This window comes from Rana temporaria, chromosome 7 (assembly GCF_905171775.1).
Source record: "Rana temporaria chromosome 7, aRanTem1.1, whole genome shotgun sequence".
NCBI classification, from domain to species: Eukaryota; Metazoa; Chordata; class Amphibia; order Anura; family Ranidae; genus Rana; species Rana temporaria.
The window spans coordinates 154,121,682-154,193,770 of NC_053495.1; the positions used below are offsets into that span (position 1 = coordinate 154,121,682).

The 72,089-nt window shown below is 44.7% G+C and overlaps 1 protein-coding gene across 1 annotated transcript; it reads left to right on the forward strand.

Annotated features, from left to right (window-relative positions):
* The first annotated feature begins 7,681 nt into the window (after positions 1-7,681).
* Positions 7,682-46,958, forward strand: LOC120945784 (putative ferric-chelate reductase 1). The gene is made up of 6 exons (XM_040360187.1): positions 7,682-7,865; positions 23,703-23,918; positions 35,892-36,022; positions 40,895-40,986; positions 42,850-42,982; positions 46,074-46,958. Exons 1-6 carry the CDS (start codon positions 7,697-7,699, stop codon positions 46,122-46,124), a joined length of 792 nt encoding a protein of 263 aa, XP_040216121.1. The 5' UTR covers positions 7,682-7,696; the 3' UTR covers positions 46,125-46,958.
* Positions 46,959-72,089: the final 25,131 nt, after the last annotated feature.

A 72,089-nucleotide genomic window follows, 5' to 3' on the forward strand; every position in this document is an offset into this window, starting at 1 on the left:
ATTTGTTGTTAGCTAATCTTGTTTTCATCCATAGAAACATCTTGTCTTCCTAATGCCCCATACAGACGGTCATTTTTTGTGATGAAAAAAAAATGACGTTTGAAGTGATGAAAAAAAACGACATTTTTGAAACTTAATTTTCAAAAACGATGTAGCATACACACCATCATTTTGAAAAATGATGAACAAAGTGGCGGCACTCTAAAGGGGAAGTTCTATTCGCCTTGAGGCTGCTTTTAGCTGGTTACTTGTTAGTAAAAGATGATTCGTGCTTTTTTGTCTGTTACAGCGTGATGAATGTGCTTACTCCATTATGAATGGTAGTTTTACCTCCCGTCTCAAAACTTGCTTCTGGGCATGTGCGGGTTTAAAAACGTCGTTTTGCCCACACACTATCATTTTCATTGACACAAAAAATGACATTTTGAAAAGCGACACAAAAAATTCGAGCATGTTCGAATTTTTTTTTTGTCATTTTTCAGAAGACATAAAATGACATTTTGCCCACACACGATCATTTTAATTGACATTTTTAAAAATTTCATTTTATTTCATCACAAAAAATGACCGTCTGTACGCGGCATTATTTTTAACTATGACCCCCATCTTCCTATTTGATTGTCTTTCCCTTTTATGAAAAAGTTGGGCCCCATTGCTTGATAAAAAAACAATTTGACATGTTTAGTGTGCTGTAGCAAAAAGAGGGCACAATTTTTATTAACCTCCCTGGCGGTATGATTATGTCAGATTTTTGCATCTCAAAGCGGTACATTGTTTTGCATAGAAATTTGGCAATTTCTATTGTAGGCCTGTAATTATGAATAACTCACCTAAATCTGTCTAAACAAGAGTCTAGTAGACATCCCGGGTATGATAAAGAAAGACAAAATGCAGCGGCTTCTAAGCGTAGCAAGTGACTTTAATCGAGGCAAATTGTTAAAAGCATGTGAAAAACCTACTCACATTACAGACGTAGGTACAAGCAAAAATAAGAGTGTCATCCGCGGGGTTCCCGGGGACAGCACGATATCCTGGTGCAGGCGGCGTGGAGATGTCCTTCTCTGTGCAGCAGCGGCAGGCAGGAACCGAGGCGCCCTCGAAACTCACAGGCTGAGGTCAGGTTTCCACTGTGGGCTGCAGTCGGCGTCACTTCCGGGCGCGGGAGGTGCGCGCGTTCGAGACTTTCAAGTCTCTTCTTCAGGCGCACCTCCCGCGCCCGGAAGTGACGCCGACTGCAGCCCACAGTGGAAACCTGACCTCAGCCTGTGAGTTCCGAGGGCGCCTCGGTTCCTGCCGCCGCTGCTGCACAGGGAAGGACATCTCCACGCCGTCTGCACCAGGATATCGTGCTGTCCCCGGGAACCCCGCGGATGACACTCTTATTTTTGCTTGTACCTACGTCTGTAATGTGAGTAGGTTTTTCACATGCTTTTAACAATTTGCCTCGATTAAACTCACTTGCTACGCTTATGCACACCATCACTTTATGTGATGAAAAAAAATGACGTTTTTAAAAACGTCACTTTAATTGACCATGTGTGGGAGAAAACGTCGTTTTATGTCTTGTAAAAAACGACCAAAAAAAATTGAAGCATGCTTCAATTTTATGTGTCGTTTTTCAAAAGTGCACTTTTTACTTCACAGAAATTGACCGTGTGTAGCAAAAAACGTCGTTTTCTAAGACGTTTTTTCATCCACGCATGCCCAGAAGCTACTTATGAAGCGAGCTTCAATGGTAAAACGTGGTGGAACGTAACCTCACTTTGCAAGATCATTGTGAGAAAACGATGGTGTGTAGGCAACTTCGTCTTTGAAAATTGAAGTTTCAAAAATGTAATTTTTTACTTCACAGAAAGTGTCGTTTTTTTCCATCACATAAAGTGATGGTGTGTATGCGGCATTAGAAGGGACTGCATTTTGTCTTTCTTTGTCCTTCTACAGATCACACTTCATCTGTCAGCTGGCTGCCATCTAAAGCAAGGCTATAGTCATATAGTGCTGTGGACAATTTGTTGGACTATAGTATTTCCTCAAAAGCACTTTTCTCTGGGACTTTACAATGCTAGCATTGTAAAAGATCTAGGGCACTTTTGGGGATCTAAAGCATAGAAGTAATGCGGTGCGTGAATAGTGGGTGTGGCCAAATTGCGTTAATAGTGGGAGACTATTACTACTATTACTGTGCCCTGTAAGATGTCATGCCCTGTACACACGATCGGTTAGAAACTAATGGAAACGCTCGATTCAAGCGTCTAGCGCAACAACGAGCGTTTCTACGGGCGTTTTGTCGCTTTAATCTGTTCTGTGAAATAGAATATTCACCCAGGAAGAAGATAAAAAAAATCTACAAACATAGCAACAAATGATGAAAGAGATGAGCATTTTTCCTATTGGCTAAAATAAAAAAAAACAAAGTTCAGAAACGTCGGACAACGATGTATGCAAACGCGCAAATGCGTGTGAATATGCGCGACAAAACGTGCAAAAAACGCTGGAAAAAACGACCGAAAACGCTACGCTCAGGTGTGAATGCGTCCTAAACCTTGTTTTTCCAGAAGCAAAAAAATAGGTTCAGACGCAAAAGTTTTCCACGTTTTAGACGCAAAACGCGGCAAAAGGCCGCTAAACGCGGTACCGGCGTTTTGCCGCGATTTTGTTTAAAGACGTTTTTAAAGGTGACCTATTTTTTTACATTAGAAATCTCAAAAATTATGGCAGGTGACGTGGCCAGGTGACGTGGCAAGTGGACAATCCACAACTTGTGGCAGGTGACGTGGCAAGTAATGTGGCCAGGTGATGTGGCAAGTGAACAATCCACAACTTGTGGCAGGTGACATGGCCAGGTGACGTGGCAGGTGAAGTGGCCAGGTCATGTGGCAAGTGGACAATCCACAACTTGTGGCATGTGAAGTGGCCAGTTGACGTGGCAGGTGATGTGGCCAGTAGACAATCCACAACTTGTAGCCAGGTGATGTGGCAGGTGACATGGCCAGGTGACATGGCAAGTGGACAATCCACAACTTGTGGCAGGTGACATGGCCAGGTGATGTGGCAGGTGACGTGGCCAGGTCATGTGGCAAGTGGACAATCCACAACTTGTGGCATGTAGTCAGGTGATGTGGCAGGTGACATGTCCTGGTGACATGGCAAGTGGACAATCCACAACTTTTGGCAGGTGACGTGGCAAGTAACGTGGCCAGGTGATGTGGCAAGTGAACAATCCACAACTTGTGGCAGTTGACGTGGCCAGTGGACAATCCACAACTTGTGGCCAGGTGACGTGCCAGGTGATGTGAGCAGGTGACGTGGCCAGGTGACATGGCCAGGTGACATGGCAAGTGGACAATCCGCAACTTGTGGCAGGTGACGTAGCAAGTGGACAATCCACAACTTGTGGCAGGTGACGTGGCCAGATGACATTGCCAGGTGACGTGGCCAGCGGACATACCACAACTTGTGGCCAGATGTTGTGGCCAGGTGACGTGGCTAGGTGACATGGCAAGTGGACAATCCACAACTTGTGGCAGGTGACGTGGCCAGGTGATGTGGCCAGGTGACGTGGTCAGTGGACAATGCACAACTTTTGGCCAGGTGACATGCCAGGTGATGTGAACAGGTGACGTGGCCAGGTGACATGGCCAGGTGATGTGGGAAGTGGACAATCTGCAACTTGTGGCAGGTGACGTGGCAAGTGGACAATCCACAACTTGTGGCAGGTGACGTGGCCAGATGACATTGCCAGGTGACGTGGCCAGCGGACAATCCACAACTTGCGGCCAGGTGACATGGTCAGGTGACGTGACAGGTGACGTGGCCAGGTGATGTGGCAAGTGAACAATCCACATCTTGTGGCAGGTGACGTGGCCAGGTGACGTGGTCAGTGGACAATCCACAACTTGTGGCCAGGTGACGTGCCAGGTGATGTGAACAGGTGATGTGGCAGGTGACGTGGCCAGGTGACGTGGCAAGTGGACAATCTGCAACTTGTGGCAGGTGACGTGGCAAGTGGACAATCCACAACTTATGGCAGGTGATGTGACTAGGTGATTTGGCAAGTGGATAATCCACAACTTGTGGCAGGTGACGTGACTAGGTGATTTGGCAAGTGGATAATCCACAACTTGTGGCAGGTGACATGGCCAGGTGACATGGCCAGGTGATGTGGCAAGTGGACAATCCACAACTTGTGGCAGGTGACATAGCCAGTTGACGTGGCAGGTGACGTGGCCAGTGGACAATCCATAACTTGTGGCAGGTGACGTGGCCAGGTGACGTGGCCAGGTGACATGGCAAGTGGACAATCCACAACTTGTGGCAGGTGACGTGGCCAGGTGACGTGACCAGTGGACAATCCACAACTTGTGGCAGGTGGCGTGGCCAGGTGACGTGGCAGGTGATGTGGCAAGTGGACAATTCACAACATGTGGCAGGTGACGTGGCAAGTGGACAATCCACAGCTTGTGGCAGGTGATGTGACAAGTGACAGGCTAAATACAAGTACACTGTTGCTCTCTCAGCTGCTACTCACTCTGGTCTCACAAAATGGCTGAAATGGTTAAACAATACTGTTTTTTTTTAGCTTAGGGAGGGTCTTATGATGTTTCTTAACTAAGCGCTTATAAACGCAAAAGCGGTAAAAAGCGGTAAAACGCTGCGAAATTCGCGGCAAAACCAGCGTTTTTAAACGTGTGCATGGGGCCTAAGGAGAATGGTTTCCCATCATTGGTGTCAACTGGTGAAATAGTGCCCCAAGGGCCAGATATAGACAAACAAAGGGCCACATCTGGCCTCCAGGTCACAGTTTTAAGATCACTGGGTTAGATGAATGGTGGGGAGCCCCCTTGTAGTTGACGGTCACTGATGGCAGGCGAGGTGGTGAGTACCTTGGCGGTTCACTTCTGCATTTCCCCAGTGGGCCCAGGGCACTTGTGGCCTGGATCACAAACTGGTATTTTAAAGCAGCCACTGAAAAGCTCCTGAAAACTGTTTCCCATTCATTTCAATGGATCCTTTCACACTGGGAGCAGTGCACTGGCGGGGCTGTGAAAAAGTCCTGCAAGCAGCATCTTTGGAGCATGTCTGTAGCACTTAAAAAAGTGCCTCAAAAATGCCCATCTCTATTGAAATGAATGGAAATCGCTTCAAAAGCACCTGAAGAGTGCACAAAAAGCGCTGCAAAATGTTTTTTTTTTAGAAAGATGACCTTAAAAAAAGTGCACCGTTAACGCCACAAAAATGTCCGACGTTTTATGGGCAGTTATCGAGCGCCTCAGTTTGAAAGGGGTCTTATCAGAGCCCTCTTGCTCTTAGGTATTCCTGAGTAATGTACTTGGTGTCCCAGTGATAGCTGTGAATCAGATCTTCTTCCAGCCTACAACTCCCAGAATTCCACAGCTTAAAGCGGAGGTCTGCCCACCCCTGCAAAAATTAAAAGCCAGCAGCTGCACATACTGTAGCTGCTGACTTTTAATAATAGGACACTTACCTGTACTGGGGTCCAGCGATATCGGCACCACAGATGATGTTTCCATCAGCTGCCGAGTTCTGCCGCCGCCATTGCCAGTAAGGGAACCCGATAGTGAAGCATTACGGCTTTATGCCGGGTCTCTACTGCACATGTGCGAGACACCGCTGCTCTATCCTACTGGCCCGGCGCCGGAGGAAGAAGGAGAAAGCCGAGCTGCTGACATAATGCGCCGAGGCCCTGTCTCACGAAAGTGGGGATAGGGTACCTGTCAAAATCTTTATTTGCAGTGTTGAGGTTGACCAATGAAGATGTGGTGAGTTATAAATTTGATTGCAAAGGGATCACTAAGAAAATCAACGGAGTGTGTGAAAATCCCAATGTTGTCAAATGTTGCTGAAATTTCTTTTATGTTTTAGTAAGACCCCTTTCACACTGGGGCATTTTTCAGACGCTTTTCGGGTAAAAATAGCACCTGTAAAGCACCTTTTCCGGCCGCTAGCGGGGGTTAAAAGTGCCCCACTAGTGGCCGAATACCTCTGCAAAAATTACGTTAAAGGGCTGCTAAAAATAGCGTCGATTTACCGCCACAGCTGCCGCCCTGACCCAAGTGTGAAAGGGGTCTAAGGCTCCATTCACACTAATACAGGTAGGTAGAAAACTAATCAGCGCAATAAAGACAAATGAAACACAGAAAGCAGCTGTACACTGGGATTCAATTAAAAAAATTCCTAAAGGTACATGTAAAAAGATAGTGCAGCGCTAAAATAAAGTCCAAATAAAAGTCATCCAGGTGATCTTTTAAACGTGACTGGTAGTAGACAAAAACATGCAGGTGATGTAGCGTGGGATAGCAGGACACCTCCACCAATGATAGTAATGGCCGCTCACCTCACAAATATGACCCTCTGTTAGATAAGGTCAAAACACGCTTTCCCATATGGGTGTATACAAGGCACATCTCCAGCAAAGACCAGACAGGGAAATGCAACACTCTCAGGATAGGTCAGCATAGATTGCAGGGATGGAATCTTGGCTTCACATTTGCGGTGACATGACAGATGACAAACACGACACGCAGTCCCCTCCCTGGTGATCGCCTGCTTGCACACGCTGCATGACTTCACCTTCTTAAAGTTCTTTATCTTGAATGTGTGACAGTTCTGTCCCTCCAGGTCTTCAGGCATGAATGGCCATGTTGGAAACAGTGGGGGTGAAAACTGTCAGATTTGAGTAACCTTCTAATGGTCACATGTATTTGGGTGGAGTGGCCATGTGACCATTAGAAGGTTAATCTTTTCCAGGCAGAAGATTGAAAAAATCTACCAACATAGCCACAAGTGATGAAAAGATGATAATTTTTCCTATTGGCTAAAATAAAAAACGTCGAAGTACAAAAACGTCGGATGACGCTGTATGCAAACGCGCAAATAAGCATGAATACGCGCGACAAAACGCCGGAAAAACCGAACGACCGGCGCTCAGGTGTGAATGCAGCCTTAAACTTTGGATTGCCAGTAACTTGGTCTGTGGATGTTTTACAAGACCAGCATTTAGAAAATGCGGAAATTCCACTTTTGGGTGGAACTCTGCTTTAAGGGAGGTTGCCTCCAAGTCGGATTCTTATCTTAATTGATGTGATTTGGATCCAACATTACAAAAAGATTACCCAGGCATTCCCTGAAGTTGCCTCGAAGTTGCCTGGCAACGTTGTGTCGACTTCCAGGTCGCGGCAGTGTGAACCACTTCTCTTCTCTTTTATACTCTGTAGCTCCTGAAGTGTAGGTTCATTTTATTTTTATTTTTTTACACTTTATACTGTATTTTGTATTGCTGTATTCAGTTTTATATGAATAAATGGTAGTGGAACAAATAATCTGAGTTTCCATTATTTTTAATGGGAAAATTTGCTTTGATATACAAGTGCTTTGGATTATAAGCACGTTTCTGAAACAAATTATGCTTGCAATCCAAAGTTTTACTGCATTATAAAAAATAAACCTACCTCTTGGGTCTGATAAAAACTTCCTGTAACCTGACTAATTGTTGTCTTTGTTGTTTTACCCCTGTTCTATTTTTGTTAGTTTATTTTTAGCAGTAGTAATAAGTAGCATTAAAATACAATATGTTTTTGTGAGTTAACTTGTTGTACAACATTTTCTTGTCACTTTCAGGATTGGCAGTTAAATGTAAGTTATATTGACTGAAAGGATGTCGTAAACTGATATACCTATGCTCTCTAGAATATATATTCCGAGGTGCCTCCCTGTGACGACTATTAACAAGTCTGCTCAGTGTGTGTGTGTGTGTGTCCTTGTGTGTGTGCTTTACATTCTCTGCTCTGTGAGGAGAGGCACACAGTCCATCTGTACTAAGAACAGCGGTGCTTCTACGATCACAGGTAAGTGTGCTACCCACCGACTAGTATATGCAGAGACAATCACAGATAATTACAGACAATTGTAATGATTTATGGGACCTGGGGACCTACCATTGTTTATATTTACATCTATGTAGAAGAGAACATTCATTTTAGCATGTAGCTATACAGTAAGATTGTATACAAAATAAGTACATTTATGTGTAATTATTCTTAAAGAGTGCATTATTTACTATAGATGTGTGTATACTGTATGTGTGTGTGTGTGTATATAGATATATATAAGCATTATAACTTGTTTATGGATATAAACAGTATATTGTGACAGAGCAAGTCTCTGCCACTGTAAAAATAGCGGGGGATATGACACAGGATTCACATGAAGGGTTAATGCGAGAACCTGGACTATTGTTTCTGAGCAGAGAAAACTGTGGTTTTGGTTTTCTCAGGATTCTGTAGTTCTTGATCGCACCTTTCAGTCCTGTGTCTCGATTTTACCAGGTGCTTGCAGTCTAATAGCTAGATTCAGATAGACTTATGCCGCGTACACACCATCACTTTGATGTGATGAAAAAAAATGAAGTTTTTAAAAACGTCAATTTAAATGACCGTGTGTGGGGAAAACGTTGTTTTATGTCTTGTGAAAAACGACAAAAAAAAATTGATGCTTCAGTTTTTTGTGTCGTTTTTCAAAACGTAGTTTTTTGTTTCATAAAAATTGACCTTGTGTAGCAAAAAAGGACGTTTAAAACGACGTTTTTAAACCCACGCATGCTCAGAAGCTAGTTATGAAGCGAACTTCAATGGAAAAAAGTGGTGAATGTAACCTCGCTTTGCTAGAGCATTGTGAAAAAACGATGGTGTGTAGGCAACGTCGTTTTTGAAAATTGAAGTTTCAAAAATGTCGTTTTTTACTTCACAAAAATTGTCGTTTTTTTCATCACATAAAGTGATGGTGTGTACACGGCATTAGGCTGGCGTATCAGTAGATACGCCAGCCTAAGTCAGAATCTGCGCCCACGCAAATTTAAGCGTATTCTGGTAACCAGATACGCTTAAATTAGGCTAAGATACAAGTGTCTTACACCGTCGTATCTTAAAGTGTAATTTTTAGGCTGGCCGCTAGGTGGCACTTCCATTGCGGTCGGCGTAGAATGTGTAAATCACTAGATACGCCTATTCACGAACGTACGCCCGGCCGACGCAGTAAAGATACGCCGTTTCCTTAAGAGATAGGCCGCCTAAAGATAAACATGCCCCCTAGGTGGTGTAGCCAATGTTAAGTATGGCCGTCATTCCCGCGTCGAAATTTTTAATTTTTATGTTGTTTGCGTAAGTCGTCCGTGAATAGGGCTGGACGTAATTTACGTCCACGTCGAAACCAATACGTCCTTGTGGCGTACTTTGCCGCAATGCACACTGGGATATGTACACGGACGGCACATGCGCCGTTCGTAAATAATGTCAATCACGTCAGGTCACACCCCATTAACATAAAACACGCCCCCTCAGCCAAATTTGAATTAGGCGCACTTACACCCGCCGCATTTACGCTACGCCGCCGTAACTTAGCAGGCAAGTACTTTGTGAATCATGTACTTGCCTCGCTAACTTACGGCGGCGTAGTGTAAACACGATACACTACGCTGCCGCAAAGTTAAGGCGGCCTTTATGAATCTAGCTATAAGTACACAGGTGTGCAGGGTCATATATATGCAAGCCTGAGGATATCTTATGCCGCATACACACGATCGGTTTGTCTGATGAAAACGGTCTGATGGACCGTTTTAATCAGACGAACCGATCGTGTGTGGGCCCTATCGGTTATTTATCTATCGGTTAAAAAACTAGGAACTTGTTAAAAAATTATCTGATGGTTAACTAACCGATAGAAAAAAACGTTTGTCTGTGGGTACGTCCATCGGTTAAAAATCCATGCATGCTCAGAATCAAGTCGACGCATGCTCAGAAGCATTGAACTTAATTTTTCTCAGCACGTCGTTGTGTTTTACGTCACCGCGTTCTGAAACGATAGTTTTTTTAACCAATGGTGTGTAGGCACGACTGATGAAAGTCAGCTTCATCGGATATCTGATGAAAAAATCCATCAGACCGTTTTTATCGGTTGAACCGATCGTGTGTACAGGGCATTAGAGCTCATAGTTTGGAGACAGCTCCCAGTGTGGGAGACAGAAGGTCTCGCCCAGGGGTCAGAGGAATCCCAGCCAGGAGCCAAGAGACAGAAGGTCTCACACAGGGTTTAGAGGTGATCCAGCCAGGAGTCAAGAGACAAGAGGTCTCAACCAGGGGGTCAGAGGAACCCCAGTTAGGAGTCAAGAGACAGGAGGTCTCACCCAGGGTCAGAGGAACCCCAGCCCAGATCCAAGAGACAGGAGATCTCACTCAGGGGTCAGAGGGGCCCCAGCGAGAAGCAAAGAGGCAGGAGGTCTCACCCAGGGTCAGAGGGGCCCCAGCGAGGAGCGAAGAGGCAGGAGGTCTCCTCCAGGGGTCAGAGGAGCCCAAGCCGCCAGCCAGGAGACAGGAGGTCTCAACCAGGGGGTCAGAGGAACCCCAGCCTAGAGCCAAGAGACAGAAGGTCTCACCCAGGGTTTAGAGGTGATCCAGCCAGGAGTCAAGAGACAGGAGGTCTCAACCAGGGGGTCAGAGGAACCCCAGCCCAGAGCCAAGAGACAGGAGGTCTCACTCAGGGGTCAGAGGGGCCCCAGTGAGGAGCGAAGAGGCAGGATGTCTCACCCAGGGTCAGAGGAACCCCAGCCCAGAGCCTATAGATTTTCTTTTGGACTCAAGTCAGGTGATTGGCTGGGCCATTCTAGCAGCTTTATTTTCTTTCTTTAACCACTAGGCTACCGCCCATTCTGGGAGGATGTCATATGACGTCCTCGTCTTCCCGTGCCACTAGGAGGCGAGTGTGCCCTGCCGGCGGTGCGCGCGCACACCCGCCGTGACACTGGAAACCCGGTGTGTGTGCCTGGTGGCCACGATGTCCGCCGGGCACCGTGATTGCCCAGTAACTAAGCAGGTCCTGTCAGTGAGAGGAGACCGATGGTGTGTCCCTTGTACATAGAGACACCGATTGATCACCTCCCCCAGTAAGTCCCCTCCCCCCTTCAGTTAGAATCACTCAATAGGGTACACATTTAACCCCTTGATCGCCCCCTAGTGTCAACCCCTTCCCTGTCAGTCACATTTACACAGTAATCAGTGCATATTTATAGCACTGTCCGCTGTATAAATGTGATTAGTTCCAAAATAGTGTCAAAAGTGTCCGATGTGTCCGCCACAATATCGCAGTCACGATAAAAATCGCAGATCGCCGCCATTACTAGTAAAATAAATAAAATAAAAATGCTATAAATCTATCCCCTATTTTGTAGCCGCTATAACTTTTGCGCAAACCAATCAATATACGCTTATTGCGATTTTTTTACCAAAAATTTGTAGAAGAATACATATCGGCCAAAACTCAGGAAAAAAAATGTTTTTTTTATATATTTTTGGGGGATATTTATTATAGCAAAAAGTAACAAATATATATTTTTTTTTTAAATTGTCACTCTTCTTTTGTTTATAGCGCAAAAAAAACGCAGAGGGGATCAAATACCACCAAAAGAAAACTCTATTTGTGGTGAAAAAATGATTAAAATTTCATTTGGGAACAGTGTTGTATGACCGCGCCATTGTCATTCAAAGTCTGACAGCGCTGAAAGCTGAAAAAGTGCAGGAAGGGGGTGAAAGTGCCTGTATTGAGTTTCCTTGGCTTTGTGTTTGGGATCATTATCTTGCTGAAATGTCCACCCTCATTTCATATTCATCATTCTGGTAGATGGCAGCAGATTTTTTATCAAGTCTTGGTACATTTTTCCATTCATCCCTCCTTCAATGATATGAAGTTTCCCAGTACCGTATGCTGAAAAACAGCCCCACACCTTGATGTTCCCACCTCCAAACTTCACTGCTGGAGGTGTTTTTGGGGTGATGTGCAGCGTCATTTGACCTCCAAACGTGTGTATTGTGGCATCCAAAGAGTTTAATTGGGGTCTCATCTGACCAGACTATATTCTCCCAGTTATTCAGAGGCTTGTCAAAATGTTGTGCAGCAAACTTTAAACATGCTCTTTCTTCAGCAATGGGGTCTTGCGTGGTGAGCGTGCATACAGGCCATGGCGGTTGAGTGCATTTTCTTATTGTTTTCTTTGAAACAATTGTACCTGCTAATTACAGGTCTTTCTGAAGCTCCCAACAAGTGATCCTTGGCTGTTGCATGAGGCCCCTTTCAGACTGGGGCGGGAGCCGCGGTGGCGGTATAACGCCGCTAAAAATAGCGGCGCTATACCGCCGGGATTGCCGTGGGAATCAGCCGCTAGCGGTGCGGTATTAACCCCCGCTAGCGGCTGATAAAGGGTTAATACCGCCCGCAATGCGCCTCTATAGAGGCGCATTGCGGGCAGTATTGCCACGGTTTCCCATTGTTTTCAATGGGAAGGAGCGGTGAAGGAGCGGTATACACGCCGCTCCTCTCACCGCTCCAAAGATGCTGCTGACAGGAGATTTTTTTGTCTCCCGCCAGCACATCGCCTCAGTGTGAAAGCCCTCGGGCTTTCACATTGAGTCGGCAGTGAAGGAGTTTTTCAGGCGGGATAGCAGCGCTATTTTTAGCACTGTACCGCCTGAAAAACTCCTCAATGTGAAAGGGGCCTAACCAGTGCTTTAAGTGGGCCGGAACGCGGCGGTACTCAGTACCGCCACTTCCAAAAATGGCCCTGGAGAGTACCAGCACCTCTCCGTGCGCCCAGTACGTGGGTTTCCGGTACCGGAACGCAGCGGAGAGCTAGCTACAGCATTGTAGTCAGGGGCGTCTCCAGGGTGGGGCCTGAGCGGGCCACGTCCCCCCCAATTTTACTGTGTGCCCCCCCCAAGTAATGTTGTCTGTTTGTATTGCAGACAGACCGCGAAACAATAGCCGCCGCGGCTGTCCGCGATCCGTCTGCGGCGCTGAATGACGGAATCATGACTGTTATTGTCATGTGACGTCGCCACAGTGCCGCTAATTATCATGGGAGTTGTAGTCTCCGCGGCCGTGCGGGCGGCGTCGGCTACGTGCTTGAGTCAAGCTCAGCCTGCTCCCGGGGGGTGGAGACGAGTCAGTCAGTTACTGTGATAGCAGCGGAGCCAGGCCGTGTGCTAGACCAGACCTCCCATTTGCCCGCCGACTTCAGTGCCTGCCTCGCTCTGCTGCCACAAGGTAGGTCAGGAAAAAACGTAATTTGATGGCAATTGGAAATACCATTTTATTGGTGGTGATGGACAATTTTCATTTCTGTTAGCTCCCTCCCTCCATGTTACCTCCATGAGAGCTCATTATATATATATATATATCAGTATTGGGGGGGGGAGCACCGGCGCCTAATAGAGTACCGGCACCTCTTTTGGCCCACTTAAAGCACTGGGCCTAACTCTTCTAATAATTATTTTCACTCCTCTGTCAGAAATCTTACGTGGAGCATCTGTTTGTGGCTGGTTTAGGTGAAATGATGTTCCTTCTGCTTCTGGATTATGGCTCCAACAGTGCTCACTGGAACATTCAGAAGTTTAGAAATCCTTCTTTAACCAATGCCATCAGTATGTTTTGCAACAATCAGGTTGCAAAGGTCTTGAGAGAGCTCTTTGAGTTTACACATTATGAGATGTTTCTTGTGTGACACACAATGGTAATAAGACACTTTTTTATAGGATAACAGTTGAGACTGAACCTGCTGTTATTAATTTGCACTGTCAAGGGACAGGATTGGTTTCTAATTACTGATAGATTCAGCTGGTGTCTTGGCTTTCCATGCCTTTATGCACCTCCATTTCTTCATGTGTTCAATACTTATTCCCTGTGTTATTCCATTTTATTAAATACATTTTTGAATGTATTTGTTTTGGTTTCTTTGTAAATATAGATTGCATGGATTGTTACCGACGTGGTGAACATTTCATGTCAATAGCACCTTTAGAAATATACAGTATTTACCTAGAAAAATGGTGACGTGTTCAATACTTATTTTACCAGCTGTGTATATGTAGCTCTATATATAAATATATATATATATATATATATATATATATATACCGTGTTTCCCGCGAAAATAAGACCTACCCCGATAATAATACCTAGCATGATTCTCAGGAGGGCTGCAATATAAGCCCTACCCTGAAAATAAGCCCTAGTAAAATTTGTTAAAAAATGTTTTAATCCACCTGGCTCCCCCTCCTCCGCTCTCCTCCTACCCGACGCCTGCGGCCCCCCCTTCCAGTGCACAGAGCGGGCCAACACCAGTGAGACAGCGGCTCCCCCCCTCCGCTCTCCTCCCGCCTGATGCCTACAGCCACTCCATCCTCAGCACACAGAGCGGACAGATGCCAGCGGGACACCGGCTCCGCTCTCCTCCCGCCCGACGCCCACGGCCCCCCCTCCCCAGTGCACGAAGCGGACCAATGGCAGTGAGACAGTGGCCCCCCCTTCCGCTCTCCTCCTGCCCGATGCCCGCAGCCCCTCCCTCCTCTGCGCATGGAGCGGACAGATGCCAGCGGGACACCGGCTCCCCCTACTCCGCTCTCCTCCTACCCGACGCCTGCGGCCCCCTCTTCCAGTGCACGGAGCGGCCCGACGCCAGCGGGGATCCCGGAGCAGAGAAGAAGAGCCCAAGGAGACCATACGACCGCCAGGTCAGCTGCAAGAAAGGTATATTGCCCACAAAACCATTACAAAGGGAGACACACTGCACCCCACATTGGCACAATTCCTAAAAATGTAATTGCATAATTCTATAAGGATGAATTTTAAGATGCTTTTTAGGTCCTGACCTCAGAGGGAGGGGGGAGAAGAAAGGGGACACAGGAGATGGATAAATGACACAGCAGAAGCAGTATGCATTATATTATGCTTTAAAAGAAAAGGATTATTTTTTTTTTTTTTTTTTTTTTTTTTAGGGTTACAACCACTTTAAGATCATTGTACATATCGTAAAAAAATAAGACATCTCCCGAAAATAAGCCCTAGTGTGTTTTAGGTTGCCAAAATGAATATAAGACCCGGGCTTATTTTCGGGGAAACACGGTATATATATATATATATATATATATATATATATATAGATATATCTATATATTTACACATACACACACACACACACACTCAACCGCCACTTTATTAGGTAAAAATTGCTAGTAACTGGTTGGGCACCCTTTTTCCTTCAGAACTGCCTTAATTCTTCATGGTATATGCCTTTCATGCCTATGCCTATGTATGACATTTGGTGTTTACAAGTTAAAATCCATATTTTTGGCTAGAAAATTACTTAGAACCCCCAAACATTATATATATATTTTTAGCAGAGAATCTAGAGAATAAAATGGCGATTGTTGCAATATTTTATGTCATACGGTATTTGTGCGGCGGTGTTTTAAACACAACTTTTTGGGAAAAATTTACTTTCATGAATTTTAAAAAAATGAAAAAGTAAAATTAGCCCAATTTTTTTGCATAATGTGAAAGATGATGTTATGCCGAGTAAATAGATACCAAGCATGACACGCTTTATAATTGCACGCACTCGTGGAATGGCGACAAACTACGGTAACTAAAAATCTCCATAGGCGACGCTTTAAACTTTTTTTACGGTTACCAGGTTAGAGTTACAGAGTAGGCCTAGTGCTATAATTATTGCTCTCGCTCTTACGATCGCGGCGATACCTCACATGTGTTATTTGAACACCGTTTTCATATGCGGGCGCGACTTCCGTATGCGCTTTCTTTGCTGCGCAAGCTCGCGGGGAGGGGGGCGCTTTAAAAAAATTTTTTTTTGTTTTCTTATTTATTTATTTATTTTTTCTAATATTAAATTTTTTTTTTTTTTTTTTTTACATTTTGATCACTTTTATTGCTGTCACAAGGAATGTAAACATCCCTTGTGACAGCAATAGGTGGTGACAGGTACTCTTTATGGAGGGATCGGGGGTCTAAAACACCCCCGAGCCCTCCTTTGCACTTCAAAGTATTCAGATCGCCGAAAACGGCGATTCTGAATACCGTGTACTTTTTTAAATCCGGCGCCATTGGCATCTGAGAAACCCGGAAGTGACGTCATGACGCCGCTTCCGTGGTTTCAATGCGGACACTGAATCAAAGCCGTTTACGGCTTTGTTTCAGAGCTCGCCGAGACGCTGGAGGCGCCGGATCGTGGATCGGGTCTCCCGGTGGGACGGGAGGCCCGGTCAGAGCGGCGAGAGTCGGCGGGAGGGGGGGATGTCCCCTCCCGCTCCTCCGGCATAACAACCGAGCGGCTTTTAGCCGCATCGGTTGTTATGTTTGGAAAGCCGATCGCCCGCTCTAAACAACGGTACCGGGATGATGCCTGCGGCTGCAGGCATCATCCCGGTATAACCCCTGAAAGCCGAGGACGCATATATGCGATCCGTCGGCGTGAAAGGGATATATATTCAACAAGGTGTTGGAAACTTTGATTTTGGTCCATAGTGACATGATAGCATCACACAGTTGCTACAGATTTGTCGGCTGCACATCCAAGATGTGAATCTCCAATTCCACCACATTCTAAAGGTGCTCTATTGGATTAAGATCTGGTGACTGTGGAGGCCATTGGAGTACAGTGAACTCATTGTCACGTTGAAGTACTTGTTTAGTTTTCCAAAAATGTCCAACATGCCCAAATCCCTTATATTCGATAGCTACATAAAAACCAGTCGTTGCTGTGTCCCCTAATGGTGTGATATTTGAACAAAAATTCTTAGTTATGCATTTCGAAAGAAAATTATTTCTGAGGTTGACCTATGTATGGCCAATGTAAGCCTTGGATGCTGATCTATATTGATGCTCATTACGGTCCCAGCTGTGGCAGAGCCGGGCAGCCCATACCTGCAACTACGGAGACACCCCTAAGACTTCACCCTTGGACATCCAGTCTGATAACACTTCACTAGAAGGCAACAGGAAGTTAAAGGAACACTAAAGGCAACATCTATTTTTTTTTTAAATAGCAAACATGTTATACTTACCTCCACTGTGCAGCTCGTTTTGCACAGAGTGTCCCCGAATCCTGTCTTCCGGGTTCCCTTGGCGGCTGTCTTGACTCCTCCTCGCAAAAGCTTTCCACTTTCATGCGAGCAAGCTCGCATGGTGGAAAGCTTTTGCGGGCGTGCTCCCGTGATACAGCGGCGGGCATAGCCGCCGACTGTATCACTAGGCCCGGCGCGCCGCGTCATCGGATGTGATTGATAGCAGCACCAGCCAATGGCTGCGCTGCTATCAATCCGTGCAGCCTAGCCAATCAACGGCCAGGCTAGGAACCGAAGAGGATCACGAGGACGCGCGCTGGACTTTCGAGGGGTGAGGTAAGTAAAACGGGGGTTCGGGGGGGCGGTACCGTTGGATGTTTTTTCACCTTAATGCTTAGGATGCATTAAGGTGAACAAACATTTACCTTTACAACCCCTTTAAGTCTGCTGAGCTACTTGGTGGCCCGCTATGTGTACTCTGAAGTTGTAATTCCTGTAGTTCCATTATGCAGTGTCAACATTGACACTCAGCACACAGATAAATCATTTACTCTGTGGAATAAAAACCCACTGTTGCTATGTTAGTCTGTATACTGTGGCAACAAGTATTTATGGAAACGTATAAGTACATGCAGTGCCGATCCTGACCTCCCTGGGGCCCTAAGCAAATTTACATGTCACATTAAAGTTGAGAAGTGGGGGGCGCCGAAAATGACATGTCGCATTAAAGTTGAGAAGTGTGGGGGGGGGGGGGGGGCTGCTGCCGACAGTGACATGTCACATTAGAGATTAACTTACATTAAAGCCAGCCAGCGAGTTGAGAAGCGGGGTGAGGGGCCGAAAAATATTTCTCACCAGGCGGGGCCTCTAGTAATTTGGGGGCCCTCCGCAGCTTTTCGGGGCCCTAAGCGGCTTGCATAGTGAGCCTATAGGGTGGATCGGCCCTGAGTATATGCTTTTTATATAGTGTGTCCTCTATCTACAGGGCTTCACAATCACAAATACAGAATATTTTAAGGTAACTTATAGCTACAGTGATTAGTGAGATCTACTCAGGGCTTCCATGACTGTGGTCCAAACCGGACAAGGAGTTATTGTAGCTATATAATAAAAAAAAGTTTTTTAGATTATTCACATTATTAACAGATTTAGCACATGTCACTTTTGTCTTGTATGATTCATCCCACAGAGGACAAAGCAGGTGTAATTGCCTTCCCCAGAGATTAATGTGAACAATTGCTTCCTCTGCTTGTTAAGACTGAATGAAACTGAATGACATCCAAGCCAATCATTTCTAAAGATTTATACAGGAGTATACTGTGTGCTTGTATTTCAGGTTCCTATAGAGATTAGATGATGACAAAATGTATTTGGGGCAACAGCAGAAACTAGTTGCCTAGGTGTGTCATGGGTAGGGTTGCCAACTCATCCCTTTAAAACAGAACACATATTAATTACACAGGTTCTGTGGCTGATTAAGGAGGTAATTAAACTCACTTGGTCCCTTATTTGCATTAAATTAGCCTCAGAACCTGTGTAATTCATATGTGTTCTGTTTTAAAGGGATGAGTTGGCAACCCTAGTCATGGGTAGAAGCATAGGCCTGTGCACAGGGTGTGCCAGGTGTGCCTGGACACACCCTAATCACATTGTGTTCTGCAGATGCCCCCTGTTTAGACCCGCGATATTGTACCAAAGCCCCCTAATGGGGCTCCTAAATTTTTTTTGTAAAAAACGAATTAAAATAATCAAATTTTAAACAATATTAAATAAATAAATAAAATTGTAAAAAATAATAAAAATGTATACAATTATAAAAAAAAATACAAAATAAAATAGTAAAAATAAAAACTACTGACACCATCCACTTTCCCCATGACACCAAACTCTGCCCTACTGACATTGTCCACTGCTCTACTGACACTGGCAGTATATACTGTATACATATGCACACGCATATGTGTTTGAGCTTTGGGGTGCACACCCTAATGCAATAGGTGGGCACGCCTATGGGTAGAAGCAATCAAACACTTTGTATAAATATGTTGTTTATTTTTCCCCATTAAAAGCTAGCAGACAGGTGCTTGCAGCATGCTTTTTTCCACTTTTCCAGACAGAAAACACAGAAATGACTGTATGACGGGATCCTTCAATCATATGTAGCGCTACCCCCGCAGGAGCCGCTGATTTGTTGTTGGGATCGGCATATTAAGTTACCTTGATGTGGCCCAGGGGTGCAATTGTAGAGACAAAGTAGTGAGCGAAGGTCCAGACAGTGAATAAAGGGTATTCCAATGCTTTATTTCCAGGCCAACACGGCCAACATCAACATCAATTAGGAAAGGAAAGGTTGATTAAGAGAAGAAGGGAACCTTGCAGTATCAGGCCTGGATATGAACAGAGCAGTCCTGCTCTTGGTAGTACTAAGGCCAATTACTTTAGGTGAGCTGAATGAATAAATGAATGGAGCGAATCCTCCCAGTAGATTTCTGCATAGGTCACCGGATGACAGCAAAGCGTACCTGTCAGCGTTTCGGTCACCAGATGCCCGATTGGTTCGTTCAAGCCCTGTTGGACAACCTGCGTCCGGGTTCTCCTCAAGCCGACCCCCCAATCGAACGGCATCCAGCCTGGGATCTTCTCAATAGGATCGGGGATCCAGTAAGTCACTGGAGTCGCTTTCTACCTCCGAATGAGGTTCTGTGTAGCCCGCAATTTTGGGCAGGTGGGCCGCGCCGGCGGGGTCCATGGATGCGCGCACCCTGAAGGTGGATGCCGCACCTGGAAATGGGACCCCGCAAAGACCTTTTAGCACATGACATTTGTCACAGATATACCCCTCCCCAGCATGCCCCACAAGGGAAAACTCCTCTAATTGGCCGCTGGGGAAAGTTGCTCTGCCAGAACCCCTCTGGTGCCAACTGCTGGCCAGGGATGGTATCACATCCCTGGAGTACAGAAATGACCCAGTGGACATTTCTGGAATGACAGAGGTCCCAATTTGAATAAATTGTGAATAGGAGCAAAGTAACTCTCCTATTCCCCATTAACTTTAGCGTAGTGCCCATACTGAAAGTAAGGGGGCGCTACATACTCCCCCCACTTGAAATGACACTGTCCCCAGTGTCCTAAAGCATTTGAGCCCGAATGCTGGCCTGATACCTGCTAACCAGACAGAAAAAGGAAGAAATGGTCCCCGGCAGTCTCTATGACTCACGGAGGCCTGGGCACAATGTTATGATGTCACGTCCGGTCTGGCAATTGTAAATACTGCTGTATACTATATATATATGTATATATATATATATTTTTTTTTTTTTCTTCTTCATTTTAGGCTTTCCAGCCTGGAGGAGAGATGTGGGGTCTTATTTACCCCAGATCTCTCAATAAAAAGGACTTGTCGTGCTCTATTCCTATTACAAGGGATGTTTACATTCCTTGTAATAGAAATAAAAGTGATACATTATTTTAACCACTTCCATACAGGGCACGTATACACCTTCCCGCCCAAGCCAATTTTCAGCTTTCAGCACTGTCGCACTTTGAATGGCAATTGCGCGGTCGTGCTACACTGTACCCAAACAAAATTGGCGTCCTTTTTTCCCCACAAATAGAGCTTTCTTTTGGTGGTATTTGATCATCTCTGCAATTTTTTTTTTTTGCGCAAAAACTAAAAAAAGACTGGAAATTTTGAAAAAAAATTAAGTTTTTATTTTTTTCTGTAATTGTTTTTGTAAATAAGTAAGTTTTCTCTTTCAATTATGGGCACTGATATGGCGGCACTGATGGGCACAGATGAGATGGCACTGATGGACATCGATGAGGTATTACTGACGGGCACAGATGAGGTGGCACTGATTGGCGGCGCTGGTATGCGGCACTGATGGGCGCTGATATGCGACACTGATGGGCACTCATAGGCGGCACTGATGGGCACATGGGCGGCACTGATGGGCACACATAGGCGGCACTGATGGGCACATGGGCGGCACTGATGGGCACTCATGGGTGGCACTGATGGGCACTCATGGGCGGCACTGATGGGCACTGTGGGGTGGCACAGATGGGCACTGTGGGGTGGCAGAGATGGGCACTGTGGGGTGGCACTGATGGACACTGTGGGGCGGCACTGATGGACACTGTGGGGCAGCACTGATGGACACTGTGGGGCGGCACTGATGGACACTGTGGGGCGGCACTGTTTTCCTTTTGTTGCCAGTCAGTGCCCATTTGAGTGAGGAAGAGCCATCGACGGCTCTTCCTGTTTACATCGTGATCAGCCGTGATTCGACACGGCTGATCACGTGGTAAAGAGTCTCCGTGAGAGACTCTTTACCGAGATCGGTGTTGCGGGGTGTCAGACTGACACCCCGCAACAACGATCGCCGCGATGCGCGCTCCCGGGGGCGCGCAGCGGCTCAGAATCCTGAGGACGTCATATGACGTCCAGTCAGGATTCTACAACCACTTTGCCGACGTCAATCTGTCATTGGCGGGCGGCAAGTGGTTAAAGTGCCCCCCATCTCCACGTGCATGCAGAAGCAAATTCATACTTACGTCGCACCCACATATGTAAATGACATTCAATCCACACATGGGAGGTATCGCCGTGAACATTAGAGTGAGAGCAATAATTATAGCCCAAGATCTCCTCTGTAAGTCTAAACAGGTAACTTGTAAAAAAACTTAAAGCGTCGTCTATGGAGATTTTTAAGTACTGAAGTTTGGTGCCAATCCACGATTGGGAGCAATTTTAAAGAGTGACATGTTAGGTATCTTTTACTCGGCGTAACATCATCTTTCACATTATACTTAAAAATTGGGCTAATTTTAGTGTTTTGTTTTTTGAAATTCATGAAACTTTTGAACTGCCAATTCAGTGCTATCGTATTCCTTCGAATATGTGCATGTTGATCTGCCTAACCTGCATCTAATTTTATCATTTAGGAAATATTTATGAATTGCATGATTCTCTGCATGCATGACAAATCTGCACACAATTAGGAGAATTTAATGCCGCGTACACACGATCATTTTTTGGCATGAAAAAAATGAAGTTTTTAAAAAATGTCATTTAAAATGATCGTATGTGGGCTTCACATCATTATTCGGGTTCTGAAAAACGACAAAAAAAAAATTCGAACATGCTGCATTTTTTAACGACGTTTTAAACTATGGCGTTTTTCGGGTTGTAAAAAATTATCGTGTGTGGGCTAAAACTACGTTAAAAAACCACGCATGCTCAGAAGCAAGTTATGAGATGGGAGCGCTCGTTCTGGTAATAATAATAATGGAGTAAGCACATTCATCACGCTGTAACAGACAGAAAAGCACAAATCGTCTTTTACTAACACCGAATCAGCTAAAGCAGCCCCAAGGGTGGCGTCATCCGAATGGAACTTCCCCTTTATAGTGCCGTCGTACGTGTTGTACGTCACCGCGCTTTGCTAGAGCATTTTTTTAAAACGACCGTGTGTGGGCAACGTCGTTTTAATGATGAAGTTGGAAAAACGTCGTTTTTTTCTACATGCCGAAAAACTTCGGGCAATGGGGAGGGGGGTGGTGGGTTGTTTGCCGATCGACTAAGCGATGGAGGGAGGGATTTTGACTGACCGACCGAACGGGGGGGATGGTAATTAGACACTTCCAAAAGCAGAGGAAGGAAGGGACTGAGCTAGAAAACTGACTTGCCACATTTTCTAGGCACATTGCATGTGAATAAAATAATCAATAGTTTTTTTTTTCTTTTAAGGAAAGACAATGCAAAACACTGGATTTTTCTATGCTTTTACTTGCAATCTGCTTTAGTTGTTGACAGGGTCAGGTCAGGACACACATGCCATTCATGTGTTCAAAACAGCTAATTTGCTGAATAAACTCTTTGCATTTGCATCTTAATAATAAAAAAAAATCTACTATATTAAATAAACACAATGGGGTAGATTCACGTAGAATGGCGTTTCTTTGTGCGGGCGTAACATATCCTATTTACGTTACGCCTCCGCAACTTTTACAGGCAAGTGCCGTATTCTTAAAAGAAAGTTGCGGCGGGGTAGCGTAAATAGGCCAGCGTAAGCCCGCCTAATTCAAATTGTGAAGAGGTGGGCGTGTGTTATGTAAATTAACCCTGACCCGACGTGATTGACGTTTTACACGAACGGCGCATGCGCCGTCCGTGGAATTTCCCGGTGTGCATTGCTCCAAAGTACGCCGCAAGGACGTCATTGGTTTCGACGTGATCGTAAATGACGTCTAGCTCCATTCACGGACGACTTACGCAAACGCCGAAAATTTTTCAAATTTCGTCGCGGGAACGACGGCCATACTTAACATTGGTGGGCCGCATATACGCCTCATATAGCAGGGGTAACTTTACGCCGGGAAAAGCCTAACGTAAACGGCGTATCTGTACTGCGTCGGACGGGCGTACGTTCATGAATTCGCGTATCTAGCTGATTTACATATTCTAGGCGTAAATCAGCGTACACGCCCCTAGCGGCCAGCGTAAATATGCAGTTAAGATCCGACGGCGTAAGAGACTTACGCCGGTCGGATCTAATAGAAATCTATGCGTAACTGATTCTATGAATCAGGCGCATAGATACGACCGGCCACACTCAGAGATACGACGGTGTATCTGGAGATACGCCGTCGTATCTCCTCTGTGAATCTACCCCAGAATAAGTTATTATATTGTGTTATATATATATATATATATATATATATATATATATATATATATTTCTGTAAATATGTATATGTTCAATGTTTCGGTTTCAGATTTCATGCAGATGGATATTTCAGCTTCAACTCGTGGTATCACCATCCTGCTTATTTTCTGTCTTTGTGGCTCCATTAATGCCTATCCAAATGGAAAAGTTGAGGCAGCATGCTCTACAATGATACCTGAACATGGAGCTTCCGCTCAGACCTCCACAGGCCCCTACAGTTTGACTGTTTCTAAAACCACTTACAGTGCCGGAGAACAAATCACAGGTAATGTGAAATTGTGAGTAAAGTAGTTCCGTATCTAGTGGCGGCCGCTCCATTAGGGGCACAGGGGCGCTGCCCCCCTAATCCAAGCAGGGCACTGGATTCATGGATTTCAATGTTTTTTTTTGTTTAAGCACATGATTAGAGCCCAAGGCTCTAATTGGCTTAAAAAAAGGGTGGGCTCAGGGCGCAGAGCACTGCGCTTTGAGCCCACCCAATTTTGTAACAATAGTGAATTAATATTCGCTATTGTCTTCCTGCTTCTCCTTCAGCCTAATTGGCCCAGAGGTGAAGCCACCGTATTGGCTGGCGAGGAGGAGATGCAGGGGGAAACCGCTGAGGAGGAGATGCAGGGAGAAGCCACTGAGGCTTCCCACGACCTAGGTGTTGAAAGTGCAGGGCTGGTGGGGGGACGGGATGGGGAGGGGGGTGGTGGGTTGTTTGCCGATCGACTAAGCGATGGAGGGTGGGATTTTGAGGGATTTTGACTGACCGACCAAACAGGGGAGGCTTGGCTGACGGACTTGCTGAATGGTGGGCGATCTGGTTGGTCGCCCCCCTTGTAAGAACTGGTAAGCTGAAGTCTAATAAATGTTTGCATCTGGATTTAATACCTATTTAATTTTACTCGTCCAGGGATGGTAAGTCAAATGTTCTTCACCACTGCTATCCAGCACATCCAGGTGTGTGGTATAACATGACCCAGCCATTTGCTATGCTTCCTTTCCTCTAATGCTGTGTCACCACTATGCAAATATTGAGCTTCTTCTTTTACAGTCTGACAATGGTTTATGTTTTTTTTTTTAAACACAGCAACTGTGGTAAAGAAAACCAGGGGTGAAGAAAATGTGACTTACCACCCCTGGAAAAGTAATAATAAAGCAGTATTAAACCCAGATTTATTAGCCTGCAGCTTACCAATTTTTAAATGTAATTGCTACAATAATTGTCTGTTTTGGCCTTCGTTCTTCTATTTTCATCTTGTGATCCAGCCAGTAAATCTGTTGACTTTCAAAAGACCAAGCTCTCTTCCAAGTGTATCAGTTTACAGGGATGAGACAAACCATTTAACACTGACAGGGGTGCTTACAATGATCAACATTTATTTATGTAAAACCCTTATTCCAAAAGCAAAAAACAACAACATTGTTTTCTGTAGCTGATTATGAAGTGTGGACTGGAGTTTGGCTTCAGTGGGCTGGATTCAGGTACCTTTGCACTTTTTTTGCGGAGGCGCAGGGCAATTTACTGCGGTACCCGCGATTCACGGAGCAGTAGCTCCGTAAATTGCGTGTGCGCTCTTTAAAATTGCCCGGCGTAAGCGCGCAATTTAAATGATCCCGTAGGGGGCGGGAATCATTTAAATTAGGCGCGTTCCCACGGCGATCGTAGAGCGCATGCTCCATCGGGAAACTTTCCCGACGTGCATTGCGGCAAATGACGTTGCAAGGACGTCATTTGCTTCAAAGTGAACGTGAATGGCGTCCAGCGCCATTCACGAATCACTTACGCAAACTACGTAAAATTCAAATTTCGCGACGCGGGAACGACGGGTATACGTAACATTGGCTGCCCCTGCTAATAGCAGGGGCAGCCTTACGCGAAAGACGCCGTACGGAAACGACATAAACTGCGTACACAGGGCTCGCGCAACGTTGTGAATCGGCGTTAGTATGCAATTTGCATACTATACGCTGAGCACAACGGGAACGCCACCTAGCAAGAATGCAGCCTAAGATATGCGGGCATAAGAGCCTTATGCCACGCATATCTTAGGCTGCAGTCGGCGTAACGAGGTTCCTGAATCAGGAGCATTCGTTACGCCGGGGCAAGTAAGCAATTGCGCCTGTGTAACTATGGTTACACAGGCGCAATTGCTTCTTGAATCCAGCCCAATGTGTTAATGTATTTAAACCTGATAGTACATTTAACACCCCCCCCCCCACACACACACACACACACACACCCAGACTGCTGTCTGCTGGTCCCCTGTGCTGCTTTATAAAGACTATAATCTAAAAATTACATATAAGGCCATTATCTGTGTGTATGTATACAACAAAGGAAATACAAAGAAGGAGTACACAACCATATAAAAACAGAATGATTTTTTTTTTATTGTCCAATTAATTTAAAATATCATACAGAAATGCAAAAATACACACATATATATATATATATATATATATATATATATATATATATATATATATATATGTCTGTGTGTGTGTGTAGCACCTGGTTACTTCTAAGAACCGGTGCTAATTTAAATTTAGAGGGGGTCAGAGAGTTAGTTAGCTCTTACCAGGCTTGTTTAAATTTGAGTCTCTGTCTGTGGGCTCATTCTGTCGCTTCTGGGGTACTGATTCCACCCCAGGACGACAGGTGGCAGCAGTGGAGTCGAGGTTTGTGTGCTTTTCCCCAGCAGCCTATCAGGAGGGGTTTTCCTCGCTGTGCATGCAGGGGGAGGGTATTTATGGGGCAGACGCCATTGATCTGGGTCTTCTTCCAGTGTGGCACCCACCTTTAGGGTGACCACATCACGCCCCCCCCCCCCGGCAAAATGGCCTTCCAGGCCAGGGTCCACGTGCCACGCTGTGTTCCTGGTTCCGGGACTGGAACATTTAAGCTGTGGCTGGGCCCCAGTCATAGACTGGGTCCCTAATCCTAAGAAGAGCCCAAGCGTTGTTCCTTTGAGAGGAAGCTGTTCGGTGGGGAATCTGCCTGAGGAGAGCCTAGAGAGGCTGGCAATCCAATAGGGTCTCCACAATCCACCGGGGATCAAGGTAACCGGGTACTGAAAGGCTGGACGTTGGTGACCTATCAGTCGGTAACCTAACTACTAACTATCTGAAGGAGATCCAGGTGCGAAGTCTATTAAGGAGGATTATCTTCGCTATCTTAATGGGATAGCAGACGGGAATAACCTTACCCTTCAACAACTAAGTAAACAATAAATAAATAAATAAGAGACAAAAACCACTGCTGGATTTTAAAGGCCGCGGTTTATTTAATATTGGTTTCAAAATATTGTGATAATTAATATCAACAGCGTGTAAATAAATAATCATCAATATAAAGCTTTTAAAGCTAACCTTGCCATTACAGCTCAGGTTGCCAACACAATTACCCAGCTAGAACAACGGTGCCCAACTTTATAGCAGATAACTTTCCTGGATAAAATAATATGAGCATAGCTAGTCCCCCTTTGCTTTTAAAGTATTTTTTTTTTTTTTTTTTTATAAACACTTTATTATATATATATATAAATTTTTTTTTTTTTTTTTTTTTTGCAAAGGTGACACTACCACATACAAATAACCGCGACAAGGTAATTTTTTTTTTTTTGACAAAAAGGGGGAGGGAGGGAGGGGAAGAACACCACAGCTCCAAGTCTTCTGAGGCGAATGAGCCTGGACTGGACGGAACCCGCTTTAAATAGCCCAGAACGGGCTATAATCCAACAGGTTCCGACCAGTTTAAACTAGATCCTCCCGGGCTTTCTGACCAGAAGCCCAGGAGGGTCATTCAAAGTTCAAAAAAGCCCGCCAGGTTCCCTCAGAGAGAGGTCACCTGGAGGGCAAGTTACTAAATTTAAACTGACCTTTCCCGGGCAAACTACTCAGCCCAGGAAAGGTCACCCAGAGGCCACTGGCCATTCTCCTCACAGGAGGAAGGGGGGAGAACAAACCCCCCCCCTTCCCCAGGAAGAACCACTGTTCCCCGTCGCTCTCCCATGGAGAAAAGGGGGGTAAAATTGCCCCCTTTTCTTGTCATGGGATAGCAGACGGGAATAACCTTACCCTTCAACAACTAAGTAAACAATAAATAAATAAATAAGAGACAAAAACCACTGCTGGATTTTAAAGGCCGCGGTTTATTTAATATTGGTTTCAAAATATTGTGATAATTTATATCAACAGCGTGTAAATAAATAATCATCAATATAAAGCTTTTAAAGCTAACCTTGCCATTACAGCTCAGGTTGCCAACACAATTACCCACAAGGCGGGTGGTTCTCAAAACCACCAGCCACAGACCCCAATACCGCGGCCCATTCCACACAGGAGCCTAAGTCTGCATTAAATATGTCTAAGCCTATATCAGAAAGATGTACTCCGTCGGATCTGTATAGACCCGGAATGCCTCCTTCCAGCTCCGTGTGCCTAAAGGAAAAAATTCCTACCTCTACCAGAAGCTTTGACACTGCCCTATTTACTCTCTTCCTGATCTTTTCTACAGGACGCATGGAAGGAGGAGAAAGCCATACCAGTCTTTGTATTATTTCTGAGAAAATAATGACACATTTTGGAAATATGGTTTTAATTTTCTGTAAATCATCTCTGATAGAGAAAATTATATCCAAAGTCTTGCGTTTGCCAAGGTCATTTCCCCCAAGATGAATAATTAGCGTGTCAGGTGGGGGGAAACGAAGACAAAGCTGGGACAATTCTACACATAACTCAGACCATACCATGCCCCTCTTACCACTCCAAAAAATCTTATGTTTATTACAATCTAAGCCTAAATTAACCGAATAATTTCTGTGTTTTGCTCTATGTTGCGCCCAGTGCACAAACGAGTGACCGACGATCCAAATGATCCGAGGGTTTTCTGAAAAATTAAAAAGAGTGATTAGGACGGACGTATAACAAATAACTATCCGATCTCCACCTGCCTATTTTTTTAATTTTGTTAACCTCCAAACCTAATCTGGCTGCTTCAGTTGCTGCCCCAATCCTAAAGGAGTGAGATGACAGCTGAAGGTGATCCAACTTTAAAAACTTTAAACATTTTTTAAAGACACTAACAAATTGAAACTTTGTTAGGGGCAATCCTGACTCATGCAAAAAGAATTTTGAATTCCCAGCCGGTCTAATCTTATAATACTTTTTTACCAGCAGGACTGGGCATATGTTAGAGTTATCCCAAGAATCTAAATGTAGCCAACTACCTCTTCCTAATTGATCAGTTTTTGACCTCCCAATTAGGATCTCAACAGATCTCTCTGTGATAATGACATCTGATGCTTTGATAGCAACTAGTTCGGAAACTCTCAGTGCTGCAAAGAACATAAAGGAAAAAACAGCTTGGAACAGAACAGACTCAAATGAAGAAAAACAGATTCTATCCGTTACCGAGCACAAATCACTTAAAACCTTTGGGGTTATGGGCTTACGTGAATCAGCTGAGAAATTTGCTCTTTTATACCCTTTCAACGCCTGTTTAATCGAAAAGTACTGCATCAGAGAAGGAAGATTATTTAGCTTCAGAAAAAATGAAATTCCCGAGAGGGTTCTCTGTACATAAGACCAAGAATACTGTTTCTGGAATAAAAAACTTAAAAAACGTAAAGCTAAATTTTCAGAAGAAGCCTCAGCCTGCTCATGTACAGATTCCAGAAAACTTAAATAAAGCTCCCAGGCTGACAGATATCCCGCCCAGGTTGATGGGGCCACTGAATTAGCTATGTATTCTGCTATGGGCCTTACACCAGATCCCATAAATTGTGAGGGCATGTCGATCCCACCCGATCCGCCTCTGGAAATAGCTGGAAAAACCGGTCCATCTGCAGACGAGATAAAGAATCCGCCAGGTCATTGTCCTTCCCTGCTACATGAACAGCCTTGAGCCAGATATTTAGACTCAAACACTTGAAAACCAAATATCTCAAAAGGACAATGACCGGCGGAGACTTGGATGTTAAACAGTTGATAGCATAAACGACACCCTTATTATCTGTTCTTATTAAAATCCTTTTCCCACTGAAAAAGGAACCCCAAATCTCCAGGGCTACCACTATTGGAAATAGTTCCAACAGAACTATATTCTTCACATAACCTTTTATTTTCCAATCCTGGTGCCAAAGATCCGCACACCAGTGGGTCTGCCAGATTGCAGCAAAACCCACCGATCCTGCAGAGTCAGTAAAAAGAAAAAATTCCCTGTCTAGAATGAAGTCCCCCTGCCAAACAGCTCGACCATTAAAATGCATGAGAAATTGCAGCCAGACTAAGAGGTCTTCCCTCATGTCGTGAGAAACACGCACATGAGAGAAGGGGGACTTCAGACCAGAGATTGACATGTAAAGTCTTCTAGAAAAAATCTTCCCGACTGGCATAATCCTAGTGGCAAAGGCTAACATACCTAATAAAGACTGCATATCTTTTAAAATAACCTTTTTTTTTCGGATTAATGACAATAATAATCGATTAAGCTTATCTATTTTTTCATCAGGAAGTCTAAATTCCATTAATTCTGTATCAATATTGATACCCAGGAATTCTAGAGACGTGGCTGGCCAGACTGTTTTTTCCAGAGCTAATGGCACACCAAAATTAGTACAAATTTTAAAGAATGTGTCCAGCAGCTTGGAGCAAACCATTGAATCTGGGGGGCCTAAGAATAAGAAATCATCAAGATAGTGGACTATCAGTTCCGAACCTGATTCAAAATTGACTGACCACTCCAGAAATGACGAAAAAGATTCGAAATAAAAGCAGGACAGGGAACAACCCATGGGCAAACATTTGTCAAAATAAAATTTCCCTCTGAAGTAAAAACCTAACGAATTAAAACAACTTGGATTTATCGGGAGCAAACGGAAGGCAGACTTAATGTCGGCCTTAGCCAACAAAGCCCCCCTTCCTAAACCTCTTAACTTTTTTAGGGCATCTTCAAATGAAGCATATGAGACTGAAGATAACCCATCATCAATCTGATCATTAAGCGATTTTCCTTTAGGAAAAGACAAATGATGTATCATCCTAAAGGAACCTTTGTCTTTTTTAGGGACAACACCTAACGGGGAAATTCTGAAATTTCTGAAAGGAGGAGCAGAAAAAGGACCCTCCACTCTTCCCTCCATAATTTCCGTCTCAATTTTTTTTTGAACTATCTCTGGAAACTTATCAACTGATTTAAGATTATTTACTAACAAGCAACCTTGACTGGAATAACTTGGGAGCGTAAAACCATCTCTAAAACCCTCAATGAGGAGCTGAGCCTTCAACCGGTCTGGGTACCGACTGAGCCATGGGTACATATTTCGCAGAATCACTGGGGTTACTGCTTTTGTAAATACTTGACTGCTGATTGGCTGCAGACATTTTTTTAAAGCATTTGGCGACTGAATGACCCCCTGCGCAAAAGGCGCACTCATGTCTGTATTTACATGAGTTAGGCCATCTGCACTGGCTGTCATTGTAGTTAAAACAAATCCCTTTTCTGTAACCGGAATTGCTTGTACCACTGGATTGTATATTGACGTTTGATTTATTAAAGGCTGGCCTTTGGGGGAGAAAGAGATTCAACCAAAGACCTACGTCCTTTACTCCCCATTTTAGAGAAGGATGTACTGACAGTTTTTGACGAAAGGCTTCGTCGTAATTAAACCAGGAGATACCGCCAAAATTTTTATAAGCCTCTAGGATTATATCTAGATGCTGAAATAACCCAGCGCTTTTTTCCGGGAACTTTTCACATAAAGTCCCCGAAAAAATGCAGAAGGCCTGTAACCAGTTGTTAAAATTTTTTGAGACAGGCCTTCTTCTTTCTTCCTCATCTTTTTTATCTGACTTAGCAACAAATTCTTTTGCAGATGGTAACAAAGATAATATGTCTATGAACTCCCCCCGCCATATCCTTTCCTTTGTTGAATTGGATAAATGAAAACCTAGCGGAGAGATTTCACATGACATAGTTTCCTTTAAGCAAGTTTCAGGTAAATTTTGGGATCTAGCTGAAAGAAAATCAGGGTTAACATTAGTTTGTGAAATTTGATCGCAGTTAGGTAAAACGCCACTAGATGGCGACCATACGCTAATAGCAGAAGGCTCACTAGCTGCAGTACCCTGTGCGGCCTGAGGATTCGCCTTCAGTTCCCTATCAACCTGTGACAACAAATCAGCAAGATTACACAACAGAGTGTTAGTAGGTTCGTTCATACCTGGTCTATCCGAAGGACCCAGGGTAGCAGCAGGCACTAGGACATTCTGCGCTGTTCCGGCGTCAGTAGCAGGAGCTGCCATAGAACTGGAGGCAGCCCCCGTCGTCCTCTGAGGTGACATCTGTGGTGCTGGCGATGGCTGTGAGGAAGCCCATCTGCCTGATGATCTTCCTCCTCTGGCGCTGCCTCTTCCTCCCGTTGCCGGTTCACCAACCGGAGACCCGGAATTCCTGTATGGGAAAAAATTTGAAATTCCCGCGGCCCCCCCCCCTGGCTCTGCCTCTAGCTCCGCCCCTGGCCCTGCCTCCGGAACTCGTGTTAAGGTCCTCAGAAGGACCCGCTCTCTGAGAATTGGCTGCACGGGGAGGGGAGGGGGAGTATACCCTGCGCGGAGTGTGCGTTCTTTTGGCCGGCTCCGGAGCACGAACGGGGGTGCCGCTTCTTCTTTGCCGCCGGACCGGAACCTCGACCTCCATCCTCGGCCTGGCTTCTTCTTGGTTCTCGGCGGGATCCCGGACCTCCAGCGAGCGCCGCTCCGTATCGGCGACGGACGAACCGGAACCTCCGCTGACCGTTGCGGCTCCCACCGGAGCCTCTTGACTCGAAGGTAGGTCCAGACACCGGCGGATCCAATCCTCTCCTCCGTCCTCTCCCGCTCTCTCAATCAGCCGACGAAGCAGGCTCATTCTTCCGGCCTCAGAAGACGCTGTTTGCTCAAAGAAGAACACCACAGCTCCAAGTCTTCTGAGGCGAATGAGCCTGGACTGGACGGAACCCGCTTTAAATAGCCCAGAACGGGCTATAATCCAACAGGTTCCGACCAGTTTAAACTAGATCCTCCCGGGCTTTCTGACCAGAAGCCCAGGAGGGTCATTCAAAGTTCAAAAAAGCCCGCCAGGTTCCCTCAGAGAGAGGTCACCTGGAGGGCAAGTTACTAAATTTAAACTGACCTTTCCCGGGCAAACTACTCAGCCCAGGAAAGGTCACCCAGAGGCCACTGGCCATTCTCCTCACAGGAGGAAGGGGGGAGAACAAACCCCCCCCCTTCCCCAGGAAGAACCACTGTTCCCCGTCGCTCTCCCATGGAGAAAAGGGGGGTAAAATTGCCCCCTTTTCTTGTCATTCTAAGGAGGGTCTGTGGCAGAGACTTTTCCCTTAAGTTCCAAGTGATACTCTGGCTGCCAGGTCAGTGAGAGAGGCCTGTCCAGGTGCACTATACCCACTCTGGCTGGAGTGGCGAAGAAGAAAGTGTTGTTGGAAGCAGGACTGTTTCCCTATTGCTATGCCTGTATCTGCTATTTCTCCTTCTGCTGAATCTCTACTCTTCACCACAAGTTTTATTGTTTTTACCCGGCTGGGTAATAAAGAGCTCAGGAAAAGACACCTCTCGTGGACATTCTGTTACTACTACTTTCACCATACACCCCTAGATGGCGGAGGTGCCATGAGGTAACAGGCCACCCAAAACAAACCAGCAGCTCCTTCGGGGGTAGTGCGACATATATATCGAACAAACACACAGGTATACACATACAGTTAGGCAGGGGTCAAGTCCTGGGGAAAAAAGTGTGGGAACTCCCATCCAAGATCCACTCCCCCACCAAAAAAAAAAAGATACGCTCATATGCATTATTACTAAACCGCATGTTTTTTTTTCCGATCCACTGTACCTTAGTAATCCTTTGTTACTGGCCGCTTCCTGTATATGGATTCATCGGGTAGTGTGCAGGTATTCGGTCACGTCCTCGATGCCGCAATGTCTCCTGGGGGCTTTTGTCATTGTTCCCAGGAAACATTGCCGCAAGTTATCGCGGGATTTAGAAAGAAGCAAGTTCTTTCTAAATCCCGCAATGTCTCCTGGGAACAATGACAAAAGCTCCCAGGAGACATTGCGGCATCGAGGATGTGATCGAATACCCGCACACTACCCCATGAATCAATATACAGGAAGCGGCCAGTAACATAAAGGATTACTAAGGTTTGCCTGCCCCTGACAGTGACTCGAGCTGGGCATCGCTGCTTAGTTAGGGATTGGCTCGGGCGGCTCGGCTGCTCTAGTCCTGCAAAGGGAACTGAGTTCCTGCTGTGAAAAAAGTGCAGGAACTCCGTTCCCACGTGTTCCCGCAGGACATGAGCCCTGCAGTTAGGTCCATATATATTTGGACACAGGCCCAATTTTTATACTTTTGGCTCTGTATGCCACCAGAATAAAATTAAAACAAAACAATCCACATGAATTTGAAGTGTAGACTTTCAGCTTTAATTCAGGGGGTTGAACATAAATATCAAGTACAAATTTTAGCAACTGCCACAGTTCCCTGTCCCAGGCTGCTCCATAATGATCCTCTGGGAAACTCAGGCACACATGGCTTCTCTCCGGCCAATGAGTATGTGGACTGGAGTCTGGGGTGAAAGCAAACTGGAAGCTTGGGACCGGATTACAGAGCTTGGCTTGGGCCCTGGGAGACCACAAGCATACCTCCCAACATTTTGAGATGGGAATGAGGGACACCTACTAGCAAATGTATGTTGGCATAGGACACACACCCTGCCACACCCTCTTAAAGGAGAATTAACCAAAAAAAACGTTAATTAAATCCACAAGGGCTTTTTTTTTACCAATACTATTCCTTTATATTGGCTTTTAAAATTTACAAATGCAGCAATTTAGAAATCAGATGAAAGGTTTAGCACTGGGAAACACTTTTTTAAAGATAAAAAGTAAATTTTATATACAAATATATATAGGAAAATGAAGGATAAATGAGGAGGAATGAGGTCTAGGGTGCCACCTCATCCCTTTAAACCGAACAAATATTAATTACACATGTTCTGTGGCTTATTAAGGTGGTAATTGAACTCAATTGGTGCCTTATCATTATTAAATTAGCCTCAGAACCTATGTACCGTATTTATCGCGGTATAACGCGCTCCCGCGTATACCGCGCACCCCTAAAGTGGCCCCCAATCCTGTGGAAAAAAAGTTTTTTATGCTTTTTTGTACTTACAGTTTTGGTGTCTTGCACGGCGTCCATCGGCGGCCTCGTCGGGTCCGGCGTCCTTCTGCGGCTTCGGGTGTCCTCTTCGGCAGGTCCGGCGTCCGTCTTCGGCGGGTCCGGCGTCCCTCTTCGGCGGGTCGGGTGTCCTCTTCGGCCGGTCGGGTGTCCTCTTCGGCGGGTCCGGCGTCCTTCTGCGGCGTCCTCCCCGCTCGTTTCCCGCCACGAGTTTGAATACGGCGCCGGCATATACCGAGCGCAGTACACTCGTGAATCTTCGGGCAGGCTCGGCAACTGTCGCGCTGACGTTCTGTACGCTCAGGACGTCAGTGCAAGAGGCGCAGAGACTGCCTGAAGATTCACGAGTGTACTGCGCTCGGTATATGCCGGCGCAGTATTCAAACTCGTGGCGGGAAAGCGGGTATCGGCGTATGTCGCGCACCCACGATTTTGCCCTGATTTTCAGGGCAAAATAGTGCGTGGTATACGCCGATAAATATGGTAATTCATATGTGTTCGGGTTAAAGGGATGAGGTGGCAACCCTAAATGAGATACAGAGGGACATTTCTCCAAATCAGGGACAGTCCCTCGAAATCAGGGACAGTTGGGAGCTATGCACAAGGTGTATCGGACCTGGACTCTGTCTCCAGGATTTTTTGGGAGAAAAATGCAGCATGTAAATTGACAGCAGGGAGCCGCAGGCCCCCTGGAGCTAAACATTGGGTTGCAATGGTGACCCCTTATGCTACGCCCATGAGGATCAGTGTTAAAGCATAGTGCATAGGCACAGTCACTCCACACATCCATTCACATTTGGGTTCAGGCCATGCCCTTAGCATTTTTTTTCTGAACCTCATATCAAGTTAGCAGAAACAAACTGGATTCTTAGATTACAGAGCATTTGAACAAGAATGTTTGAGCACACCTTGCTATTATTTTATTATTATTGATTACTAATATGGACTGTGTATTACTGTTACTATGTTACATTTTGTAACCTGAACATGGTGTATGCTTTACTCACTTTGCAGTCTCTCTAAGTGGAAGTTCCAAATTTGAAGGTTTCCTGATTCAAGCCCGCTCGGGCAACTCAGCAACCCCTCTGGGCTCCTTTGCGGTCGCAGACAACAGTGCACAGACCCTCACATGTACCTCTGCTAACGTAAGTTTAAAATATGATGAAAGATGTGTTAATCTACGAAAATATAAATGCTGAAGAAGTTTATGCAACCCTCTGACCAGAGAAAAAACATTAAACTGCAGGCAGCTTGAGAAAAAGATGAGTAAAAGAATTCTGGCAGGCGGCCACTCCAATCTTCACTCCTTACTGTATCCAAGGTTTCTGTGATGCTTTCTACTCAGTGGCGGAACTACCGCCATAGCGACCCACGCGGGCGCTATGGGGCCCGCAGCCAAGTGGGGCCCGGCAGAGCCGGCCCTACCATGGGACCCGATGGAGTAGACTACTTGGACTCCGTAGGAGCCGCCCGGAATCCTAGATCAGTAAGCAGGGGCAGAGCAGAGCGAATGCTTGTCGGCGGTGCGCTGCCTCCTGCACTGGTTGCCAGAAAAGCTTGCCGACCAGCGCCTAGCAACCAGTGACATCAGAGGACAGGGCCGCCCCAGCATTAAGAGCCTAAGCCTCCGCGCCAATAAGTTGCTCCGCCCACCTCCTTCATCTTCCAGCGTGAGATCTGTTAGGAGTGTCAGCCCGTGACAGTGTGAGCCAAACCTGAGGCAGGGGTGGATGAGAGCGGGGGATGCAGACCCCCCCATCAGCCGTTGCTGACAGGCTCTGTAAAGGGAGAGAGCCGCAGCTGCGGGGGATTTCCACCCCTCCTTCTCCTCTTTGAGCTGAGCAGCTGGGAAACTAAGAAGAGAGCATTATGGGATAGATAGTCCATGATACCAGCAGGCCTAGGATGCAGCCCTGCAGCCCCCAACATGCCGAGCGGGAGGAGGAGAGAGGGCAGACTGTGAGAACTTGAGAAGAGAAGAGGAACCATGAGGCTGTAGGGTGGAGGGAGCCAGAGAGAAAGTGACAGTGATTTTACTAGGCAAGGTAAGAACTTAACTGGGGGGGGGGTGCAGGCTTCCATAGAGGTACAGGACTTTATCACTGGCTGCTCTTACTCTGTCCTCCACTCCAGCTGGCTGCTCCCACTCTCTCCTCCCCACCTGGCTGCTCCCACTCTGTCCTCCTCCCCACCTGGCTGCTCCCACTCTATCCTCCTCCCCACCTGGCTGCTCCCACTCTATCCTCCTCCCCACCTGGCTGCTCCCACTCTCTCCTCCCCACCTGGCTGCTCCCACTCTCTCCTCCCCACCTGGCTGCTCCCACTCTGTCCTCCTCCCCACCTGGCTGCTCCCACTCTCTCCTCCCCACCTGGCTGCTCCCACTCTGTCCTCCTCCCCACCTGGCTGCTCCCACTCTGTCCTCCTCCCCACCTGGCTGCTCCCACTCTCTCCTCCCCACCTGGCTGCTCCCACTCTGTACTCCACTCCACCTGGCTGCTCCCACTCTGTCCTCCCCACCTGGCTGCTCCCACTCTGTCCTCCTCCCCACCTGGCTGCTCCCACTCTCTCCTCCCCACCTGGCTGCTCCCACTCTGTCCTCCTCCCCACCTGGCTGCTCCCACTCTGTCCTCCCCACCTGGCTGCTCCCACTCTGTCCTCCTCCCCACCTGGCTGCTCCCACTCTCTCCTCCCCACCTGGCTGCTCCCACTCTGTCCTCCTCCCCACCTGGCTGCTCCCACTCTGTCCTCCTCCCCACCTGGCTGCTCCCACTCTCTCCTCCCCACCTGGCTGCTCCCACTCTGTCCTCCACTCCACCTGGCTGCTCCCACTCTGTCTTCCCCACCTGGCTGCTCCCACTCTGTCCTCCTCCCCACCTGGCTGCTCCCACTCTCTCCTCCCCACCTGGCTGCTCCCACTCTGTCCTCCACTCCACCTGGCTGCTCCCACTCTGTCCTCCCCACCTGGCTGCTCCCACTCTGTCCTCCACTCCACCTGGCTGCTCCCACTCTGTCCTCCACTCCACCTGGCTGCTCCCACTCTCTCCTCCCCACCTGGCTGCTCCCACTCTGTCCTCCTCCCCACCTGGCTGCTCCCACTCTCTCCTCCCCACCTGGCTGCTCCCACTCTGTCCTCCTCCCCACCTGGCTGCTCCCACTCTCTCCTCCCCACCTGGCTGCTCCCACTCTGTCCTCCACTCCACCTGGCTGCTCCCACTCTGTCCTCCCCACCTGGCTGCTCCCACTCTGTCCTCCTCCCCACCTGGCTGCTCCCACTCTGTCCTCCTCCCCACCTGGCTGCTCCCACTCTCTCCTCCCCACCTGGCTGCTCCCACTCTGTCCTCCACTCCACCTGGCTGCTCCCACTCTGTCCTCCACTCCACCTGGCTGCTCCCACTCTGTCCTCCACTCCACCTGGCTGCTCCCACTCTGTCCTCCACTCCACCTGGCTGCTCCCACTCTCTCCTCCCCACCTGGCTGCTCCCACTCTGTCCTCCTCCCCACCTGGCTGCTCCCACTCTGTCCTCCACTCCACCTGGCTGCTCCCACTCTGTCCTTCCCACCTGGCTGCTCCCACTCTGTCCTCCACTCCACCTGGCTGCTCCCACTCTGTCCTCCCCACCTGGCTGCTCCCACTCTGTCCTCCACTCCACCTGGCTGCTCCCACTCTGTCCTCCACTCCACCCGGCTTCTCCCACTCTGTCCTCCACTCCACCCGGCTGCTCCCACTCTGTCCTCCACTCCACCTGGCTGCTCCCACTCTGTCCTCCACTCCACCTGGCTGCTCCCGCTCTGTCCTCCACTCCACCCGGCTGCTCCCACTCTGTCCTCCACTCCACCCGGCTGCTCCCACTCTTTTTTTTTGGAGGGGGGGGCCCCATACAACATTTTGCTATGGGGCCCTGTGATTTCTAGTTACGCCCCTGTCTCTACTGTAGGGTGACCAGACATCCCCAGTTTCAGGGGACAGTCCCCTGATTGAGGACACTGTCACCGGACCAAGTCTGTCCCTGATTTTGTCCCCAGATTGGATTTAATAGGGGGCAGGGGCAATTTCAAAGACAGTCAGTGCAGAATTAAAATAAAAAAAAATTGAATTACACACCCCCGCTCTGTCGTGCCTACTAGCATAGGGGGGTTGTATTTTTCCTATTATCTGTGCCCATTTCTGATGATCATGTGCTGGTCAGAGCGGAGGGAATATTTCTTCAGTTTCGGGCGCATGCCCATTCAGCTCCGCTCGCATGTTCTTCTGCCAGCCACCTGCCGATCTCCTTGCCTTCCCTGGCGGAGGGATCTTCCTCCGCTCCCCATCCAGTAGTAGCCGGGGCCCGAAGAGTAAGACTTGAGCGGCTGTGAGGTGGGCGGCGACGGGCAGAAAGTGCTGATTGTTGCCATTACCAGTAAAGAAAAAATATGTCCCCGGATTTCATTTTAAAAATCTGGTCACCTTACTCTACTGTATATGCCATTTTCCCTTACTTTTGGATGCCACACCTCCTATTGTGCTCTATGGTTTTACCTGCCGCCCCTATGTCTGGACAGAGCCTAGTTTAAAATCCAACTCAAGAGAAAATCCATACTTTCTCCATCCCTCTTTCCCACCATTTTCCAATCCATCCTGCCAGCTCCTAAATTCTCCTTACTTTGTGAAGTCAGTTATACTCGTTAGATTCCCACTCACCCATCCAGTTCCCTCACGGGGATCACAGGGATCTGATATCTTCAGAATCCTAAGATGACCCTTCTGCTGGCAGGTCAATGGTAATTGTCCATGTCACTCAGACAGTAAAGAGGACACCTAGAAGAGGGAGCCCTGTAGAGGTAAACAGAGAGAAGGACCTGGGGCTGGGTGATCATGTCAGGTATGTGAAAAGAGGGATTTAAAGAGTTTTTTTTTAACACAGTGATCAGAGAGAGCTGGGTTAATTGGAGGAGTTAGAGATAGGTTAATTTTTTATATTTTTTTACAGAATTGTGCTTTAAATATTTTGTTCTAGCTTTCGCAATAAATGCTAACTCTCTCTCTCTGATGTTTTAGCTTTGATTACACTCCGAGGCCTCGTACACACGACTGAACATGTCCACTGAAACTGGTCCATCGGACCAGTTTCCGCGGACATGTCCGACCGCGTGTACGGCCGGCCGGACAGTTTTCCGGCCTTGTGGACAGGTTTCCAGTGGACAAATGTTTCTTAGCATGCTAAGAAACATGTCCGCTGGAAGCCTGTCCGTTGGACATGTCCGATGGTCAGTACGACTCATCGGACATGTCCGCTGGCCCGAGAACCCGCACATGACATCGAAGTCATTCGACGCATGCGTGGAAGCATTGAACTTCCGGGTTCGCGCACGTCACCGCGTCATCGTCGCCGCCACGTCACCGCGTCATCACCGCGTCGTCTGTCCGCGGGGAATTTGGTCTGATGGTGTGTACAGCCATCAGACCAAATGATCCCAGCGGACATGTCCGATGAAAACGGTCCGCGGACCGTTTTCATCGGACAGGTCCGCTCGTCTGTACGGGGCCTAACAGGTTTATTATTCAGCTGTTTTCATATGTCCCATTGTTTTCAATTGGAAGGAGCGGTGGAGGAGTGGTAAACACACCGCTCCTCTCATGGAGTGTTGGAGTGACTTTTGGAGCGGTTCCACCAGCGCATCGGCTCAGTGTGAAAGGGCCTCCACATTGAGACTGCAGGGCAGGAGTTTTTCAGGTGGTATTTAGGCGCTATTTTTAGCACTAAACCGCCTGAAAAACTCCCCAGTGTGAAAGGGGTCTAACCGTTGCACAGCCCATAACAGGAAATGAGGAGTTCATGATCTGCCAGAATGTTTATTTTTTCTGTATTTTTTCTGTATTTGCAGCATCATTAGAAGGATAGACACAGGGGAATGTACATGTACTGTATGTAATGCAGAGGTATATTGCATGTTTTTTTTTTTTTTTTTACATACACTTACAGGAAAAGTTCACCAAAAAAATAAAACTTTTATCATACTTTCATTTATTTTGCAGAGTGCAGTGAGCCAAACATCTTCTGCCTCTAAATCAAATGTACAGTTGAAATGGATGGCTCCATCAAGCGGCAACTCAGACATACAAATTAGGTAATTTTTTTTGTAAGGTCCTGGCTATACAGATAAAAGTCATTGAAAAAACAACATGGGTCCCCCCCAGTCCATTACCAGGCCCTTTGGGTGTGGTATGAATATTAAGGGGAACCCCAAACCAAAAAGACCCTTCAGGTCTGGTATGGATTTTAAGGGGAACCCCCCACCAAAATAAAAAAAAATGGCGTGGGGTTACCCCCAAAAATCCATACCAGACCCTTATCCGAGCACGCAACCTGGCAGGCCGCAGAAAAAGAGGGGGGACGAGAGAGCGCCCTCCCCCCTCCTGAACCATACCAGGCCACATGCCCTCAACATTGGGAGGATGTTCCCATGTTGAAGGGGACAAGGGCCTCATCCCCACAACCCTTGCCCGGTGGTTGTGGGGGTCTGCGGGCAAGGGGCTTATCAGAATCTGGAAGCCCCCTTTAACAAATTGTACCCCTACCATTTCACCCAAAAAAGTGAGAAAAAAAGGGAATAAATCCACACACACAAAGGGACAAGTATTTTAATAAAAAAAAAATTCCAGCGCCGTAATCCTTCTACAATTCCGACCCGCCGCTACGAATGATACCGCCTCCATAGGAGGCTCCCGGCTGAATAACGCGCAACCCGTCTGACAGCTGTTTATAACGCCCGTGACGTGGATGGGTGACCTCGCCCCCCTCTGAAGCAGCGGGGTTTCCGGCGGTTTCCCCGTGGTATATAAAGGCAATTGCATTGCCCACATAACTGCTGGAGACAGCACAAAGAGATCTAAAAGTCCTTTTCCATGTTCATCAGGAAAGGGACAGTATGGGAGGCTTGTAAGTTGTGCATGACCTACCCCAAATCTAGCACTGCCTTCTGACCCATTGATAGTAGTAAAGAGTCTAGTATCCATCAGCATTAGTAGTTTAACCACTTGGCATCCGCGCTATAGCCGAATGACTGCTACAGTGTGGACCTGAATTGCCGGGAGTCCGTCAATAGACGTCCTCTCCTTTGCACACTCCACTGAAACTCGGGTGATCACAGATCCGAGTAAGGGGTCGGTCCCGGCTCCTTATCACGTGATCAGCTGTCAGCCAATGACAAAAGCTTGGTAATCAGCGTGAAGAGAAAAAAAGCCGATCACCGGCATTTGTGTAAGGCCCCTTTCACAGGGTCGGACCATCCAGGTCCGCCTGTCAATTTTGTCGGTGGATCTGAACGGCCGCTCCATGCAATCCCATGGAGCGTCGGATGTCAGCGGAGACATGTCTGCTGAAATCCGACCCGATCCGCCAAAATCAGACATATGGCGATACGTCCCCATCCGTCCATGGCGGATCGGGTGAGAGCTGATAAAAACGGGCATGCTGTTCGTTTTTATCAGATTTCTCCATAGGAGACAGCAACGCTGCACAAGCCCCTCCCCACTCAGTGAGTACAGAGGGACTTGTCATCTGCCGGCTCAGTGGAGATCAGCAGAGAGATCTTCCGCTGAGCTGGCGGACTCCGTAGCTTTGCCCAATCAGGGAGCAGAATGCACTGTGCAGCACGCAGTGTATTACAGGGCGTTCGGTGGGGCAAACACCATGCAAATTCAGGTGTTCTTGAAAGCCGAACCATTCCCCCAACACTAGTGGTTTGTGGGCCAGCGCATTGCTGCAATGAAGTCTATTAAGGGATACAAAGCTAATTCCTTTTTAGGAAGGCTTGGGGGACAAGTAAAAGAACACCACACTGCTATGTGTGATGGGGTTCTTTTAATGTAGGTAATTTACAGTATATTATGCCTGGAATTCACTTGGAATTTTTTGTGTGTGTATATAAGATATAGATATATACATGTGTGTGTTTTTTAAAAAATAAAACATCTATACTTCTTTTAAGGGCCACCGTGGTGCAGACAGAGAAGGTCTTCTGGACTAATGTTGCAAGTTGTACGATTACCTACAATTCCACATCAACAAGTGGATCTGGTACAAGTTGCACTAGTGCTTCAAATAATTCTTTCAGAATATCAGTAAGTACCATCAAGTATCTTTCATTAAAAAATCTAATCATAATCAGTTGACTCTAAAATATTGTCTTTTAAATACCTTTGAAGCTTTTTTGGCTTTTCTTCTTGTTACTTGAATTTGTATAACAAATTCCACAATTAGCAGAAAATATATGTTCTGGCATATATCCACTGTTTACTTTGTAGGACACTTTTTTTGCAGAGGACCCGAATGCAGGGAGATATACTGGCCCGGATTCACAGACATTGGCGCATATTTATGCCGCCGTAGCGTATATTCTTTACTCTACGCCAGCGCAGAGAGGCAAGCACTGAATTCACAAAGCACTTGCTCCCAAATCTGCGCTGGGTTTCTCAGGTGTAAGTCGGCGTAAGTGGAAGTGGGCGTGAGCCATGCTAATGAGGCGTGACCCCATGCAAATGATGGGCCGAGCACCAGACAGATACGTATTGCCAACTGCGCATGCGCCGTCCCGTGGGCGCGTCTCAGTGCGCATGCTCACAATCACGTCGGAACAACTGCCTAAGATACGCCGGATCACTGCCTACGACTTGAACGTAACCTACGCCCAGCCCTATTCACGTACAACGTAAACTACGTAAAATACGCCGGCTTGTGTTCTCTGGTGCAGCCCTTTGCATGGATGCTGCTGAGTTACACCTCCTTTATGGAGCATAACTTTAGGCCGTACGTACAATTTACGCACACCAGTCGTAGCCTATGCCGGGTGCAAGTACGATCGTGAATCGGCGTATATCCCTCATTTGCATATTTGAATAGAAAAGCAATGGGAGCGCTACATGCGTCCAGCGTAAATATGCGCCCAAGATGCGCCGCCGTAGGCAAGTTACGTTGGTCGGATGAAGTCTATTTTCAGGCATATCTAGTTTTGTAGGCACGGCGCACAGATACGACGGTGCGTATTTGCACTTACGCGGCGTATCTCGAGATACGTCGGCGCAAGTGCTTTGTGAATCCGGGCCTACATGTTCAAAAGATTTAAGTGCAACTCCAACCAAAACTGGAGCATTATTGCTGGGACATGAAGTGAGAGGAAATGCCCCTATCATAGACACAGACAAAAAGAACAAAGGCCTCTTCAAGGTTTTAGCCATTACCCGCTCTTTTTAAAATGGAAAAAAAATATATAAAATTCCCTGAAACTCAAAAATAGGATCTTGGCCATTAAAAACATTCCATGCATCTGAGTTTTCATACAAATTGTTCTTATAGAATTCTGTCATTCCATCACTGTGAAGATTTCCCTGTCATGCTACCTCAGTGACCATTGCCAAGTAATGGGAAAATCCCCTGATGGGTAAACGGCAATAAAAAAACTTTTTTAGTAGAGTAAGTTTTAAAACGTTTTTGATGCTTTTATTGAGATTTGTGTCCCTGTGGGAGAGGTTTCTCCTCACTTCCTGTCCGAACGACAGTGATCACAGGGACAGAAGTTGATGGAAAACATACCCAATGGGGACACAGATAATGCTGAAAACCTTAGAAAGGTTCTTAAATGTCCTATCTTTATCCAAAAAATATACATCTTTCTACTGGAATTTTTCTGTAACAAGACCATTCAGATTAGAGAATGGCAAACAGTCATGCATGATCTGACCTACAAAGGTCAAGAGTGTAGTCAAAAACCTCTACCGTTGTTTTTTCTCCAAGGAAAATACAAGCAATTGGCTTAAATGACACCATGCATGATCTAGTGCTATTTTTCTTGTGATTGGTTGGCCTTTTCATCGGCTGATGTCCACAGAGGTAAGGATTGTCATCTCAATGTCCTAAAATAAACTGAGCAGATTGGATGGCCATTATTTAATGTCTATGGCCAGCTTAAAGGGGTTGTAAAGGTAAAAAAAAATCCCTAAATAGCTTCCTTTACCTTAGTGCAGTCCTCCTTCACTTACCTCATCCTTCTATTTTGCTTTTAAATGTCCTTATTTCTTCTGAGAAATGCTCACTTCCTGTTCTTCTGTCTGTAACTACACACAGTAATGCAAGGCTTTCTCCCTGGTGTGGAGAAAGCCTTTTGAGGGGGCGAGCAGGAGTGTCAGGACGCCCACTAACACACAGCTCCTTTCTCTATTAGCAAAGTAGAGAGCGTCCTGACCCTCCTGCTCGCCCCCTCCCCCCTCAAGAGGCTTTCTCCACACCAGGGAGAACGCCTTACATTTCTGTGTGGAGTTACAGACAGAAGAACAGGAAGTGAGGATTTCTCAGAAGAAATGAAGACATTTAAAAGCAAAATCGAAGGATGAGGTAAGTGAAGGAGGACTGCACTAAGGTAAAGGAAGTTATTAAGACCTCTTTCACACTGAAGCGTTTTTACAGCGTTTTAGCGTTAAAATAGCGATATTAAAACGTTTATAAAACGCTCTCCATACATCTCAATGGACCCTTTCACACTGAGTCCTGCAAGCAGCATCTTTGGAGCAGCTTTTGGGTGCTGAAAAAAAAACGCTCCAAAAACGCCCCTCTCCATTGAAATGAATTGAAGGCGCTGTAAAAACACCTTGCCCTTTCACACTGAGGCACTGCAAAAACGCCCTAAAACGTTAAGCCCCATACACACTATCAGTTTTCCTGACGGTTTTCTCTTCAGGTTTACCAAAACCATCTAATATGAGGTCAAATTTGTATGCAATCAGGCAGGCCCTTGCACTACATGGTTTTGGTAAACCTGATGAGAAAACCGTCAGGAAAACTGATAGTGGGTATGGGGCTTTAGGGTCTCAGCAGTGCTTTACCAGCGTTTTTCGGGCGCTGGCATTGTAAAAGGGCTCTGAAAGCACTCGGGCTTTCACATTGGGATTGCAGATGAGACTTCTTTCAGGCGCTTTACAGGCTTTATTTTAACGCCAAAGCACCTGAAAAAAGCTCGAAAAACGCCCCAGTGTGAAAGGGGCCTAAGGAAATATTTTTTTTTACATTTACAACCCCTTTAAGTCTTCAGAAGAGCTTCATAAACCACTAAATATACAACTGAAATTCATATATTTTCACATAAGTCTCCATAAGTTGCAAAAATAAAAATTATCTTATGAGGTATCAGAACTTCTCTAATGGTATTCATGTTTCTCCTAGGTTTCCTTCCTATTTGTGATGATCCTGGCTATGGCAATTATGTGGCTCTAAAGGCAGTGTTCTCCGTGTCAGCCTGTCTTAATAGATCAGATGGGAAGTTTTGCAATTAAATACAAACATTTCAGCAATGGAAACGTAAATGCAGTTGTGAAACCACTTTTTATATCATTTTAAATGTGCTGTATATGGTTCAGCTTCCAAACAAACTTGGGCTAAAAATACTGTAATCCTTTGTATCCGTGTCTAGGAATATATACTAAATTCAATAATTTGGTGCAGGGTTCCCCTTAATATCCATACCAGACCTGAAATTTCGAAATTCTCAAATGTTGGAACAGCTTCACAGACACGCTTCAAATTTTTTTCACACCCTCTTTTTAGCCATTGTTAGAGAAGCCAAGCCCATACAGGTAATATACCAAGCATCTGTTGATAATGTTGTCTAAGTAAGAGATTTTGAAACATCATCTTGTCACTCTATAACAGGGTGACAGTACAAAGGTGCTAAACACTCCCCAAATTGCTTTTGGAGTACTATTAAATCCAATAAAAAAGATGGTATGTCACCTCCTTACAGTGGCTAGATTTTCTGTTCCCTGACATTGGTAATCTCAATAATTGCCAAATGGGTGGTTGAAATAGATGCACGATAGTGTCTAACTGCTTCGAACAATTTACCTTTTTTTGAGCCATGTTTAGACATTCCCAAGTGTTCCAAGACGCTCTATCCAAATACTTTAGCTACCTCACTTGAAACATGGCCATGGCAAAGGTGGGAGGGAAAACAACCCCCACTTTCTTATTTTACCCCCTTCAACCTCCCCCTTTCCCCTACCAACAACAAAGTGTTGTCCCATCCCTGCTGTCTGAGAGCTGATCTATTCTCATTTTTTTTAAGCTGTCTGTAATACAGTCAATATGTAAGTTGCAAATGTTTTTAAACAGTAATTATGATTAATGTTATACTACACACAATTTAGACAGAACTGTGATTGCAATATTTTTTTTATTTTAATTTGTTTAAATAGACAAAATGTAATAAAATGATATACTAATAAAAAACATTTTAAACCAATAAAATACACATATACTTTTTTATGAAATTATTTATACTTACTTTTGCTTAAAAACGCATTTCATTTAAAGTCCCAAAAACTCCCCCTTCTGTTATCCAACAGGGATGGAGGCATATGTTTCTCATATGCCTCATTTAAAGTCCCAACCCTAGTTTTCTTTATATCACACAGGGATGGAGATGCATTTTACTTGATACCCTTATACATTTATGCGTTTTTTTCCCAGTGCTCTTTACTACTATACCAAGCATAGGTAGAGGCCGTGACACACCCCCAGTCACCTTCCCTCCATCTACTCATCAGTATTTATATGCCTCTATTGAGGAGACTGAAAAGGTTTAGTTAGGACTGCAGAATGCAGAGAGCCTTGGCGATGGCCTGCAGCTTAATCATGTATTTGCAAATGCGTGCAACCAATCCTCTGTTTTTAATGCATACAGTTAGACAGTTGAATTTGGTTTGCTGTTTGGGTGGTAAGTGTGAGCCTGGTTATTACGTATACAACTTTATTTATACTTACTTTTGCTTAAAAACGCATTTCATTTAAAGTCCCAAAAACTCCCCCTTCTTTATGAAATTAGGTTTCTGGTGTACAAACTATTTTTATTTACTTTTTGCATTCTTTATTTGTCAAAATGAAAAAATGTTTACAAAAGTTTGCAAGAGAGTAAAAAGAAAAAAAAAAAAAACATTAAAATTCCAAATACAGTAGAAGCCACTCTGAAAAAGGGGCTTACAACAAAACAGACACAAAACCATAAAAGATAAAGGGGCTTATTTATACAACCCTCCGTGAAAGCAGTGGCAGAAGAAACGTGCCAGGTATCCGACAGAGAGAAATCGATCTCGTCACCTCCCCGCACAGATAGCTGTGTGGTTGGCTTCAACTGGATCGCCTATTGGTGTACAAACTATTTAATACATCATTTAGATATAGTGCTTTGAAAAAGTATTCATACCCCTTGAAATGTTCCACATTTTGTCATGTTACAACTAAAAACATAAATGTATTTTATTGGGATTGTATGTGATAGACTAACACAAAATTACACATAATTGTGAAGTGGAAGGAAAATGATAAATGGTCTTCAATTTTTTTTTTTTACAAATAAAAATCTGAAAACAGAACCACTTCCACTTCTGAAGGCATTTGTATTTAGCCCTCTTTACTCTGATACCAATAACTATAATTTTGCGGAACCAATTGCCTTCAGAAGTCACCTAAATAGTAAATAGAGTCCACCTGTGTGTAATTTAATCTCAGTATAAATACAACTGTTCTGTGAAGCCCTCAGAGTTTTTTTTAGAGAACTTTGTTAAACAAACAGCATCATGAAGGCCAAAGAACACACCAGACAGTTCAGGGATAAAGTTGTAGAGAAGTTTAACCTCTTTCCGCCCGGTCAATAGTAAATTGACGTCCGGGAAGTGGTTCTGTTATCCTGACTGGACGTCTATTGATGTCCAGCCCGTGGGAGCACGCATCGCGGCGATCAGTGATGTGGGCGGTCAGTCTGACACCCTGCATTTCCGATTTCGGTAAAGAGCCTCCGGCCGAGGCTCTTTACCACGTGATCAGGCATGTCCAATCACGGCTGATCTCGATGTAAACAGGAAGAGCCGTTGATCGGCAGCTCTCCTGACAGGGGGTATACGCTGATTATCAGCATAGCCCCCCCCGTTGATGTCCGCGCTGGACCACCAGGGCAGCTACCAGGACCACCAGGGAAGGGGGCAACATGTGGATGGCCAGGTATGTACCCCATGGCCATCCACATGTTAAAAAGTATTCGCAATAGATGCCAATCAGTGCCCACAAATGGGCACTGACTGGCAACATGGGAAGTGATTGGCAAACATATAAAACAAGTGATGCCCAGCACTGCCATCATCAGTGCCACCCCTCAGTGTCCATCCATGCCCATCAGAGCCCACCTATCAGTGCCGACAAATGCAACCCATCAGTGCCACGCATAAGTACCCATCAGTGCCACCCATAATTACCCATCAGTGCCGCCTATGAGTGCCCATCAGTGCTACATACCAGCACCGCCTATCAGTGCCCATCAGTGCCGCCTATCAGTGACCATCATCAGTCCCAACTCATCAGTCCCACCTCATTGGTGCCACCTCATCGGTGGCCATCAGTACCACCTTATCAGTGCCCATCAGTGCAGCCATATCAGTGCCCGTAATTGAAGAAGAAAACGTACTTATTTACAAAAAAATGTAACAGAAAAAAATAAAAACTTAATTTTTTTCAAAATTTTCTGTCTTTTTTTAGTTGTTGCGCAAAAAATAAAAATCGCAGAGGTGATCAAATACCACCAAAAGAAAGCTCTATTTGTGGGAACAAAATGATAAAAAAAATTGTTTGGGTACAGTGTAGCATGACCGCACAACTGTCATTTAAATTGCGACAGTGCTGAAAGCTGAACATTGGCTTGGGCAGGAAGGTGCGTTAGTGCCCGGTATTGAATTGGTTAAAGTAGGGATAAGTTATAAACAAAATACCCCAAGCTTTGAACATCTTACGGAGCACTGTTCAATCCATCATCTGAAAATGGAAAGAGTATGGCACAGCTGCAAACCTACCAAGACATGGCCGGCCACCTAAACTGACAGGCCGGGCATAGATAGCATTAATGAGAGAAGAAGCCAAGAGGCCCATGGTAACTCTGAAAGAGCTGCAAAGAATCACAGCACAGATAGGGGAATCTGTCCTGCACTCCACAAATCTGGCATTTATAGAAGAGTGGCAATAAGAAAACCATAATTAGTCTCGTTTGCAGCTTGCGAGAAGCAATGTGGGGAGACACAGCAAACATGTGGAAGAAGGTGTTCTGGTCAGATCAGACCAAAATGTGACTTTTTGGCCTAAAAGCAAAACGCTATGTGTGGCAGAAAACTAACACTGCACATCACCCTGAACACATCATCCCCACTGTGAAACATGGTGGTAGCATATTCATGTTGTGGGGATGATTTTCTTCAGCAGGGACAGGGAAGCTGGTCAGCATTGATTGCAAGATGTATGGAGCCAAATACAGGGCAATATTATAAGAAAACCTTTTAGAGTCTGCAAAAGACTTGAGACTGGGGTGGAGGTTCACCTTCCAGCAGGACAAAGACCCTCAACATACAGCCAGAGCTACAATAGAATGGTTTAGATCAAAACATATTCATGTGTTAGAATGGCCCAGTCAAAGTCTAGACCTAAATCCAATTAAGAATCTACGGCACGACTTGAAAATTGCTGTTCACAGACGCTCTCCATCCAATCTGACAGAGCTTGAGGCCCCTTACCTTAACATAGGCCCATTTTCAAAAACAATTGACTTTGAGGGTCATGGCTTGGCGACCAGGGGTCACAGAGACCCCATATTTGTGGGGTAGGTAGCTGAAGACCTACCCAACCACTGGTTGAAATGGGGCTCATATCATCTATGGTTCCAGGCGGTTCCATCTTTACCCGGTCTTCCTTTCGGGGTCCGGTGCCTTCGGTCACTTACCTTGGCCGGGCTGCGTTGATGTCACTCCCATGCATGTTCATGTGCATCCTCTCTCTCATCCTCTCCCTCTATTTAATTTAATATGTTATACCAAAAAAAATTGCATATTTTATTTTATTTTTTATAAAAAGCCACACCAAAATCCTCAGCACCAGGCCCATGATGTTATTAATCCGGCCCTGACTCTCTAGATGTGCAAAGCTGGTAGAGACATACCCACAAAGACTTGCAGCTGTAATTGCAGAGAAAGGTGGTTCTACAAAGTTATGACTCAGAGGGACTGAATACAAATACACGCCACACTTTTCATATATATATTTGTAAAAAATGTTGAAAACCATTGTCATTTTCCTTCCACTTCACAATTACGTGCCACTTTGTGTTGGTCTATCGCATAAAATCTCAATAAAATACATTTATATTTTTGGTTGTAACATGACAAAAAGTGGAACATTTCAAGGGGTATGATTATTTTTTCAAGGCACTGTATATATTGCCCAAATATTGTCTTTATGTTTCTAGTTTACAAGTAAAAATGTGGCTATATCATTTTGGTAACACAATTGTATTACGGTATGTGTAGCCAATAGGCAAAGGTATGATGGGCGAAACAGTTAGGAAATGCCTCTGGGTGAAATTCTTGTAAGTATTTGGCTCTAGGTCTATAAAGGCCATCTAACATATTACCTGAAATATTACACACCTCTATTTTCATTAATTCTTAAAATATATAATGATGGTCACAGATCAAAAATGTATGCCACTGGCCTGTTTCATACAGTATCTCACAAAAGTGAGTACACCCCTCACATTTTTATAAATATTCTATCTTTTTTTTTATGGGACAACACTGAAGAAATTACACTTTGCTACAATGTAAAGTAGTGAGTGTACAGCTTGTATAACAGTGTAAATTTGCTGTCCCCTCAAAATAACTCAACGCACAACCATTAATGTCTAAACCGCTGGCAACAAAAGTGAGTACACCCCTAAGTAAAAATCTCCAAATTGGGGCCAAAGTGTCAAGATTTTGTGTGGCCGCCATTATTTTCCAGCACTGCCTTAATCCTCTTGGGCATGGAGTTCACCAGAGTTTCTCAGGTTGCCACTGGAGTTCTCTTCCACTCCTCAATGATGACATCACAGAGCTGGTGGATGTTAGAGACCTTGCGCTCCTCCACCTTCCGTTTGAGGATGCCCCACAGATGCTCATTAGGGCTTAGGTCTGGAGACATGCTTGGCCAGTCCATCACCTTTACCCTCAGCTTATTTAGCAAGGCAATGGTCGTCTTGGAGGTGGGTGTGTTTGGTGTCCTTATCATTTTGGAATATTGCCCTGGCCCAGTCTCCGAAGGGAGGGGATCATGCTCTGCTTCAGTATGTCACAATAAATGTTGGAATCCATGGTTCCTTCAATGAAATGTAGCTCCCCAGTTCTGACAACCTCTGCATATGACTCTGAACACATGCACTCAACTTCTGTGGTCGACCATGGTGAGGCCTGTTCTGAGTGGAACCTGTCCTGTTAAACCGCTGTATGGTCTTGGCCACCATGCTGCAGCTCAGTTTCAGGGTCTTGACAATCTTCTTATAGCCTAGACCATCTTTATGTAGAGCAATAATTATTTTTTTCAGATCTTCAGCGAGTTCTTTGCCATGAGGTGTCATGTTGAACTTCCAGTGACCAGTATGAGAGAGTGAGAGCGATAACACCAAATTTAACACACCTGCTCCCCATTCACACCTAAGACCTTGTAACACTAATGCGTCACATGACACCGGGGAGGGAAAATGGCTAAGTGGGTCCAATTTGGACATTTTCACTTAGGGGTGTACTCACTTTTGTTGCCAGCGGTTTAGACATTAATAGCTGTGTGTTGAGTTATTTTGAGGGGACAGAAAAGTTACATTATTATACAAGCTGTACACTCACTACTTTACATTGTAACAAAGTGTAATTTCTTCAGTGTTGTCACATGAAAAGATAGAATAAAATATTTACAGAAATGTGAGGGGTGTACTGTATATACAGTATGTCCTCACACAAATGAATAGATTTGCCTTACAAAACAAAGTATACTTTTACACACACCTGCATAGCCAAGTGAAACTGATACATTATGATATTTGATCATCGTTGTGAGACTTGCCAAACCAAACAGAGCAGTATCTAGGAGGCTTTATATCCACCTCAGCTCCAGAAGGGGTTTCTCCCACCATCATGACCAGGCCATTTTTTGTTATTTAGCTCTGTGCTTTTTTAACTGCTAATTACATGGTCATACAAGGCTGTAACCAAACAAAATGTATAAAAAAATTTACACACAAACATAGATTTCTTTTGGTGGTATTTGATCACTACTGGGTTTTTTATTTTTTTATTGTATAAACAAAAAAACGCCAACGATTTTGCAAAAAATATTTTTCCTAAGAACAAATCCCCTTCTTTCAATAGTGTCATGGACACTAAGGCCCCGTACACACGAGAGGATCTATCCGCTGGAATTGATCTGCGGATCAGTTCCAGCGGATAGATCCGCTGGTGTGTACAACCCAGCGGATCTTTTTCCGCGGATTTTTTTCGGGCCGACCGATTTCCAGCAGATAAAAATTTCTTAGCATGCTAAGAAATCTATCCGCTGGAATCGGCTTCAGCGGATCGATCCGGTGGTCTGTACAGACTCACCGGATCGATCCGTCCGATTCCCTCCCTCGCATGCGTCGTAATCATTAGACGCATGCGTGGGTATCCTTATATGACAGCGTCGCGCACGTCGCCGCGTCATCATCGCGGCGACGGCGCGACACGTCATCGCGATGGGATTTCGGCGCGGATTTCGATCCGATGGTGAGTACACTCCATCGGATCCAAATCCGCGGAAAACCTCGAGAGGATTTATCCGCGGATACGGTCCGACGGACCGTATCCGTGGATCAATCCTCTCGTCTGTACCCGGCATAAGAAATAAAGTTGAAATTGTGTGGTTGAAAGTTCTACTGGCACCAATACAAGAGGGGGCATTTTTTGTACAGCACAGTGTTTAGAACTGAGCATAAAATGTACAGCACAATATATAGAAAGAGTCTGTGTGGAATATGGAACTACAGCACACTGTAATGCCCTGTACACACGATCGGTCCATCCGATAAAAACGGTCTGATGGACCGTTTTCATCGGTTAACCGATGAAGCTGACTGATGGTCAGTCGTGCCTACACACCATCATTTAAAAAAACGATCGTGTCAGAACGCGGTGATGCAAAACACAACGACGTGCTGAAAAAAATGAAGTTTAATGCTTCCAAGCATCCATCGACTTGATTCTGAGCATGCGTGGATTTTTAAATTTAAATTTAAAACAATATTGATTTTTTTTTAACCTATGGATAAATAACCAATGGGGCCTACACACGGTTTGGTCAGATTAAAACGGTCCATCAGACCGTTCTCATCGGTTTGACCGATCGTGTTGATAATGATTGATTTCCTGATACAATCTCAGGGATAACCCCATTTATGTCATTTGACTCAAATCATTGGAGCATGCAAAACCAGAGAGACTAAGAATTTCACATCCTCACCTTTCAGCGTTCAGCCAGCAAAGAGAACTAGCTGGAGCCTGTGCGGCTCCTTTTATTAACAACATGACATCATACACGTGAACACATTTCATTGGCTTAGTCCATATAGAGTCTCTTATTACACCCCCCCTGTGACGTCTGTTCTTGGCATGGAGCCCTCATAGGTCAGTTCATATAAGGATTGTTTCTTATTGGAAGTCCATTTTTGGGCATGCTGCACACATCCTTCTTCTTGCCATGTGGCATAAAATTTCCTCCAGTAAGACAAGTACGAAGAAACAGAAGAAGGAGGAGGAGGGGTGATTTCCTCTTGCAACTGAGTCCATATTTGTTTTTCTCCACGGAGGGGGCTTTGGAATGAGGAGTTTAGGAGTGCAGTAGAAGGAAGGGGTTGGAGGATAAGGAGCGAGGGGGGGTTTGAACACATTTGAATAACTCTCTGTTGTCTCTTTTTCACTGCTGAATTGTACTGTGTCTTTAAAACATTCTCTGTTTCTTCATGTAAGGATAATAACAATATTGTAATACATAATTTCACACATGCATATGTATTATATCTTATATAGATTAAGCAATTAAAAGGAAAACATTTCAGTGGTTCTTATAAAAGGATTAACTTAACACAAAAATAGGACCTTTAGTATAATCCATCACAGTCCCCCCTTAAAATTACTATTTTATCAGTACTGTTCCCAGGTAACATTCTACATATACCCCCCCTTTGTTAACTAAAATCATGTCTAGGGCCATATGGTTTGCAAAGTCATTTGTGAAGTGGCCTCTAGGTGTTCAGCTATACCCTGGAGTGCATCACTGGTTACAGTTAACAAACCTCTGTTGACCATAGCAAATATAATTAATCCAATCTACATTCCCATTGGAACCCTCTTTATCCCCATTACTAAATTACATTTCATAAAAGCAGCAGTTTCACCAAATTACTATATTTTCCTTCTTACTATACTTTCAATCATAAGCATTTTAATTTTGAAGAACATTAATTTGGGTTGGGCTCTTCTAAATATTTTATTTCCTAAAGAAACTTAATTATATTGAATTACACTAGTTTTCAGAACCAATCTTAGGCCGCGTACACGGTCGGTCCAAACCGATGAAAACGGCCTTAAGTCCAGTTTCATTGGTCAAATCCAACCGTGTGTACGGCCCATCGGTCCGTTGTCCTTCGGTCCAAAATTTTAAAACATGCTTTAAAAAATCGAACTGATGGACCGCTGCCCGATCGGTCCAAACCGATGGTTAGTACAGAAAGCATCGGTTCAAAACCCGCGCATGCTCAGAATCAAGTCGACGCATGCTTGGAAGCATTGAACTTTGTTTTATTCAGCACGTCGTGTGTTTGACGTCACCGCGTTCTGACCTGATCGTTTTTTGGAACGATGGTGTGTACGCACATCAGACCATCAGGCCACTTCAGCGGTGAACCGATGGAAATGGCCCGTCGGACCATTCTCATTGGTTTGGAACGACTGTGTGTATGCGGCCTCACAGTATGATCAACTGAACCACATGTACTCTTGTCACATATATGTTTAAACAAACATAGCATCCCTTGGTTCAGTCTTCAGTATGGACGAACATACAGAAAGTTTCATTGTTCTTCTACATGGATCCAGTTATAAAAGCACAATATTCCTTCCCAATAAACACATTTGTCAATCCGAAGCCTGGAAAGTGACTTTTTGATCCATAAATATGGCTCTATCATACTGCATCATCTGTTCATATTGTATCTATAATTTCACTATTTTAACCAACCTTTCTTTTTAACATTCAGTTGTCACTAGACAAAGCTTTAATCAAAGCTGCGTATACTGACACCTCCCATTCTCCTTGAAACAACACCCTTAAAGTAAGATGTTATTCAAAACAAATGGTGCAAAAACCCACATTTTATTAAAAATACAAGAGGGAGAGAAATAGAGAAAGAAAGAGAGATAGAAAGAGAGAGAGAGAAAGAAAGAGGGAAAGAGATCTCTATATCAAACAAAACTACTAAATTAATAAGGGCTTTTTTTCCAGATCTTCAAATGATTGTGTACAATTTACCTCTTATTAAAGAAAGATTTACCCTATAATAAACCTTATAGTTCACTAACATTCACTCAGACAGATATTTTTTGCCTTCAAGAATCTCAATGAGCTCTCAAAAAAGTAATTTAGGCACAAAAAATGTTTTTAAAACCATCACTAGAAAGTCACATGGTTTCTGGTTTCAACACTAACATTCAGCTCGTCAGGCTGTGTAACCTGATCTGCGTCTCTGCTATAGGAGAGAAAGCATCTCCTTAACGACCTCTAAGGGAAAACATCTGTTCCCCCACTGCTTCGAACAGATTGTAAAGCTTTATATACCATACACCATACAATGTGACTACAATCGAATTTTATTGTTTTTCTCATTTTTAACCCTTTTTAAAAAAAAAAAAAAATTAAACATATTTGGTTTGTACATCTGCCAAAAATCATGTACATTACATTATAATATGACATTTCTTGACTACAGCAGCGACAAAAGATCGTTTAGAAGACAAACTCGTGAAATTCACAGACTAGTTCCAGCCTAATGAACTGTGAATTGGCCATTTTCACAAGAAACTCCTCCTCCCAACCAGAATTTCCACTTTTATCAGAAATATTATATTGCAAAAACTTTTAACACTTGTTTGTTTTTTGTTTTGTTTTTACCATGTTTATATTTTTTAAGATTGAACATAACTTTCATATTTTAATATCTTAATATTTCTCCTGGGGAACCTTAAGCAAATTAAAACAATCTACTACCTTAATTTAACAACCAAACCCCAGTTTAGAATCTGTTGTAAACATTGCTCAATCCTCAACTTATTATTAATTCTTGCAACCAGATCTGTAGGATTTTCTGTTAAATACAAAATACCATGTTGTTTACCATTGTCTGAATTTTATACAGTTCTTTACACAATCTTAATCAATAATTTTCTCTTGAAACTTCATTCTGATCCCATGTTTGTGCTTTGAATGACATATAATAACACATTTTCAGTTGTTTAGGCTAAATATTCATAATCATTTACAGGCAATATTAAACTTAATTTTCTCATTAAAGAACTTCTTTACACTTAACAATTACAATTAACTAATTACCCTATGGAATATATCACAGTGATTATGGGACTCAAAACCTGTAGTTACTTTAAACTTATTCCAACCCACAAATTCCCAGTGTTCCCAATCACACATATATTAAAAAAATATATATAGTTTCATTCTGATGTGGGTGGCACAGTCTATCATATCTCATCTCCAGATAATGTTTTCGAAGGAACCTCTTATCCATCACCCAGTGAATATCGGTACCTACATCAGAAATGCGAGAAAAAACTTGTACACGGATATTAGTTAATTATTTTCCAAGAGCGGTCACATCATTTTTCAAAGTATCAGACTGTAATTGCAACTGTCATGGATTATAACAACCTAACTGTTTCAAACAAGATTTAAAAAGAGGATAATAAATGCTTCCCTCCCGGGGAGTACCGTACACTTTCCCACTAACCCTGAGGGCGGCATGATATGTGAATAAACCGTTTTAATGTGGTAAGTAAAACGCTCTAATGTGGTACCCAGAACCTTCATATTTCTTTTGTAACTGTAGCAGTGAACGCAAGGCCTTACTCACTCTCTACCACCTCAGCTACCCCATGGAGCCATCAACATACAAGGTTTGTGGTCGGGGCACACAGGACAGAGGGTAGGTCAGCGGATTCCACCTTCATGAGCTCAGAACAATCATGTTCATCCAGGGTAGGAATAGGTAGGTCTGCATCATTCTCTTCCTTCCGTGCTTGTCCAATGACATGTCATGATTCCCCCCGTGGACAAGAGGAAGAAGAGAAGAAGGGCCGGTGGGCCGCAGAGCACAGAATCGGTATGGGCAATGGGCAGCGGGCAGGAGAGGACACCATCTGCGTTCACAGGGGACAGTGAAATACTGAACACATGGGGCTGGGGCAAGACGGGGCAGGTTGGAGCAAAGCCTGTTCGCAGGGGAGAGGCCTCCAGCCTGAGAACAGCATCCAGGCGGGGCCCATGCTTCCACAATAGCAGTGGTGTTGATCAGCATACATACAGCAGCTTAGACCCTGGGCAGATCACCACATGGTAGGTAATACCAACAGGGAAAGCAGCCGGGGCAGCAGTTCATAAATGGACATCAGGCATGGAATTGAAGGGGCAATAAACGAACAGCCCGTGGGCACCACATTATAACAGTATAACGGGCAACAGGCCATATATGTATCATGTATCATGTCGTGAGTCACATACCACCATCATGGTAGGTAGGTAGGTAAGGCTGTCTCAGCTAAGGTGGCAGGGAAGACAAAGGGAAGGTTGGCCTGGAACCCAGGCAGGTCCCCACAGATTACTCAGCGTAAGAAAATAAGCTTCAAAGATAAGCATTGTGAGTCACTAAAACTCCTTCCTATCATTAACATTACCAGTTGCTTACGATATGAAAACAGGTAAAACTCTGACAGTTATCTAACAAAGAAACAGTTGCATTTCATCAGCCTGTCTCTTATACAAAAAAAAAACAAAAAAAACTTTTCACTATGTGTTTCTTTTCATGGCTTTGCCTCTAACAGCCAGCAGAGAAATCTGATACTCCGGGCTTGTCAATAGGTTTTTTTTTTCTTCTTGTTTAACCTCGCGTTCAAGGAAACACAAAGGTGGGAGGGAAAGTCTGCACAAGCTTCTCTATCCCATCTTCGGGCTGCTTGTATCTCCCATACCAAAAAATGCATGTAAAAATGCATGGCAGGTTATGACACGGACAAACAATAAAACAAAACACAGAATATGACTTTTTCAGCGATAACTGGAACACAAAGAGCTGATAAGGAAACTGTGACTATTTCACCCTCTTAAATCACTCCGTGCTCCTTTCGTCTGTATGGAGGTAAATATTATACACACAAACATGCATCGACTCATTTGATCTCTATATTACATATTTGCATTTACAATAGTTTGCGCACCATCTATAATTCTGGGTGTGAATTTATTTTTATTTATATATATTTTTTAATAGGGCAGTGGTAGGGCATCTGTGACACTCACGGTTCACCCTCGCTACCGCACTGCTACCAGACAAGGAAACTGTGCCACCACCTTTCCATACAGATAATCGCTGAAACAGCCCCATTCAAAGTAACATAAAACGTCAAACAGAAAACATAGACGTCAACTCGGGAGAAATAGGGACGACGAGTCCTCTTTAAAAAGATACTTTGCTCAAGAATTACCCGTCTTTGATTGAGAAAGCGCAGCACAAACGCCAAGAGAATGAAGGACGCCTGCACGGAAGTGCACTGCAGCAAGAAGCACAAAAAAAACATTTCCTACCGCATCCGTAAAGGTGATCAGCCTGTCTCCATCCGTACAAACGCGCTCCACCGACATCTCGGGGGGGTGCTGCGTCTCCCCAATAAAGCAAAGCACACGTTGGTTGTGCCAATTGATGATTGATTTCCATCCTGATACAATCTCAGGGCTAACCCCATTTCTGCCGTTTGACTCAAATCATGGGAGCATGCAAAACCAGAGAGACTAAGAATTTCACATCCTCACCTTTCAGTGTGCAGCCAGCAAAGAGAACTAGCTGGAGCCTGTGCGGCTCCTTTATTAACAACATGACATCATACACGTGAACACATTTCATTGGCTTAGTCCATATAGAGTCTCTTATTACACGCCCCCCTGTGATGTCTGTTCTTGGCGCCCTCATAGGTCAGTTCATATAAGGATGGTTTCTTCTTGGAAGTCCATTTTTGGGCATGCTGCACACATCCTTCTTCTTGCCATGTGGCATAAAAGTTCCTCCAGTAAGACAAGTACGAAGAAACAGAGGAAGGAGGAGGAGGGGTGATTTCCTCTTGCAACTTAGTCCATATTTGTTTTTCTCCACGGAGGGGGCTTTGGAATGAGGAGTTTAGGAGTGCAGTAGAAGGGAGGGGTTGGAGGATAAGGAGCGAGGGGGGTTTCAACACATCTGAATAACTCTCCGTTGTCTCTTTTTCAATGCTGAATTGTACTTTAAAACACAATCTCACAATAGTCCTAAATCCCTAACCCTAACCCCGCTCTCATTAGTCCCAAATCCCTAACCCTAACCCTAACCTCGCTCCTAATAGTCTCAAATATTTAACCCTAATCCCGCTCCCAATAGTCCCAAATCCCTAACCCTAATTCCACTCCCAATAGTCCCAAATCCCTAACCCTAACCCTAATCGCACTCCCAATAGTCTCAATTCCCTAACCCTAATCCCGATCCCAATAGTCCCAAATCCCTAACCCTAACCCCACTCCCAATAATCCCAATTCACTAACCCTAACCCTAATCTTGCTCCCAATAGTCCCAAATCCCTAACTCTAACCCTAACCTCGCTCCTAATAGTCTCAAATCCCTAACCCTAATACCACACCCAATAGTCCCAAATCCCTAACCCCACTTCCACTAGTCCCAAATCCCTAACCCTAATCTCACTCTCAATAGTCCCAAATCCCTAATCCTAATCCCACTCCCAATAGTCCCAAATCCCTAAACCTAACCCCGCTCCCAATAGTCCCAAATCCAGAACCGTAATCACATTCAGTATTGATGTTTGAAATGTATTAATTATATAATTAAAAGAAAACAAATTTACATTTATTATGTTTATTACATGACAAAAATAATCACACAATATACAGTATGTAGTACACTCAAAATAATTTTAATGCGGTAAAAACGCGGTAAAATAGCAGTGTTTTACCGCTATTTTAACGCTCCGCTATAGCCGTTTTTGGTGTGAAAGGGCTCTAACCCTATTATATATATATAACCATTTTCCGAAATTCGAATTTTGTATAGAATGAATTTGAATTTGAATAGAAAAGATTAGAATAGAGTAGAAAAGAATGGACTAGAAAAACAATAGAACAGAATAAAATATAATATATATATTTTATTCTATTCTATTCTATTGTTTTTTCTAGTCTATTCTTTTCTACTCTATTCTAATCTTTTCTATTTGAATTCTAATTCATTGTATATGAAATTTGAATTTCAGAAGATGTTATATATATATATATATATATATATATATATATATATATATATATATATATATATAATTTTTCTTTTTCTGTTCTGTTGTTTTTCTATTATTTTAAATTCTATCCTAATCTTTTCTATCCAAATTCGAATTTTGGAAGGTGTTTATATATAACATCTTCCAAAATTCAAATTTCGTATAGAATGAATTTGAATTTGAATACAAAAGATTAGTATAAAAAATAATAGAAAAGAATAAACTAGAAAAACATATATTCAATGTTATTCTATTCTGTGCTATTGTTTTTCTATTCTATTCTTTTCTTTTCTATTCTAATCTGTTCTATTCTAATTCAAAATCATTCTATACGAATTTTGAATTTCAGGAAATGGTTATATATAGTTTTGTTTAAATGTGGTAGCATTATTTCGAATTTGATAATTTTTTTCGAATTCGGTAGATTTGTTTTCGAATGCGTTAGAAATATTTCAAATGCGGTGAAGTTTTTTCGAATGCGGTAGAATTTTTTCGAATACGAAATGAATCCCGAAAACGAATGTAATGAATGCAACAAACTTAACTAAACAAATTTAATTAAATAACAAATCGAAACGAAAGAAACACATTTTTTCATCCTGCACATGTCTAATTTAGAGTGAGCGAGAAGGTCACCTGGACTCCTGGCTCGAAGCTGTAGCACAATAGGATCTAGTGGCTGTGCTCCCCTGTGCACCGGTGTCATTAAGGTTTTACTGGCAGCTTTGGCTTCCATCCCACCCATCATAATGACTTACTGAAGGACCTGGCTGTGCATCATATGCTGTTAGTCTCTCACCCTTCATTTGGTATAGATGGTGGAAGAGGTATATCAACTCTGTGCAGTCTTCCACGCTCCCATAAATTTCACGAATCAGTTCGAGACACTCAGAAACAGAACAGTTGGGTTTATCCCATTTTAGATTCTGAATGACATTAGAAGCTGGAGCCCGCAGACTCTCAACTATCATCTGTCTCTTTACTGCAATATTCACTTCCCACTCCTCGACGGCTTGGCTGTCCTGATCAATCCAAGTATCAAAATCATCTTCCCCTGTAGGTGTGGGGACTTTCCCAGAGAATAAACTTAGTTTGTGATACCCATAATTGGTTGGCACCGTGGGACTCTTAAGGAGCCTTGTGACTAGCATCCCAAACTTGGCCACTAGAAGGGAAGAGGAGTCTTCAGATGATGTAGCAGGTTTTGAGGTAGTGACCTCTCCGTTTGGTGTGGTGCATCCTGAGCTCTCTTGGATTGAGCTTGATTCACCCCGATGAATTAGTGTAGAATTAATATCTGCAGTCAGTTGGAAGCTATCTTTCTGCAGAATGTTGGGAACTCCCTTCTTCCACTCAGTCAGAACATGATTTGAGCCAAGATATGCCTTCACGTCCAGTATAGATATTATCTGGCTTAGGCCTGAGGTAGCCCATGCTTGATGCCTGAAGTTGCTGTATTCTTTAAAGAAACAACAACGTATGCCCTCTGTGCTGTAACCCCCTTGTATTTTTTTTTATTTTTTTTTTATTTTATTTTTCTTGGGAACACACCTAGTTACATGCATAGATGAATGTTTTTGCCTGCTGGGAGACACAGCAGCACTATCTCAGTGTAGTAAGTTGTATAAAAATATACTATTTAATGAAGAATAAAGCAACTCACAAACAAGGAATATACACAGGTATATCATGTATAGGGGCCTCTCACTGCAATACAGGTCCGGACCACTGAAATTGGTGGATTGTGCTGGCCACTCGGCCACTCTGGTGGTTCCCAGAGCTCTAAGTCCATATGGAGATCAAAACTCCGTCAGCTGAGACGTCACCGAACAGGGGTAGGGAGGCCAACATACCAGGAAGTAAATCATCCACAGAAATTTAATGTTTCTGTCTAAGTTTAAAAAAAAATGTTTTGCTTGCATCACTTCCTGCAGGTCATCTCCCATCCTTCACTGTGTTATTGCATCGCACTAAAGGGTGTGATGGGGCATGTCTTACCAGTCTGGACCACACCTCCCCTGTTTGTGCCTGCTGGTGTCCACCCTCAATTGGCTCAGTATGTATTGCAAGAAATGCAAACTAAGAATCCCCTTTTTTATAAACAAGTGTTTACTATGAATACGTAAGGGTTAATTGGTGGCTATGCCTCTTTAGTATCTCACGTGTTGTATACATGGAGGGAATGAATGCACATATCTCACTGCATAGTGCAGGTTAGAAATTAAAGTGATTACAGTGATTGTAAACCTTCATTTTTTAATACATTTTTTTTTTTTACAAAAATGAAAAAAATAAATAAATAGGTTATACTTATCTTATACCATTGCACAGAGAGGTCCCTTACCTCTTATTCTGGTGTCCCCCGCCTTCACTGTCTTCTCCTCCTCTTCTCTGAGTGTTCCCTCAGCAATCTGTGTGCTGAGTGGGCGCCTGTGCAGGTGTTTACCCTAACTGGGCTTTGTGCATCCAAAGACACACACTGCACAGCTCGACCATGCCCCCGCTCTCCTCACAGATTTGACTGACAGCAGCAAGAGCCAATTGGTGTATTCTCTGATGGAACTATAATTTAATGCTTATGGTGTGTGTGTATGTATGCGTACACAGTATCTTGCAAAAGTGAGTACACTCCCCACATTTTTGTAAATATTTTATTATAACTTTTCTTGTGACAACACTGAAGAAACTTCGCTTTACTACAATGTAAAGTATTGAGTGAGTGTACATTTGCTATCCCCTCAAAATAACACACAGCCATTAATGTCCAAACTTCTGGCAACAAAAGTGAGTACACCGTAAGTGAAAATGTCCAAATTGGGCCCAATTAGCCATTTTCCCTCGCCCAGTATCATGTGACTCATTAGAGTTACAAGGTCTCATGTGTAAATGGGGAGCAGGTATGTTAAATGTAGTGTTATCTCTCACTCTCTCTTACTGTTCACTGGAAGTTCAACATGGCACCTCATGGCAAAGAACTCTCTGAGGATCTGAAAAAAAGAATTGTTGCTTTACATAAAGATGGCCTAGGCTATAAGAAGACCCTGAAACTGAGCTGCAAAACAGTGACCATACCATACAGCGCTTACACAGGACAGGTTTCACTCAGAATAGACCTTGCCATGGTCGACCAAAGAAGTTGAGTGCACGTGCTCAGCATCATATCCAGAGGTTGTCTTTGGGAAATAGACATATGAGTGCTGCCTGCATTACTGCAGAGGTTGAAGGGGAGGGGGGTCAGTCTGTCAGTTCTCAGACCATATGCCGCACACTGCATCAAATTGGTATGCATGGCTGTTGTCCCAGATGGAAGCCTCTTCTAAAGATGATGCACAATAAAGCCCGCAAACAGTCCGCTGAAGACAAGCAGACTAAGGATTACTGATTACTGATGAGACCAAGATAAACGTATTAGGTTCAGATGGTGTGAAGCGTGTGTGGCGACAACCAGGTGAGGAGTACAAAGACAAGTGTGTCTACAGTCAAGCATGATGGTGGGAGTGTCATGGTCTGGGGCTGCATGAGTGCTGCCGGCACTGGGGAGCTACAGTTCATTGACTGAACCATGAATGCCAACATGTACTGTGACATACTGAAGCAGAGCATGATCCCCTCTCTTCAGAGACTGGACTGCAGGGCAGTATTCCAACATAATGACCCCAAACACACCTCCAAGACGACCACTGCCTAGCTAAAGAAGCTGAGGGTAAATGTGTTGGACTGGCCAAGCATGTCTACAGACCTAAACCTTATTGAGCATCTGTGGGGCATCCTCAAACGGAAGGTGGAGGAGCGTGAGGTCTCCAACATCCACCAGCTCCGTGATGTCGCCACGGAGGAGTGGAAGAGGACTCCAGTGGCAATCTGTAAAGCTCTGGTGAACACCATGTCCAAGAGGGTTAAGGCAGTGCTAGAAAATAATGGTGGCCACACAAAATATTGACACTTTGGCGCCAATTTGGATGTTTTCACTCAGGGGTGTACTCACTTTTGTTGCCAGCGGGATGTAAAGACATGGATGAGCGAGTTTGTGGTGGAGAAGCTTGACTGGCCTGCACAGAGTCCTGACCTCAACCTGAAAGAACACCCTTGGTATGAATTAGAGTGGAGACTGGCCTTCTCATCCAACATCAGTGCCTGACCTCACAAATGCTCTTCTGGAAGAATGGTCAAACAGTCCCATAAACACACTCCTAAACCTTGTGGACAGCCTCAGAAGAGTTGAAGCTATCATAGCTGCAAAGGGTGGGCCAACTCAATATTGAACCCTACGGGCTAAGACTGGAATGCCATTAAAGTTCATGTGCGTGTAAAGGCAGGCATCACAATATGTTTTGTAATATAGGCCTAGATTCACGTAGGGCGGCGTAAGTGTGGGCGGGCGTAGCGTATCGTATTTACGCTACGCCGCCGCAACTTAGAGAGGCAAGTGCTGTATTTACAAAGCACTTGCGTCCTAAGTTACGGCGGCGTAGCGTAAATGTGCCGGCGTAAGCGCGCCTAATTCAAATTGTGAAGAGGTGGGCGTATTTTATGTAAATAAAGCATGACCCCACGTAAATGACGTTTTGAACGAAAGGCGCATGCGCCGTCCGTGGACGTATCCCAGTGCGCATGCGTCGGATAGAATGCCTAAGATACGTCGAACACTGCCTATGACGTGAACGTAACTTACGCACAGCCCTATTCGCGTACTACTTACGCAAACGACGTAAAAAGATACGCTTGTTCCGACGTCCATACTTTGCATGGGCTGCGCCACCTAGAGACCTGTTTTATCTTTACGCCGGCGTATGTCTTACGTAAACGGCGTAACTAATTGCTACGGGCGTACGTATGTACGTTCGTGAATCGGTGTATCTTTCTCATTTACAAAATCGGCGCGGAAATCAACGGAAGCGCCACCCAGCGGCCAGCGTAAATATGCACCCCAAGACACGACGGCGTAGGAGACTTACGCCGCTCGTATCTTGGCCAAATCTATGCATAACTGATTCTATTAATCAAGCGCATAGATATGACGGCGGCCATTCGGACTTATGACGGCGTATCTGGAGATACGCCGTCGTAAGTCTTTGTGAATCTGGCCCATATTCTATATATATATTCTGTGAGATAAAAATTTCATGTTGTATATACCTTAAAAGTATAAAGAGAAATTACATGCATGGCATAATGTATGCATTTCACAACTGTATTAACATTTTAGTATTAATGGAATTACGATATTATTACATTTTTTCTTCACAGTATTGGGAAAAATTTTGCTAGCTTAAGGCTGGGTTCACACTATCGCCGCATGTGGCTGACAGCAGGGGTCCTGAATTTGGACCTGAAACAGACCAAAAGACGCACAGGACTCCTGTGCAAATTTGCATCGGAGCCACAGCGGAGATGTGTGAACAGGTTCAATAGAGAGCCGATCAAAATCTTCTGCTATTGCGAATTCACCGCATCCAATTCGCAATAGTGTGAACCCAGCCTTTATATGGGCTAGTGCCATACATACTGGTTAGCTTTACTCAGAAAGCTGTTTAAGTATGTATAAAATGCTAAGGGCTGCTTAACATTGCGGCAACACAAGAAAATCATATGTTTATTGTAGGGCTGTTACTGATAAAAATTTTGGCGTTCGATTCATCGATTTTTTTTTAATCGATTAATCGACTCATTTCGATTAATTATAACCGTAATGTCCACACATCTCCCCCAGTAATGTACACATCTGCCCCAGTAATATCCACATCTCCCCTGTAATGTGCACATCTCCCCTGTAATCTCCACATCTCCCCCGTAATGTGCACATCTCCCCCAGTAATATCCACATCTCCCCCGTAATGTGCACATCTCCCCCAGTAATGTCCACATCTCCCCCAGTAATGTCCACATCTCCCCCGTAATGTGCACATCTCCCCCAGTAATGTCCACATCTCCCCCAGCAATATCCACATCTCCCCTGTAATGTGCACATCTCCCCCAGTAATGTCCACATCTCCCCCAGTAATGTCCACATCTCCCCCAGTAATATCTACATCTCCCTCAGTAATGTCCACATCTCCCCCGTAATGTGCACATCTCCCCCAGTAATGTCCACATTTCCCCCAGTAATATCCACATCTCCCCCGTAATGTGCACATCTCCCCAGTAATATCTACATCTCCCTCAGTAATGTCCACATCTCCCCCAGTAACATCCACATCTCCCCCGTAATGTTCACATCTCCCCCAGTAATGTCCACATCTCCCCCAGTAATGTCCACATCTCCCCCGTAATGTCCACATCTCCCCCAGTAATGTCCACATCTCCCCCGTAATGTCCACATCTCCCCCAGTAATGTCCACATCTCCCAGTAATATCCACATCTCCCCCGTAATGTGCACATCTCCCCCATTAATGTCCACATTTCCCCCAGTAATATCCACACCTCCCCCGTAATGTGCACATCTCCCCAGTAATATCTACATCTCCCTCAGTAATGTCCACATCTCCCCCAGTAACATCCACATCTCCCCCGTAATGTGCACATCTCCCCCAGTAATGTCCACATCTCCCCCAGTAATATCCACATCTCCCCCGTAATGTGCACATCTCCCCCAGTAATGTCCACATCTCCCCCAGTAATATCCACATCTCCCCCGTAATGTGCACATCTCCCCAGTAATGTCCACATCTCCCCCAGTAATATCCACATCTCCCCCGTAATGTCCACATCTCCCCCAGTAATATCCACATCTCCCCCAGTAATGTCCACATCTCCCCCAGTAATGTCCACATCTCCCCCAGTAATATCCACATCTCCCCCGTAATGTCCACATCTCCCCCAGTAATATCCACATCTCCCCCAGAAATGTCCACATCTCCCCCGTAATGTGCACATCTCCCCCAGTAATGTCCACATCTTCTCTGTAATGTCCACATCTCCCCAGTAATATCCACATCTCCCTCAGTAATGTCCACATCTTCTCTGTAATCTCCACATCTCCCCAGTAATATCCACATCTCCCAGAATATAAAGCACACTCACAGGCAGCAGACGATGACATCAGCGCCCTGCTAATAGGCCGCCACCGGGTGTACCAAGATGGCCGCGGCTCCGGAGCTAGGCCGAAGACCAGAGCTAGGGCGAGACCGCTGAGCTCAATCCGCAGATCTCGTACTCGATCAAAATTATTTTTATCGATCAAAGTAATTAACGATTAATCGAGGAATTAATCGTTAATTTCTGCAGCCCTAGTTTGTTGCAATTAATGTTTCTTGTATTTTTGTTTACAAATCCAGTATATTATGCAATAAAATTTTATATAATTTAATTGTTTTACAAATTAAACATATAGGGCCAGATCCACGTACCTCGCCTTAAATATAAGCGGGCGTAGCGTATCTCAGATACACTATGCTGCCGTAACTTAGTGCAGAGGTTCCTTATCCACAAAGAATTTGCGCCGTAAGTTACGACGGCGTAGTGTAAATGTGTCGGCGTAAGGGCGCGGAATTCAAATGAAAAAGATGTGGGTGTGTTTTATGTTAATTCAACTTGACCCCACGTAAATGACATTTTTTTTTAACGGCGCATGCGCCGTCCATGGGGGTATCCCAGTGCGCATGCTCGAAATCACGTCGCAAATAGTCAATGCTTTTGACGTGAACGTAATTTATGCAAAGCACTATGCGTGAACGTTTTACGCAAACAACGTAAATGACGGGAAATTTGACGCTGGCCCGACGTCCATACTTAACATTGCGTACGCCTCATAGACCCAGGGGTAACGTTACGGCAAAAAAAGCGTTACGTAAACGACGTAAAAAAATGCGCCGGCTGGACGTACGTTCTGAGAATCGGCGTATCTAGCTAATTTGCATACTCTGCGAGGAAATCAACGGAAGCGTCACCTAGCGGCCAGCGTAAATATGCACCTAAGATCCGACGGCGTACTAAGACGTACGTCAGTATCTAGCCCCCATTCAGGCGTATCTTGTTTTGTGGATACAAAACAAAGACACGCCGGACCATCCTAGAAGTTACGCAGCGTATCAATAGATACGCCGACGTAACTTCTTTGTGGATCTGGCCCATTGTATGGAAATGTTTTAGTAATATCTTCGAGAATATAACCCCCTAACTGGACTGTGAATGTAGAGGTTATTCCCATCCCCCATAATGTTGTCTTTCTCAGTAATGCTTCTCAGTCTTGTCACGTAATGGAGTCTAATCAAAGTCGTTTCAAAGTATCCCCTTTCAGTCTGTATGTCCAAAAACACCCACAATACAGATAAAATTACAGGTAAATCTATACATCCGTTGGATTAACCTTACTCTATTGTTAAAATTCCTTTTCATTATTCTTTGTTATTTTTGTTATATGGTATGTATACAATCACTCTGCGTTGTCATACAATGGTTGTGTCGTTTTTCCACAGCACCAAACAGATCTCTTTTTGTGTACACGTACATTTTTGCATTTGTTTTGTTTCCATCTTTTTTTTCCAAATTGGTTGCTGTTCCAGTTTAAAGGATAAGGCCAAGTTCACACTGGTATGACAATCGCTCCGACATTGGGAGCTCATGTTGCATGACGTGTGAAAATCAATGTTTCCCTATGAGAGCCATCTTTACTGGTTCGACATAAGTTGGTCCAACTTTGAAAATGCTCCCTATACTACTTTGGTTCGACTTTGATCCTACTTCAGCCCATTGAATATCACTGAAGTCAGATCAAAGTGGGATCACTGTATTGCATGATCCGACTTTGGTATGCGACTTGTGCTCTGATAATCTTGAGGGGGAACTCCACATCAAATTTTAAATAAAAAAACGGCATAGGTTCCCCCTCTAAGAGCATACCAGGCCGCATGCCCTCAACATGTGCCCCACACCCCAAAGCACCCTGTCCCCATGTCGATGAGGACAGGGGCCTCTTCCCGACAACCCTGGTCGTTGGTTGGCGGGGTCTGCGGATAGTACATTGTACCCCTACCCATTCACCTTAAAAAAAAAGGTTAATAAAAAAACACACTACACAGGTTTTTAAAGTAATTTATTAGGCGGCTCTGGGGATCTCTTTTGACTTCTTCTGCCCTCTCTGGCTCTTCTCCACTCTCTCTCCGGTTCTTCTCCCTCTGTCTTCTGCCAGGTCTCCTAAGCTATCTTCTGCTCTTTTGCCTGCTCTTTTACTAGCTCTTGCCCAGTCTTCTCTGTTAGGAAAAAAGAGGGCCTATTTTAACGTGCATAGGTCGCAGGGTGATACTGCGAATGCACCTATTAGAGATGTGCCAACGCCCCGATATTACAGGAATTTGAATGAGAGCTATTAAATTGGGCTTTAAGGGCACACAGTACAATTTGTACTGAAAAAACTAGAAAATGTATTGGTATGAAATATCATAAAATCAGTTATAAACATAAAATCAAAATTAGAAATCAAGTCAATAGCTGGTACTGCAAGGGTTATAACAACATTTATCTAGTCTCAGTATACACAAGCTTCGTTTAGAAAGCAAAGTTAAAACAGTCTTCTCTGTTGTCTTCTTCCTTCTCCCGATGTTGACGCAACGCTCTCTCCTGCTCGAATGCCCGGTGCGTGGTGTGCCACTACTTATACAGGCATAGGGTGGGTTCACTGGAGGCCCGCCCCTTATGACCCCCCCCATGTTTAGGGCATGCGGCCTGGTACAGTTCAGGAGGGGTGGGTGCTCGCTCATCCCCACCCCTTTTCCTGACCGACTGGGCTGTGTGCTCAGATAAGGGGTCTGGTATGGTCTTTGAGGGGAACCCCACGCCGTTTTTTCGGCGTAGGGGGATCCCATAAACTATATACCAGACCGAAGGGCCTGGTATGCTCTTGGAGGGGGAACCCATGCCGTTTTTTGTTTTATTATTTGGCATGGAGTTCTTCCTAAAGATTCATACCATACACAGTGCCTGGTATTGTCGGGGGTCAAAGTCAGATCCCTGTTCATTGAAGTTGGACTTATTTCGGACTTCATCTCGCAGGGCAAAGTCGGATCCAAAGTAGTATAACTGTTGTGTCGTACCAGTGAGAACCCAGCCTAACTACTGATTTTTGCTGATTTTTTTTTATGTTTTTAAAAATTCAGTACAGGTTACTCCCTTTACATTTCATTTTCAGGGAATGCTTGACTTTCTAATAGGATTTTAACTTGTAAGCAACAAATGTCAGAAATAGGCTTAGGCTGCGTACACACGACTGGTCAAAACCGATGAGAATGGACCGAGGTTCAGTTTAATCGGTCCAAACCGACCGTGTGTACGGCCCATCGGTCTGTTGTCCTTCGGACAAAAATAAGAGAATTTGCTTTAAAATCGAACCGATTGGACCGCTGACCGATAGGTCCAAACCGATGGTTAGTACACAAAAGCATCGGTTCAAAACCCGTGCATGCTCAGAATCAAGTCGACGCATGCTTGGAAGCATTGAACTTCGTTTTTTTCAGCACGTTGTGTGTTTTACGTCACCGCGTTCTGACCCGATCGGTTTTTGAACTGATGGTGTGTACGCACATCAGACCATCAGGCCACTTCAGCGGTGGACCGATGAAAACGGTCCGTCGGACCATTCTCATCGGATGAACCGGTCGTGTGTACAGGGCCTTAGTCATGAAAGGGATAAACTTACCTTATTGTGTTTTATATATAGCAGATTAGGGGAGGAGCCGAGTGATGAGATTCGATGAGTCTGAGGAGTGCAACATTGTATCT

Coding starts and splice junctions, on each gene's coding strand:
- LOC120945784 (XM_040360187.1), top strand. CDS start 7,697: ATGCTCTCTAGAATATATATTCCGAGGTGCCTCCCTGTGACGACTATT. Junction 7,866..23,702: donor CGGTGCTTCTACGATCACAG/GTAAGTGTGCTA, acceptor TTTCGGTTTCAG/ATTTCATGCAGATGGATATT. Junction 36,023..40,894: donor TCACATGTACCTCTGCTAAC/GTAAGTTTAAAA, acceptor TTTATTTTGCAG/AGTGCAGTGAGCCAAACATC.